We start from the raw sequence: 72,089 nt of genomic DNA on the forward strand, positions 1-72,089 counted from the left end.
ATTCCAGATTTAGTCTTCAGAAATGAAGCTGGGCAAGTGGATGAAGTAACAGTGGGTGACCATTTTGGAGGTAGTGACCATTATAGAACATAGAACATAGAACAGTACAGCACAGTACAGGCCCTTCGGCCCACGATGTTGTGCCGAACCTTTAACCTACTCTCAGATCAAACTAGACCATTATACAGTTAGTTTTAACATAATCATGGAAAAGGACAAAGATAGAACAGGAGTAAAAGTTTTAAATTGGGGAAGGCAAATTTTATGGAGCTGAGGTGATCTGGTGAAAGTGGACTGGATACAGATATTTGAAGGAAAATCAGTGGCAAACCAGTGGGAAGCATTCAAAAGCGAGAGACGACAGGCACAGTGCAGACAGATGCCCCCAAAGGAAAAGGGTGGTACTGTCAAACATTATCCCCTAGTTGTCCAGAAACTTACAGGGTAAGATAAAACAAAAAAGGAAAGCTTATGACAGTCACAAAAAACTGAACACTTTAGAACGCATAGAGGAGTATAGAAAGTACAGAGATGAAGTAAGAAAGGAAATTAGGAAAGCAAAGAGAGGACGTGTAAAATTATTGGCAGGTAAAATCAAGGAAAACCCAAAGACGTTTTATCAGTACATTGAGAGCAAGAGAATAATTAAGGAAAGGGTACGACCTATCAGAGATGTAAAAGAGAACATATGCATGGATGCAGAAGATGTGGGCAGGGTTCTGAATGAGTTTGTTGTCTCTGTCTTCACAAAGGAGAGGAATGATGCAGACATTGTAGTTAAAGAGGAGGAGTGTGAAATATTAGATACGATAAGCAGAATGAGAGAGGAAGTACGAGAGGTTCTGACATCCTTGAAAGTGGATAAATCACCAAGGCTGGATGAATTGTATCCCAGGTTGTTAAAGGAAGCCAGAGAGGAATTGGTGGATACTGTGAGGATCATCTGTAAATCCTCACTAGATACAGGCGTGGTACCAGAGGATTGGAGGTCTGCGGAAGTTGTACCATTGTTTAAAAAGGGTGTAAAGGGATAGACTGACCTCAGTGATGGGCAAATTATTAGAATCAATTCTGAGACATAGGATAAACTGTCACATAGAAAGGCACAGATTAATCAGGATAGTCTGCATGGATTTGGTAAGGGATGGTCATGTCTTACTCACTTAATCAAATTTTTTGTGGCAGTAACAGGGAGGATTGAGGAGGTTCGTGCAGTGGATGTGGTCTACACGGATTTTAGGAAGACATTTGACAAGGTCCAACATGGCAGACTGGTCAGAAAAATAAAAGCATATAAGATACAGGGGAATGTGGCAAGTTGGATCCCAAATTGACTCAGTGACAGAAAACAAAGGGTAATGGTCGACGGATGATTTTACGAATGGAAGGTGGTTTCCAGTGGTGTTCCAAAGGGCTCAGTGTTGGATCCCTTGCTGTTTGTGGTATATATTAATGATTTGGACTTAAATGTGGGAGGCATGATTGGGAAATTTGCTGATGACACAAAAATTGGCCATGTCATTGATAGTGAAGATGGTAGCTGTAGACTCCAGAATAATATCAATGATTTGGTGGAGTGGGCGGAAAAGTGGCAAATAGAATTCAATCTGGACAATGTGAGGTAATGCATTTGGGGAGGGAAAACAAATCAAGGGAATACACAATAAACGGGAGGATATTGAGAGACCTTGAAGTGCATGTCCACAGGTCCCTGAAGGTGGCAGGACAGGTAGATAAAGTGATGAAGAAGACATATGCATTGCTTTCCTTTATTGGCTGAGGTATGGAATACAAAAGCAGGGATGTAATGCTGGATCTGTGTAAAATGCTGGTTTGGCCACACCTGGAGAATAGTGTATAGTTCTGGTCACTACATAGAATCATAGAAATATTATGGCACAGAAAGAGGCCACTTGGCCCATCTTGTCTGTGCCAGCCGAAAATGTTCCACCCATTCTAATCCCACCTTCCAGGATTTGGTCCACAGCCCTACAGATTACGGCACTTGAGGTGCAAATCCAGACTTCTTTTAAATGAGTTGAGGGTTTCTGCCTCAACTATTCTTTCAGGCAGTAAGTTCCAGACTCCCAACACCCTCTGGGTGAAAACACTTTTCCTCATCTCCCCTCTAAACCTTCTACCAATCACTTTAATTCAATCACTAATCTGTTTACGGACAGGTGGTTGGAAAAACAGAGAAATTTGTTTCGAGAAAAAGATTAACTACCTGTTCGTAACATAAGACATACAAAACCAACAGGAAAGGTGCATCAATCGTTGTGAACAAAAGAAGTTAAAGACTGCATTAGGTCAAAGGAAGAGTCTTAGAAGGTCACCAGAAAAAGTGGTAAGCCCGAGGATTGGGAGCAATTTAGAATTGAACACAGGAGGACCAAGAAATTAATAAAGGGAATAGAGATTGTGAATGCAAGCTAGCTTGAAACATAAAGGAGGATTGTAAAAGCTTCTTTATGTATGTGAAAAGTAAAATGAGCAAGGACGAATGTGGGTCCGACTGAAGGTCACTGGACACTGCAAAGGCTATGGGCCCTGACAACATTAGAACATAGAACATTACAGTACAGTACAGTACAGGCGCTTCGGCCCTCTATGTTGCGCCGACCTGTGAAACCATCTGACCTACACTATTCCATTTTCATCCATATGTCTATCCAATGACCACTTAAATGCCCTTAAAGTTGGCGAGTCTACTACTGTTGCAGGCAGGATGTTCCACGCCCCTACTACTCTCTGAGTAAAGAAACTACCTCTAACATCTGTCCTATCTCTATCACCCCCAACTTAAAGCTATGTCCCCTCGTGTTTGCCATCACCATCCGAGGAAAAAGACTCTCACTATCCACCCTATCTAACCCTCTGATTATCTTATATGTCTCTATTAAGTCACCTCCCCTCCTCCTTCTCTCTAACGAAAACAACCTCAAGTCCCTCAGCCTTTCCTCGTAAGACCTTCCCTCCATACCAGGCAACATCCTAGTAAATCTCCTCTGCACCCTTTCCAAAGCTTCCACATCCTTCCTATAATGCGGTACCAGAACTGCACGCAATACTCCAGGTGCGGCCGCACCAGAGTTTTGTACAGCTGCAGCATGACCTCGTGGCTCCGAAACTCGATCCCCCTACTAATAAAAGCTAACACACCATATGCCTTCTTAACAGCCCTATTAACCTGGGTGGCAACTTTCAGGGATTTATGTACCTGGACACCAAGATCGCTCTGCTCATCTGCACTACCAAGAATCTTCCCATTAGCCCAGTACTCTGCATTCCTGTTACTCCTTCCAAAGTGAATCACCTCACACTTTTCTGCATTAAACTCCATTTGCCATCTCTCAGCCCAGCTCTGCAGCCTATCTATGTCCCTCTGTAACCTACAACATCCTTTGGCACTATCCACAACTCCACCAACCTTCGTGTCATCCGCAAATTTACTAACCCACCCTTCTACACCCTCTTCCAGGTCATTTATAAAAATGACAAACAGCAGTGGCCCCAAAACAGATCCTTGCAGTACACCACTAGTAACTAAACTCCAGGATGAACATTTGCCATCAACCACCACCCTCTGTCTTCTTTCAGCGAGCCAATTTCTGATCCAAAGCACTAAATCACCTTCAATCCCATACTTCCGTATTTTCTGCAATAGCCTACCGTGGGGAACCTTATCAAACGCCTTACTGAAATCCATATACACCACATCCACGGCTTTACCCTCATCCACCTGTTTGGTCACCTTCTCAAAAAACTCAATAATGTTTGTGAGGCACGACCTACCCTTCACAAAACCGTGCTGACTATCGCGAATGAACTTATTCTTTTCAAGATGATTATAAATCCTATCTCTTATAACCTTTTCCAACATTTTACCCACAACCGAAGTAAGGCTCACAGGTCCATAATTACCAGGGCTGTCTCTACTCCCCTTCTTGAACAAGGGGACAGCATTTGCTATCCTCCAGTCTTCCAGCACTATTCCTGTCGACAATGACGACATAAAGATCAAGGACAAAGGCTCTGCAATCTCCTCCCTGGCTTCCCAGAGAATCCTAGGATAAATCCCATCTGGCCCAGGGGATTTATCTATTTTCACACTTTCCAAAATTGCTAACACCTCTTCCTTGTGAACCTAAATCCCATCTAGCCTAGTAGTCTGAATCTCAGTATTCTCCCCGACAACATTTTCTTTCTCTACTGTAAATACTGACGAAAAATATTCATTTAACGCTTCTGGCAAATTACTGAAGACTTGTGCTCCAGAACTTGCCGCGCCCGTATCCAAGCTGTTCCAGTACAGCTACAGCACTGGCATCCACCCAGCAAAGTGGAAAATTGCCCAGGTATGTCCTGTACACAAAAAGCAGGACAAATCCAATCCGGCCAATCACCGCCCCATTAGTCTACTCTTGATCATCAGTAAAGTGATGGAAGGTGTCGTCGACAGTGCTATCAAGTGATACTTGCTTAGTAATATCCTGCTCAGTGATGCTCAGTTTGAGTTCTGCCAGGGCCACTCAGCTTCTGATCTCATTACAGCCTAGGTTCAAACATGGATAAACGAGATGAACTCAAGAGCTCAGGTGACTGCCCTTGACATCAAGGCAGCATTTGACCGAGTCTGGCATCAAGGAGCCCTAGCAAAACTGGAGTCAATGCGAATCAGGGAAAGAACACTTCCCTGGGTGGAGTCTTACCTAGCACAAATGAAGATGGTTGTGATTGTTGGAGGTCAATCCTCTCAGCTCCAGGACATCACTGCAGGAATTCCTCAGGGTAGTGTCTTAGGCCCAACCATCTTCAGCTGCTTCATCAATGACCTTGCTTCAATCATAAGGTCGGACGTGGGAATGTTCGCTGATGATTGCACAATGTTCAGCACCATTCACAACTCCTCAGATACTGAAGCATATGCAATTGAGCGAAGCAAAACTGGTAACATGTCAGGGGTGTGGGAACCAGGAGCAAGTATGAGAGAGGAATACCAAGGTGCACAGAATACTGGGGGAGATAGATAGCACGAGAGTAGGGAATAGCACATTATTAAGTGGGGTCAGAGTAAGGGAGAAAGTAACAAAGTCTGAATCAGGGTTAATGTGCATGTATGTTAATGCACGGAGTGTGGTTAATAAGATTGGTGAGGTACAGGTGTTGATTGCCTTGTGGAAATTTGATGTTGTAGTTATAACAGAGACCTAGCTCAAAGGAGGGCAGGACTGGGTGTTAAATATTCCTGGATACAAGGTGTTCAGGAAAGATAGGAAAGGGAAACAGGGGGGAGGGGTGGCGGTATTGATTCAGGGGAGCATTGCAGTGCTGGGGAAAAAGGATGTGTAGAGAGGTCGAGGACAGAATCAATTTGGCTAGAGGTAAGGAAAGAAAAAAGTGCAGTTACATTGCTCAGTGTTGTCTATAGGCCACCAACTAGTGGGAAGGATATGGAGGAACAAATTTGCAAGGAAATTACAGAGAGGTGCAAAAATGATAGGGTAGTTTTAATGAGGGACTTTAATTATCCAAACAAAGACTGGGATAATAGTAGTGTAAAGAGCAGTGAAGGGCAAGAGTTCCTGGCGTGTGTTCAGGAAAATTTTCTGCAATGATATGTTGCTAGTCCAACAAGAAAGGAGGCACTGCTAGACCTGGTTCTTTGGAAAGAGGTGGGCCAAGTGGATCAAGTATCAGTAGGAGAGCATTTAGGGGATAGTGATCATTGTATCGTAAGAGGTTTAGGCTGACTATGGAAAAGGACAAAGACCAATCCAGGGTAAGAATAATTAACTGGGAGAAGGCCAACTTCCATTGGGTAAGAGTGGAGCTGGGGTGAAAGCTGGCAGGAAAACTGATAGATGAACAATTGGCTACCTTCAAAGAAGAGATAGTGCAGGGTCAGTCAAAGTATGTTCCCTAGAAGTGGAAAAGTAGGGAAAACAATTCCAGAGCTCCTTGGATGACAAAAGAGGTAGAGATTAAGATAAAGAAGAAAAAGTATGCTTCTGACCGATGCCAGGTCGAAAATCCTGGCAGGATCCACAAGGACGCATTGTACAGTGAGCTCGTCACTGGTGTCAGACCCACCGGCCGTCCATGTCTCCGGTTTAAAGATGTCTGCAAATGCGACAAAGAAGTCCTGTGACATTGACCACAGTCATGGGAGTCAGTTGCCAGTGATCTCCAGAGCTGGCAGACAGCCATAAAGGCGGGGCTAAAGAGTGGCAAGTCGAAGAGACTTAGCAGTTGGCAGGAAAAAAGCCAGAAGGACAAGGGGAGAGCCAACTGTGTAACAGCCCCGACAAACAATTGTATCTGCAGCGCCTGTGGAAGAGTCTGTCACTCTAGAATTGGCCTTTATAGCCACTCCAGGCGCTGCTCCACAAACCACTGACCACCTCTAGGCGCTTACCCATTGTCTCTCGAGACAAGGAGGCCAAAGAGGTAGAAAATACTATTGAGAACCAGGCTGAATATAGAAGGTCCAAAGGGGAAGTGAAAAAGCAAATAAAAGAAGCAGAGAGCTTGAGAAGAGACTGGCAGCTAGCATTCAAGGGAATTCCAAAGTTTTCTATAGGCATATAAGTAGTAAAAGGCCGGTAAAAAGGGGAGTGGGGCCGATTAAAGACCAGAAAGGGGATTTACACATGGAGGCAGAGGACATAGCTGAAGTATTAAATCAATACTTTGCAACTGTCTGTACTAATGTAGAAGATGCAACCCAGGTAATGTTGAAAGAGAAGGTAAGTCAGACACTAGAGGGGCTTAAAATGGATAAAAAGGAAGTACCAGATAGGCTTTCTGAACTTAAAGTGGATAAAGCCCCAGGGCCAGATGCGATGCATCCAAAGATACTGAGGGAAGTGTGGTTGGAAATCGCAGAGGCACTGGCCATAATTTTTCAGTCTTCCTTAGACTCAGGTGTGGTGCCAGAGACTGGAGAACTGCAAACGTTACGCCCTTGTTCAAAAAAGGGTGTCAGGATAAGGCCAGCAATTGCAGGCCAGTCGGTTTAACTTCGGTGATGGGAAAGCTTCTAGAAACAATAAATCGGGTCAAAATGGACAAATGTGAGTAAATTAAGGAACGCCAGCATGGAATTCTACAGGGAAAATCATGTTTACCTAACTTACTGGAGTTTTCTGAGGTGGTAACAGAGAGGGTTAGTGAGGGCAATACTGTTGATGGAGTGTCCATGGACTTTCAAAAGGCATTTGATACAGTGCCACACAACAAACTTGTGAGCAAACTTGTAGCTCGTGGAATAAAAGGGACAGTAGCAATCTGGATACAAAAATGGCTGAGTGACAGGAAACAACGAGTAGGGTTAATGGATGTTTTTTGGGCTGGAGGAAGTTTTGTACTGGAGTTTCCCAGGTGTATATGTGCACAAGTCATTAACGGTGCCAGGACAGGTTGAGAGAGCAGTTAATAAAGGATACAGTATTCTAAGCTTTATTAATAGAGGCACAGAGTACAAGAGGAGGGAAGTTATGTTGAACTAGTATAAGACCCTAGTTCGGCCTCAGCTGGAGTATTGCATCCGATTCTGGGCGCTGAACTTGAGGAAAGATGGGAGGGCATTGGAAAGAGTACAGAAGATGTAAATGGGTATGATATAGTTGGGATTACGGAGACATGGCTGCAAGGTGACCAGGGATGGGAAATGAACATCCAGGGGTATTCAGTATTTAGGAAGGACAGAAAAAATGCATAAGGCGGTGGAGTTGCATTGCTGGTTAAAGAGGAAATTAACACAATATTGAGGAAAGATATTAGCCCTGACGATGTGGAATCTGTATGGGTAGAGCTGAGAAACACTAAGGGGCAAAAAACGTTAGTGGGGGTTGCATATAGACCCCCAAACTACAGTGGTGATGTTGGGAATGGCATTAAACAGGAAATTAGAGATGCATGCGATACAGGAAGATCTGTAGTTATGGGTGATTTTAATCTGCATATAGATTGGCAAATCAAATTAGTCACAATACCGTAGAGGAGGAATTCTTGGAGTGTATACGGGATGGTTTTCTGGACCAATATGTTGAGGAACCAACTAGAGAACAGGCCATCCTAGACTGGATATTATATAATGAAAGAGGTATAATTGACAATCTAGTTGTGCGAGTCCCCTTGGGGATGAGAGACCATAATATGATAGAATTCTTCATCAAGATGGAGAGTGACATAGTTGATTCTGAGACTATGATCCTGAATCTTAGTAAAGGAAACTACGAAGGTATGAGGCACGCGTTGGCAATGATGGATTGGGAAACGTTACTGCAGGTACGATGGTGGAAAGGCAATGGCAAACATTCAAAGAGCACATGGACGAACTGCAACAATTGTTTATCCCTGTTTGGCGCAAAAGTAAAACGGGAAAGCTAGCCAAACCATGGCTTACAAGGGAAATTAGAGATAGCATTAGATGCAAGGAAAAGGATATAAATTCGACAGAAATAACAACAGACCTGAGGATTGGGAGCAGTTTAGAATTCAACAAAGGAAGACGAAGGGATTGATTAAGAAGGGGAAAATAGAGTACGAGAGCAAGCTTGCAGGGAACATAAAAACTGACTGCAAAAGTTTCTATAGGTATGTGAAAAGAAAAATATTAGTGAAGACAAATGTGGGTCCCTTACAGTCAGAAACGGGGGAATTTATTTTGGGGAACAAAGAATCGGCTGACCAACTAAATGCATACTTCGGTTCTATCTTCACAAAGGAGGACACAAATACCATACCAAAAATGTTGGGGAACACAGGGCTTAATGAGAGAGAACTGAAGGAAATCAGTATTAGTAGAGTAATGGTTTGCGGAAATTGTTGAGATTGAAGGCCAATAAATCCCCAGGGCCTGATAATCTACATCCCAGAATACTTAAGGAAGTGGCCCTGGAAATGGTAGATGCATTGGTGGTCATCTTCCAAGATTCTATAGACTCTGGAACAGTTCCTACAGATTGGACGGTAGCTAATGTAACCCCACTATTTAAAAAGGGAGGGAGAGAGAAAGCAGGGAATTATAGACCAGTCAGTCTTACGTCAGTAGTGGGGAAAATTCTAGAGTCCATTATCAAAGATTTTATAGCAGAGTACTTGGAGAACAGTGATAGAATCGGACAGAGTCAGCATGGATTTACGAAAGGGAAATCATGCTTGACAAACCTACTCGAATTCTTCAAGAACATAACTAGCAGAGTTGGTGAGGGGGAGCCAGTGGATGTGACTTATTTGGACTTTCAGAAGGCTTTTGACAAAGTCCTACACAAGAGCTTAGCATGTCAAATTAAAGCACATGGGATTGGGGGTAGTGTATTGCGTTGGATAGAAAATTGGTTTCCAGACAGAAAACAAGGTTCGGAAGAAATGGGTCTTTTTCCGAATGGCAGGCAATGAATAGTGGGGTACCGCAGGGATCGGTGCTCGGACGCCAGCTATTCACAATATATATTAATGATTTAGATGAGGGAACTAAATGTAATATCTCCAAATTTGCAGATAACACAAAACTGGGTGGGAGGGTGAGTTGTGAGGAGGATGCAGAGAGGCTTCAGGGTGATTTGGACAAGTTGAGTGAGTGGGGTAATGCATGGCAGATGCAGTATAATGTGGATAAATGTGAAGTTATACACTTTGGTAGCAAAAACAGGACCGCAGATTATTATCTGAACGGCTATAAACTGAGAGAGGGGAATATGCAACGAGACCAGGGTGTTCTCGTAAACCAGTCGCTGAAGGTAAGCATGCAGGTCCAACAGGCAGTAAAAAAAGGCAAATGGTATGTTGGCCTTCACAGCGAGAGGATTCGAGCACAGGAGCAAGGATGTCTTGCTGCAATTATACAGGGCCTTGGTGCGGCCACACCTGGAATATTGTGTACAGTTTTGGTCTCCTTATCTGAGGAAGGATGTTCTTGCGAAAGAAGGACTGCAGCGAAGGTTTACCAGACTGATTCCTGGGATGGCAGGACTGATGCATGAGGGAGAGATTGAGTCGGTTAGGATTATATTCACTGGAGTTCAGAAGAGTGAAGGGGAATCTCATAGAAGCCAATAAAATTCTAATTGGACTTGAGAGAGTAGATGCAGGAAGAAGGCCGAGGTGGATCATCCACTCAGCACTTCTGGCTGAAGATTGTTGCAAATGCCTTATCTTTTGCACTAATGTGCTGGGCTCCCCTATCATTGAGGTCGGAATATTTGTGGAGCCACCTATTAGTTGTTTAATTGTCCACCACCATTCACGACTGGATGTGGCAGGACTGCAGAGCTTAGATTTGATCCGTTGGATGTGGGATCGCTTAGCTCTGTCTATCGCATGATGCTTACACAGTTTGGCTGCAACTAGCCCTGGATTCTAGCTTCACTTGGTTGACAGCACATTTTGAGGGATGCCTGGTGCTGCTCCTGGCATGTCCTGCTGCACTCTCCTTTACACCAGGGTTGATCCCCTGGCTTGATGGTAAGGGTAGAGTGGGGGATATGCCGGGCCATGAGGTTACAGATTGTGGTTGAATACAATTCTGCTGCTGCTGCTGGCCCACAGTGCCTCGTGGATGCCTAGTTTTGAGTTGCTAGATCTGTTCGAAATCTATCCCAGATAGCACGGCGGTAGTGCCACACAGCACGATGGAGTGCCTCCTCAATGTGAAGATGGGGCTTTGTCTCCACAAGGACTGTGCGGTGGTCACTACGAGCAATACTGTTGATTGGTGAGGATGAGGTCAAGTTTTCCCTCCCCACCTGTCGCAGACCCAGCCTATCCGCTGTATCCTTTAGGACTCAGCCAGCTTAGTCAGTAATGATGCTACCGAGTGTTGGAGAAAATCCAGATTGTGCCCAATTGATGAACAAATTCTCCGGACTCAGACGTTGAGAACAAACACTTTATTGCATGATATCATGGGCAGCGTACCTTTCCTAAAGGCGGTCCAGAGCTACTCCCAAAGAGCTACAGATCGCCGTGGACTTATATAGTATAACAGAGGCAGAGCAGACAGTTTCTCAATCAGATAAGCACCCACAAGACTGCCTACGTAACGGTGCACCATGCAGGGTCCGAGGTCAGCGAAACATCAGTTTCAACAATAACAAGCTAGTTCCTTAATTCAATGCCCACTCCAGACACCATATCTGGCCGTAATGTCTGATTGTGGTTAGCTGCTCTGTCTACAATTTATGACCGTTGGTTGTGGTTAGATTAGCTACAAGCTGTGTCCTGCTTTTCTGCTGCTACAAAGTTAAGGAATAATTAGCAAAGCTCAGAAAATTCTCCAACAATCCCTCCTTTTATCATACCATGATAACACAATATCATCGTATGTGGAGGGGAGAGGTATTTAAAGTAGTCATTGAAGCATAATATCTTTCCTGCCATCGCGCTGTAGCAGCCGCAAGGCCAAGCTAGCAATACATGATTGATTAATCTCAACTTAAATATCCCCATAATATTCTGTTCTTAAAATTCTAAAATTCCGTTCTCACAGTCCCCTCTTGACTCTTCTACAACCCTTTAAAGAATCCTTCCCTTGATCCCACCTAGGTGCCTTTAATGGTCTCTATTTGTCTAGAAACAGCCTTCAACACTCGGAGGTTTCGCACTCAATACATTGTCTGCTTATATCTCAAGGGGGCAGCGGGAACTCTGTAAAGGCATAAGTTTTGCGGGGGCTTCAAATACTTGCTTACAAAATAAAAGGGTGGTATACTTGTACAATTACAAATTCATTTAAACATCACTGTTACATTATCGATTGTATAAACATAATACAATTTCATAAAGTACATTGATCATTCATTTGCTCACTTTAAGTATATCTGAAAAGGTTATACAATTACCCTTTTTATGGCATAACTAATTGTCCCTCCTTTTACAGAGCAAGTTCGAACACTAATTGCTTTTCGGGTAGCTGTCCAACCTGTGTTCATACATCCTCTTGCATTGCCTAATTAATTTCTTAAGTTGCCAAATTAAGTATGTCACATCTAACACCATGATACCCAAAACCACTATCAGGACATGGGAGATAATTCTAAACCAGGGGTATATCTGCACGTCTGACCCCCAGTTCCAGAAGTCCTCCTGTCAGGTAGAATCATTTATCTTGTCAATCTCATCTTGTAGCATCTTCGACTGTTGTTCCAGCTTGCAATGGCTTCTAGCTGCTGTCTCTCTTTACCCAAGCGTGTGAGCAATGGCTGAATAGTATATTCATAGTCTCGGAGGTAATTTGTCAAATCCTCCTTAATACTTTCTGTCACAGTTATCGTTTCTGTCTTTTGCTCATGTATCTGTACCAACTCCATTTTCCCTACTCGGGTTGGTATTTGTGGGTTGAACCAAAATGTACTGTTGCTCACCGGACAAGTCCGTTTATGTCCATACTGGTACTCCTTCGCTGTGGTGGTGAAGCAATATCTCCCCTTTCCCATATAGGCCACATGGGTTAGTTCTGACAATGCTTTCCCAGCCTTCCTGGTGCAATTTACAGTGGCATTAAATCCACATTTTGATTCTGCCGTTTTATATATAGGATGAGGACATATGATCACCTGGTTTTCCAGACTACACTCAGACAATGGACAATGTTGTTCCAATTACCTCTTTTCCAATTTCCATAACATAGGGTAAAATATCATTGTATTTTATGCAATCTTTTTATCATTTTCTCATTACCAAATTCCTGTCTCAACAATTGTTACAGTAATACCTTGTACAACTCTCGGGTCTTCTCAGGGCACCAGCCAGGTAGCTGGATATCTGAGAAAATCAATATTACCGGTACCAACTAAAGCTTTATATTATCATATACAATTTTATTAGGTTTTATTATCGCAAGTCTATTTTCTAGTCCTGTAGTCAAGACCGGGCAAAGGAGTCCAGTCACTTGTGGCTGTTGGGTCGTAACCTTACTTGTCGGTAATTCGGATGTGGGGTTAACCGTGGGGGTTGGTGCTTCTTGTCTGTTTAATTTCACAACCTGAAATAGGAACTGTCCTTTTTTTTTATCTTAGAGCTTTAATATCTTGCGCTAGGGGGAGTTCGAGGATTGTCTGCACTCACTTTTGCTCTGTCTCATGCTTTCCCTGTGTTATTATTATTCCCAAATAAGAAACCTTTTCCTTCATTATCGGTGCCATTTTCAGCCTAACTTTCACTCTAACCTTCTTGAAGGAAGGTGGAATATCGATGGATTATTATAAAATCCCTGGGACAGACACGTCCAGATGTACTGTTGTCCCTTGAACGTAAACACAAATTTATATTGACACTCTTGTGCCAACTGTATGGACCAGAACCCATTGCTCATGTCCAATACAGTAAACCACTGATTTGTTATTTTCTAAAACTTTGATTGTCCTCTTAAATATCAGATAGATTTCCCTTTGAGTGCTTTAAATAACCACTTATATCAGTTAAATTTTGTTTATTGACTCCAATTTCTTATGCCCAGACTTGGTTGTACTTTTTGTACGTTAAGGACAGAAGTGTTTGCAACTATCTTTCCTTCTCAAGCATTTTGTCTCATTGATAAAGATGCTATGATATTTGATGTCTGCAATTAAGTTTTAAATTCTCAAAGCTGCTGGATCTCTTGTTGTGGCATCAGTTCTCATGTGGCCTTGGAACCTGCCGTCACCTGCTTAAAAAGAATCCATTGTGGCTCTGCCCCTGAGCCCAATGGGATAATTTGTCCAATTCTATCTGTCAACTTAGAAATGTAAAATTTAACAATGTCCTATATGTATAAATTTGACTCTCAGCAATGCAAAAAGCTGCAGCGGGTTAAGTTCTTTGTTTGTCTCCAAGGGGGCGGAGCAAAACATTCTCAGTTACGTCACTTTACGAAACCTTTCTTTTCTGATCGAAAAGAACTATCTATTTTAAACCTTTTCAATCCTTTTGGTATCCTTAGGTTTAAAAACAACAAAATCATGTGTAACATTTTCAACTTCAAATTTTAGATTAAACTCCAATTGTTTCCAAATTTTTTAGTATCTTTTGTAAGAGGTTCCTAATCCAAGGATTTTTATAACAAAGATGATTCCAATTCACTGCAATAATATTTAAAAATCAAAACTGCTGATGTTATATGAGTGAGTCCTCTGTCCGGAACTTAAGACTCCTCCAAAACTCAACATGCTAAACTTGAAAGTTCATTGTGGTTGCAAATAAGTTCTTCAACTTAAACAGGTCAATTAACCTTAACAGTATTAATTCAATTCAGACTTATTAACTTATAATACTTATTAACTACACACAGAACAGAATAGCACGTGCTTATTTTAAAAGATAGGTAAATTACATCATTTTCTTGCTCTTTCTTCAGGCGCCTTTTCAAATGACTGTAATAAAACCAAAAACTAAAGAAAAAGTTATTTAACATTCTTACAACAAAAGACTTAACACTAGGTCCTGACACAAACTTTAATCTTTTTAAACAGACAGAATCATTCCTATATCTCCTTTTCTATCCTTTCTTTCCCTTAAAACAAAATAACAGTCAGTAAAACATGTCTTCAAATTTAGACTGTAAAATAAAACAATAGCAGAGTTTCCAATTAAAACAATATTCCAAACCCCAAATTAAATTTCTGCCAGACACCTTCAGACCTTCAAGGCTGAAGCTTATCTCTCAGAAAATTGTTCATTGCCTTTTCACAGTTGCAAAACCAACTAAAAATAAAACTTTAACTTAAAATATAATTCAATTTTATATCCCATTCCTGGGTGCACAACACTAAATAGAAATGAACACACTGAACAATCACTTTTCACAATCATTCAATTCCAAACAACTTAATAGACTTCAATTTTCAACATTAAAGCCAGACAACAAAGAGTTAACGACAGTCAGTTCTACAGAATACAAGCTGTTCTTCCCAGATATTCAATTCATTCATGGAAGCTTCCGACATTCTCACAGTCGAAACAAAGACACAGTTACTTGTTTTTACTCTAAAACATTCCTATCTTTAAAACACATATTTACCGTGGCGCTTCTGCGTCTCCTTCGAGGGGGCAAACGGACGCGGGTCGCCTTTCTCCAGAGGACATGGTTTACTTGTCCCCGGGGGCAACCCTTCCTTCTTGGAAGCCGTTGAGTCCACTCTTACTTCTACTTTCTCAAAACCTTCTAAATTTACGAGTTATTTTCTATGAATCAAGTAGCATTAAAACAAAGGAAAACAAACAAGACACAACAAAACAAATAGACACAAGGATACGAACAGGCGCAGTTAATGTTAAATTCTCAAGGTCAGCTAACCGGCACACCCCTGTCTCTCAGGCCAACGCTCTTTCGTTCTCCCTCCGTCCCACAGCCTCTCTCTCTAGGGCCAGATTCCGGCTCGTGTACTCAGGAGCAACGATCACGTGCCTGTCGGGTCAATTTGGCAGTTTAGTTACAGCCCCAGTCGTTCACCGTCCCAGACGGTTGTCCTAACTCCTTTTGTCCCACAGCCTCTTTACTCCACCCGGTGGAGGAACAGCTCGTGCAAACTCAAATTAGGATCACCAAATTCCCGGAATTTGGTACTACTACTACACCGAATTCGCCACATTTTACTGGATTTTCTACTTTAGGTTCCTAATCCCCGTTAGGTTCATTCAGGATCCCGTACAAAAGGGATCCTGCCGACTACGCCAAACTGTTGGAGAAAATCCAGATTGTGCCCAATTGTTGAACAAATTCTCCGGACTCAGACGTTGAGAACAAACACTTTATTGCATGATATCATGGGCAGCGCACCTTTCCTAAAGGCGGTCCAGAGCTACTCCCAAAGAGCTACAGATCGCCGTGGACGTATATAGTATAACAGAGGCAGAGCAGACAGTTTCTCAATCAGATAAGCACCCACAAGACTGCCTACGTAACGGTGCACCATGCAGGGTCCGAGGTCAGCGAAACATCAGTTTCAACAATAACAAGCTAGTTCCTTAATTCAATGCCCACTCCAGACACCATATCTGGCCGTAATGTCTGATTGTGGTTAGCTGCTCTGTCTACAATTTATGACCGTTGGTTGTGGTTAGATTAGCTACAAGCTGTGTCCTGCTTTTCTGCTGCTACAAAGTTAAGTAATAATTAGCAAAGCTCAGAAAATTCTCCAACACCGAGTCACTCTTGTTAATGGACATTGAAGTTCGCCACCCAGAGTACATTCTGTGTCCTTGCTACCCTCAGCGCTTCCACCTAGTGGTGTTCACCATGGAGGAGTACTGATTCATCAGCTGAGGGTCAGCAGGGGTGGGGGAGGGGGCTGTAGGTGGCAATCAGCAGGAGGTTTCCTTGTCCGTTTTTGACTGGACATCATGGGGTCCGGAGTCGATGTTGAGGACTCCCAGGGCAACTCCCTTCCAACTGTATACCACTGTGCCGCCACCTCTGCTGGGTCTGTCCTGCCGATGGGACAGGACATACTCAGGGATGGTGTTGGTGGTGTCTGGGACCTATGATTCCGTGAGTATGACTATGACAGGCTGCTGCTTGAGTAGTGTCTGTGCGACAGCTCTCCCAATTTTGGCACAAGCCCTCAGATGTTAGTAAAGAGGACTTTGCAGGGTCGACAGGGCTGGGTTTGTTGTTGTCATTTCCGGTACCTTGGTCAATACACCACATCCTCACCAAATACTCTGCCCCTCTGTTTTTTCTACCAAAGTGGATCATTTCACACTTCATCACATTATATTCTGTCTGCCATGTTCTTTCCCATTCACTTATCCTGTCCAAATTCCCTTGCAGCCTCCTTGCATCCTCCTCACAACTTACATTCCCACTTAGTTTTGTGCCAGCAGCAAATTTGGAAATATTACATTTGTCCCACGTATCCAAATCATGAATATGGATTGTGAATAGCTGTGGCCCAAGCACTGATCTTTGCGATACCCCACTAGTAGCAGCCTGCCACCCAGAGAATGATCCATTTCTTCCTACTCTCTGTTTTCTGCCCATTAACCAATTCTCAATCCATGCCAATATATTACCCCCAATTGTTTACTAACCTCCTGTGCGGGAGCTTGTTGAAAGCCTTCTGAAAATCCAAATAGACCAACTCCACAGGTTACAATATACAATTATCCAATATCTGTTTATCCATCTGCCTGTCTGCGGGGCCACCTGCCTCCCTGTCTGTCTGCCTGTATGCTTGTCTGCTGGAGCACCTGCCTCCCTATCTGTCTGCCTGCCTGTCTGCAGGGGGATGTATATAAAATTGGATAAGTGAGAGAAAACAAAGATAGGGTCATCGAGAGATAAAGCATCAAAACAGGCCCTTTGGCCCAACAAGTCCACACTGACCATCCATTTATACTAATCCTGCATTAATCCCATTCTTTCCCTCTCACATCCCTGTCTTCCCTCAATTCTCCTAACAACAATAGGAGCAATTTTTTTTAAAACTGTGAACAATTTACCTATCAATCTACAAGCACATGGGAAGAAACTGGAGCACCAGCAGGTCACAGGGCGAACTCGCAAACTCCACACCGGCACTACCATAACCGAACCCGGGTCACTGGAGCTGTGAGGCTGTGGTGCTTGCCGCTGTGCCACTGTGCCACCCATAATGCTAATGCACATTTTTTTTTCTTTGATTGGAGGAAAGAAAAGTGGTGTTCCCCAGGGACAGGTACTAAGATCATTGCTTTTCATGATTTCATATTCATCAATTGCATTTGAGTGTACAGGGCACAATTTCAAAATATGCAGAGGGCAAATCTTGAAAGTACTGTGAAATATGCTCTGGACAGAGCTAAGCGATCCCACAATCAGCTGTTCAGTCCTGCCACATGCAGTCGTGAATGATGGTGGACAATTAAACAACTAATCAAAGGAGGAGGCTTTACAAATATCCCCTGGCACCATGTCAGTTACCAGAAATAATTGGAAAAAGATAGAGTCTTCGTTTAAAAACTAAGGCAGATTTTATGATATATTATAGAGTGAGACATAGAGAGAGAGAGAGACAGACAGACAGAAAGAGAGACCAGCAGGGAGGATATTGGTTCAAATTTGGAGCTGGGAAATTAAAACAACAGTAGGTGTTGTAAGAAGAGTATAAGCACAGAGCAGGACTAGAGGTAGTAATTACAATTGATCGTTTAGACAGGGTATTAAATAGATTGTTTAAAAGGGGAATAGAGGGGTTTTTTAGATCATGGATAAGCAGCTGCGACCTGTTGTTTGCAATTCCTGAGCCAGGAGGATACTTCCTGTGTCTTGGGTGACCATGCGTGTATGACGTGTCTCCAGCTGCTTCAGCTCGATCTCAGGATTTCCGAGCTTGTGGGGCAGCTGGAATCACTGCGGAGCATCAGGGAGCAGGAGACTTTCCTGGATTGCATGTTCCAGGCGTTGGTCACCCCACAGGCAGTCGGAGTTCAGGATGGGTGAACATCCGGAAGATTAGGAAGAGGCAGGAAGTGCAGGAGTCTTCGGGATGTGTGCTACTCACAAACCAGTACTCAGCAGTGGAGAATGCTGGGAGTGAGGACACCTTGAAGGAGTGCAGTTCAGATTATTGCAACCATGGACATGGGACTGTCCTGGAGGGAGTGCAAAGGGGAGAAATGCAGTTGTTATAGGTGATTCCATGGTCAGGGGGACAGATAACATCTCTGAAACTGTTCTCATGAGTCCCGCATAGTGGGATGTCTCAATGGTGCCAGGGTAAAGGACATCACGGAGAGGGTGCAGGTTATTCTGCAGGAAGAAGGGACTGAGCCAGATGTTGTGGTGCACATTGGTACCAATGACACAGCAAGGGCAGGTATTGAGGTCCTGGGGTCAGATTTTCAGTAGATAGGGAGGAAGTTAAAGAGTAGGATATCGAGGGTAGTAACCACAATAATAGAGAAGGGAGTCGGTCCATATTAGATCGGAACGGACTGAGAAGGACTACAGGGAATGTAAAGACAGAATTACAAATCATGTGTGTAAATGCATGAAGTGTGGTGAATAAGGTTGGTGTAGGAATAAGCAGTGTCGGAATATGATGTTGGGGCAATGACGGAAACGTGGCGAGGACTGGGCATTTAATATACAAGGATATAAAGCGTTCAGAAAAGATGGAGAAGGAAAAAAGTGAGGTGGTGTGGCAGTATTGATAAGGGAAGACATTGCAGTGTTGGAAAGGGAGGAAGCCCTTGAAGGGGCAAGGACAGAATCCATTTGGTTAGAGTTGAAAAGGAAAATGGATATGATCACATAACCCGGGGTATTCTATAATCCTCTAAATAGTGAGAGAAAGATAGAGGAACAAATCTGCAGGGGAATCAGAGAGCTGTTCAAGAACTTCTTCTTTCTTTTGGGCCTCCTTATCTCGAGAGACAATGGATACGCGCCTGGAGGTGGTCAGTGGTTTGTGAAGCAGCGCCTGGAGTGGCTATAAAGGCCAATTCTGGAGTGACAGGCTCTTCCTGAACAGAGAGCTGTTCAAGAACTATAGAGTGGTGATATTGGGGGAATTTAATTACCCAAATATCGATTGGAATAATTCTAAAGGATAAGGAGGGGGAGGAATTTCTGAAATGTGTTCAGGTGAACTTCATCGTATCATAATGATTTGACTCGTATTGCAGAAAAGCAAGGAACAAAATAAGGTGTAACGTAGAGAAGAAGTCTAATTTTAATGCGATGAGAAGGGTAGAATGGAACCAAAGTCTGACAAGAAGAGCTGTATCAGAACAATGGGTTATCTTTAATGAAGAGATGCTTCAGGTACAGGCTCGGAACATTCCACCAAGGGTGAAAGGTAAAGGAACCAATAACAGGGCTCCTTGGATGATAAAGGAAATAGAGTTTATGATGCAACAAAAAAAAGAGGGTGTATGATGTCTGTCAGGTGAATTCTTCAAGTGAGAACCAGGCCATATACAATAAATTGATAGGGAGGTGAAGAGGAAAATTAGACATGGCAAAGAGAGAATATGAGAATAAAATGGCAGTCAACATAAAAGGGAACCCAAAAATCTTCTACCGGCAGAGGAACAGTAAGCGGGTTGTAAGATGTGTAGTGAGGCCTATTAGGAATAAATAGAGTAACACATGCTTAGAGGTGCAGGGCAAGGCTAATATACATAATAAATACGTTTTAACAGTGTACACTAAAGAATTGGAATCTGGCAAAATATCAGGAGAAGAGGAGAGAGTAGAGACAATAGATGGGGTAGAAATTGAGAGGGAGGAGGTGCTAAAAAGGCTGACTATGTTTAGGGTAGATAAGTCACCTGGTCCGGATGGTTTGCATCCCAGGTTGCTCAAGGAAGTGGGGATGGAGATAACGGAAGTGCTTGCCATAATCTTCCAATCTTCCCTAGATATGGGGGAGGTGCCAGAGGATTGTAAGGGTGTCCTATCACCCTTAAGAAAGGGTGTAAGGAGAGTCCGAGCAAGTACAGGCCAGTTAGTTTAACATCAATGATGGGTGAGGTTTTAGCAACAATAATCAAGGAAAAAATCAACACAGACTTGTAGAGGTTCGAGTTAATTAAGGACAGCCAGCATGGATTTGTAAAAGGGAGATCATGCTTCACTAATCTAATTGAATTCTTTGATGAAGTAACAGAGAAGGTTGATGAAGGGAATACAGTGGATGTTGTTTTTTGGATTTTAAGAAAGCGTTTGATAAGGTACCACATAAAAGGATGATGAACACAATTAAGGTTCATAGAATCAGAGGGTCAGTGTCTAATTGGATCAAAAAAAATGCTTAAGGACAGAAAACAGTGAGTTGTGATAAATGGTTATTTATCAGACTGGAGGATTGTAGATAGTGGTGTTCCCCAAGTCAGTACTGGGCCCACTGATTTTTTTTACTGTATATAAATTACTTGGATCTTGGAATGCAGAGTAGAATCTCAAAATTAGCCGATCACCCCAAACTTGGAGGTGTGGCAAACAGTGAGTATGACATGAACGGCCTGCAACAGGACATAGATAGGCTAGCAGAATGGACAGAGATGTGGCAGATAGAATTTAATAGTGACAAGTGTGATGTGATTCATTTTGAAGAAGGAATAGGAAGAGGCAATATCTACTTAATAGCACAGTTCTAAAGAGTGTGCAGGAACAGAGGGACCTGGGGGTGCATGTGCCTTGATCTTTGAAAGTGGTAGGATATATTAAGAGAGTGCTTAGTAAAGCAGATGGGATCTTGACCTTCATAAATAGAGGCATTTAGTACAAAAGCAGAAAAGTTAAGCTGAACCTTGCGAAGGCTCTGGTTAGGTCCCAACCAGAACATTATGTCCGGTTCTGGTCACCACACTTCAGGAAGGATGTGAGGGTGAAGAGGGGATTTACCAGAATGGTTCCAGGTATGGAGAATTTTAGTTACAAGTTCAGGTTGTTCTCCTCAGAACAAAGGAGATTGAGGGGAGATTTAATAGAAGTGTACAAGATGATGACAGGCTAAGATAAGTTAGACAAGGAAAATAAAACTGTTTTCATTAACAAATGATACAAGGACTAAGGGACACAGATTGAAGGTTTTGGGCAAGAGATGCAGGGGGAATATGAGGAAGAACTTTTTCACGCAGCAGTTGGTAATGACCTGGAACTCGCTACCCACAAGGGTTGTGGAAGCTGAGACAATCAATGACTTCAAAAGAAAATTGGATGGCCCCTTGAAAGAAATAGACATGCAGGGCTACGCGGATTGAGTGGGGGAAAGGAACTGACTGGATAGCTCCATGGAGAGTTGTCATGGAGTCGAGAGGACGAATGGCTCCGTCTGTGCTGTAAATGACTCTATGACTCTATGATGATGAGGAAGAAAACTGTAGACTGCAGGAAGACATCAGTGGACTGGTCAGGTGGGCAGAAAAGTGGAAAATGGAATTCAATCCAGGGAGGTGTGAGGTGATTTATTTGGGGAGGACAAACAAGGCAAACAAATACACAACAAATGTAGCAAACTGAGAGTTGTAGAGGAACAGAGGAACCTCGGAGTGTATGGCTGCAGATCCCGGAAGGTAGCAGGCCTGGTAGATAAGGCAGTTAAGAAGGCATACGGGATACTTCACTTTATTGGCTGGGACATACAATATAAGAGCAGGGATATTATGCTAGAAGTGTATAAAATACTAGTAAGACTGCAGCTAAAGTACTGCATACTGTTCTGGTCACTGCATTGCAGGAAGGATGCACTAGAGAGGGCACGGAGGAGATCTATGGAATGCTGTAAGGAATGGAGAATATTAGCTCTGAGGAAAGATTGAACAGGCTGGAGTTCTTGTGTTTCGAACAAAGAAAATTGAGGGGATATTCAATTGAGATATTTAGAATGCTCAGGGGCCCAGATAGACTGGGTAGAAAGGTCCCATTTCACTGAGCAGAGATGTCAGTAGATTTACAGTAACTGACAGAAGGACTGGAGAGCAGTATATGAGATTTGATGTCACCCAGAGGGTCGTGAGGGTATGGTCCTCTCTGATGAAAAGAGAGGCAGAAATCCTCATTGCAATTAAAAAAAAAACTTGGATATGGACTTGTAGTGCTGTAACATACAGGGGTACGGATCAAGGACTGGAAAGTGAGATTAGGCTGGGTAACACTTCATCGGCCAGCACAGACATGATGGGCTGAAAGGCTGCTTTCTGAGCCATATATTTTCTATGTGTGCTATTTTTCGATGCGTTTATGTTTTTTTCTCTAATGGAATGACTCGTCGCAAAATCTATTGTCCAATCAGTGCAGCCAAATTTGCTCCAGTGATCCCTTCACATCATTGCTCATGTACCAAGGCAATGAATTAAAAAGTGGGTAACTTTGCCTGGTGCCCTGACATCAAGCGGCACATTGACTGGCGTTTTGTTCTCTGCCACATTGTTGTTTTTGTACGCTAACTGTGTCCTTCTCCAATCTTCACTGTCGACCCCACACCCCACCCCCGCTCCGAGGTACCGTGAACTCACCTCCAAATCTTGGATCATTGCACAGGTCAAATGCAGGTCACCGACATTGCTCAGTAATTATTTACAATTTCACTAAGTGGATCGAGACATTCCCATAATAACTAACACACGGCTCACTGCAGCACACTTACTACTGAGTGAAGTGATCTGGAGGTGGGGATTAGTAATACAAGTGGATGTTGATAAAGTTTCACAATTCACAGGGATTTTCTTTGCAGCATTACAGGAAGCAATGGGAATTACACAAAAATTGCATATTATCCCATCACCCTCAGTCATCAGGGTGTTCGAAAGGGGAAATAGGACTTTGAAAATGATGCTTAACAAGTTTTGTGCCAATCACCCAGCTGAGTGGACAACAACAACAACAACAAAACACAAACAAAATACTGCGGATGCTGGAAATCTGAAATAAAAACAGAAAATGCTGGAAATACGCAGCACATCTGGCAGCACATCTGGCGGCATCAGAAAGGGGAGAAACAGAGTTAACGTTTCAGGTCAGTGACCCTTCATCAGAACTGGTGAAAGTTAGAAATGTAATAGGTTTTAAGGACGTCAAATGTGGGAGGGTAGAAAAAGAACAAAAGGGAAGGTCTGTGATAGGGCTGAAGACGGGAGACATTAAATAACAAAAGAGTTGATGGTGCAGAGCCAAAGGGAGTGGTAATGAGACAAGTAAACAACTAAAAGATGCATCTAGAGGAGGCGTCAATGACAGAATAATGAACAGTTGCTGTCTGAAAGCAATAACAAGAAAAAAATTAAAGCTGAAACAAACGGGCAACTCTGCTGCCAATGTGCTTAATGGCTATACGTTCTATCCCACACTGCACTGCAGGATGCCACCTTACCAAACAATGATGGGTGACTAATGTATACCCGGGACATCTCTTTGCTGCCACCAGAAACACCATTGATTCCAGGAGCGTTTTGGACACATGATTGGTTATTATGATTGACGATGACCAAGTCACTAATCAATATGTGGCCCATCAAACTGGCAAATCAAAAAATCAGATTAAGAATTACATCGATAAAAGGATGATACCTTTTGAATATGAAGCTGGTGACAATCTCTTGGTGTTACGGGATGGAAAAAAGGATCATGTGTTTGCACCAAAAAGGCTAGGATGAGTTCCAATTGTGCATAAGGTGAACCCAGCTGTGGAAAGAGGAATGTGGAAACAGGAGAACCTGTTCCAGCATTCTGGAATTCCTTTGCGGGAAGAAGTGTTTCCTAATTTCACGACTGAAAGTCTGGCTCCAATTATTTGACAAGCCACAAACTGTAGTTTGTGTAATTTCTCCTCCTAATTTCAACGCTGGAGTCCAGGTATCATTCTGCTTCTGTTATAATACACTGGGAAAGAGAAACATCAAAGTACTGGGTGGTGTCACATTATCCAGTTGAAGACTGGAGTGTGGTCAGAAATTGTTTTGATCATTAATGGAGATACAATGCTTGACTTAAAGATATAAAGGGCTGGATTTTAAGAAGCCCTCGATGTCATGATCCGTGATGTGGAGGGGCCTGAAGATGGCTCTGGATGAGGCCGTCACGGACCTTGACATCGGCAGTGCCCGACTCGATCCTCCAGGTGACGAGGAGGCTCTGTGGCGGCCCCCCCCACCCCCGCCACTGGGCAATGGGACCACAATTTAAATATTCAAATCAATAACATTAATTCATTTAAATACACTTACCTGAGATCTTGAGGGCCCGCCGTAATCTTTGATGCGGTGTCCGGCACTCCTGCACCTTCAGATCCCAGTCCACGGAAACAAGACGCCACACTGGTGGGGAGGGGGGAGGAGGTAAGTTTATCAGTGTGGTGGGGGGGGGGGCAGGGGGCAGGGTCAAATTCACGGAATGGGTGGAGGGGATGTGGGAAGGGTAATCGTCATTTTAATTGTTATTGGGGGTGGTAAATGGGCAAAGGAAATATCTTTATTTAATTTTGGGATATATTTCTTTAATTATTTAAATCTGCCGGCAGGGCTGACTGCCCTTTAAAAACAACACCCGCGCCTGCGGACAGACAGAACATAGAACATAGAACAGTGCAGCACAGTACAGGCCCTTTGGCCCACGATGTTGTGCCGAACCTTTAACCTATGTGATTGGTTGGGCGGGCCGCCATTTTTTAAGCTCAATGCCGAGATCGTCAGTGGGTTGATAGATTCCAGCCCAAAGACTTCTCAATGATGACACTGCAGTTATTGATTCTGTGTGTAATATTTGGACTAATATGAGTTCAGGCAAGGTATCACATCTCTGCTTATGGAGTCATAAACCAATTTGTGATTGTATAAAATACTTCACCATTTGTCCAAGAATACAGAATTCAACTACCAGTCAGTTATGCATGGTTGCCAAATAATATGCCAAGTCTTGGTTTGGCCTGAGGACTTCAGTGGAATATGGGAGGACTAACAAGGCAAGGGAATATACAATGGATGGTAGGATCCTAGGAAGTACAAAGGGTCAGAGGGACCTTGGTGCACTTGTCCATAGATCACTGAAGGCAGCAGCAAAGGTAGATAAGGTGGTTAGGAATTCATATGGGATACTTGCCTTTATTAGCTGAGGCATAGAATATAAGAGAAAGGATGTTATGATAGAGCTGTATAAAACTCTAGTTCGGCCACAGCTGGAGTACTGTGTACAGTTCTGGGCTACAAACTATAGGAAGGATGTGATTGCACTGGAGGGGGTGCAGAAGGGATTCACCAGGATGTTGCCTGGGCTGGAGCATTTCAGCTATGAAGAGAGACTGGATAGGCCAGGGTTGTTTTCCTTCGAGCAGAGAAGGCTGAGGAGGGACCTGATTGAAGTATACAAAATTATGAGAGACATTGATAGGATAGACAGGAAGAAACATTTCCCTTAGTGGAGGGGTCAATAACCATGCGGCATAGATTTAAGGTAAGGGGCAGGAGGTTCAGAGGGAATTTGATGAAAAATGTTTTCATCCAGAGGGTGGTTGGAATCTGGAAAACACTGTCTGAAGGGGTGGTCAAGGCAGGAACCCTCACAACATTTAAGAAGTATTTAGATGAGCATTTGAAATGCCATGGCGTCACTTAGAAAATAGGCGTCATGTTTAGATAGAGGATCTGGATCGGCGCAGACTTGGATGGCCGAAGGGCCTGTTCCTGTGCTGTAATTTTCTTTGTTCTTTGTTCTTTGTTCTTAAGGCTAAGGCCAAGTGCTAGAAAATGGGATTAGAATAGATAGGTGCTTGATGGCCAGCACAGACACGATGAGCCGAAGGGGCTGTTACTGTGCTGTATAACTCTATGACTCTATGGCTAAAGATGATGGCTACTTTACATTAGACGTTTCAATAAATACCAGTGGTATGGGGGTTAAGAAGGATGAACAAATCAGTTACAGTACATATGTTACTGTACTAAACGTAATACAAAACCATTTCCTTATGTTCTCAAACAACATGATGGGAAGCTTGAGTGTGCGGCAACAAAACGTCTGCAATCAGGCTCCGTAAACTCAGGATGCTTTTTCACCCTGGATGGGCCCGTGTGTCAATAACAAGGTTGTCAAACACAAGACACTCAAACCCAGGATATCAAGTGGTGCACACGAATATACGTTATGAAACTGTACCGGTTCCAATTGATTTCACAAGTATGGCATTTCCTCAGGCTATGTGATAATGATTACGTTGACAGGGTTTAAGTTGTGCTTGAATAAGGACAGGATGGGTTTTATAAATATACGGCTGTTTGAGGGAAAACCAACATCTGACATGTGGAAGTCTTTCAAATGTCAGTTGATTAGAATCCAGGACCAGCATGTTCCTGTGAGGAAGAAAGACAAGCTTGACAAGTTTCGGGAAGCTTGGATAACGCAGGATATTGTGAGCCTAGTCAAAAAGGAAAAGGAAGCATTTGTTCGGGCTGGAAGGCTAGGAACAGACGAAGCACTTGAGGAATATAAAGACAGTGGGAAGGAAGTTAAGCAAGGAGTTAGGAGGGCGAAAAGGGGTCATGAAAAGTCATTGGCAAACAGGATTAAGGAAAATCCCAAGGCTTTTTATACATGTATAAAGAGCAAGAGGGTAACCAGGGAAAGGGTTGGCCCACTCAAGGACAGAGATGGGAATCTATGTGTGGAGCCAGAGGAAATGGGCGAGGTGCTAAATGAGTACTTTGCATCAGTATTCACCAAAGAGAAGGACTTGGTGGATGATGAGCCTAGGGAAGGGAGTGCAGATAGTCTCAGTCATCTCATTATCAAAAAGGAAGAGGTGTTGGGTGTCTTGCAAAGCATTAAGGTAGATAAGTCCCCAGGACCTGATAGGATCTACCCTGGAATACTGAGGGAGGCAAGGGAGGAAATTGCTGGGGCCTTGACAGAAATCTTTGCATCCTCATTGGCGACAAGTGAGGTCCCAGAGGACTGGAGAATAGCCAATGTTGTTCCTTTGTTTAAGAAGGGTGGCAAGGATAATCCAGGAAATTAAAGGCCAGTGACCTTTACGTCAGTGGTAGGGAAACTATGAGAGAGGATTATTCGGGACAGGATTTACTCCTATTTGGAAACAAACAAACTTATTAGCGAGAGACAGCATGGTTTTGTGAAGGGGAGGTCGTGTCTCACTAACTTGATTGAGTTTTTTGAGGAAGTGACGAAGATGATTGATGAAGGAAGGGCAGTGGATGTTATCTATATGGACTTTCGAAAAGGCTTTGACAAGGTCCCGCATGGCAGACTGGGACAAAAGGTGAAGTCACACGGGATCAGAGGTGAGCTGGCAAGATGTATACAGAACTGGCTCGGTCATAGAAGACAGAAGGTATCAGTGGATGGGTGTTTATCTGAATGGAGGGATGTGACTAGTGGTGTTCCGCACGGATCAGTGCTGGGACCTTTGCTGTTTGTAGTATATATAAATGATTTGGAGGAAAATGTAGCTGGTCTGATTAGTAAGTTTGCGGACGACACAAAGGTTGGTGGAGTTGCGGATAATGATGAGGATTGTCAGAGGATACAGCAGGATATAGATCGGTTGGAGACTTGGGCCGAGAAATGGCAGATGGAGTTTAATCTGGACAAATGCGAAGTAATGCATTTTGGAAGGTCTAATGCAGGTGGGAGGTTTACAGTAAATGGCAGAACCCTTCGGAGTACTGACAGGCAGAGAGATCTGGGCGTACAGGTCCACAGGTCACTGAAAGTGGCAACGCTGGTGGATCAGGTAGTCAAGAAGGCATACGACATGCTTGCCTTCATCGGTCGGGGCATAGAGTATAAATATTGGCAAGTCATGTTGCAGCTGTACAGAACCTTAGTTCGGCCACACTTAGAATATTGCGTGCAATTCTAGTCGCCACACTACCAGAAGGACGTGGAGGCTTTGGAGAGGGTACAGAAGAGGTTTACCAGGATGTTGCCTGGTCTGGAGGGCATTGGCTATGAGGAGAGGTTGGAAAAACTCGGATTGTTTTCACTGGAACGACGGAGGTGGAGGGGCGACATGATAGAGGTTTACAAAGTTATGACCGGCATGGATAGAGTGGATAGTCAGAAGTTTTTTCCCAGGGTGGAAGACCCAGTTACTAGGGGACAAGGTTTAAGGTGCGAGGGGCAAAGTTTAGAGGGGATGTGCGAGGCACATTTTTTACACAGAGGGTGGTGAGTGCCTGGAACTTGCTGCCAGGGGAGGTGGTGGAAGCAGATACGATAGCGACATTTAAGAGACATTTTGACAAATACATGAATAGGAAGGGAATCGAGGAATATGGGCCCCGGAAGTGCAGAAGGTGTTAGTTTCAGCAGGCATCAAGATCAGCGCAGGCTTGGAGGGCTGAATGGCCTGTTCCTGTGCTAAACTGTTCTTTGTTCTTTGATAGCATCTAAATTTCTGATTCTGAGTCTGCAAACTTGGCTGCCTGGTTCCTGCTGAAATGAACTTTGTTGCAATCTGCAGCTATCACCACCTGCCATTTCCATGGCTGTGGCCTCATCGCAGGCCTCCTTCCCTGCCAGCTTATTGCCTTTACTCAAAACTTTAGAGTGGATTTTGTTTTTCTTCAGGCCTCCAATGAACGTGCCTCGAAGGTTAAGTTTTAAATTGGCACCAAAACCACAGTGATGCAACCATTTCTTTAATTCAATAATATAATCTGCAACAGAATCATTTAGCAACTACTTCCTTTCACAAAATGCAACTTAGGGCGCAATTTCATTCTTAATATGTAATGTGAGTCCAGAATCTCACTTATTTCAGATTAGACAAAGTACTGGCGTCTCGTGAGCAGCATTGGTTAAACACCACCTCGGAAAGATCTGGCACTATCATAGTGAGCAAAACATTCACTTTATCTTAATCTCCGATTTTGTTCCAAATGTGTAACTTTGGTTCATAATTCCACCAGTCCTCATTGTTAGGGTTGAATTCCCCCATTGTCCCAAAATACGTCATCAGTGCCATATTTTTAAAATTATGCACTCAATGAGTTGTAGCCGAATATGAATTACAGGCCGATGAAGCAATCTTTCAAATCACTCAAACTTCCTCAGAATCGACTTTGGGATTTCCAAAACATGTTTCAGAATGTTCTTAGACTGTATTCTCTCAAATGAGATGTAAAAAAAAATCAGTCCCATCCCTTCATCGTCATATTTCTGTGCTGTAGACACAGAATAAAACTAACATGAGGTCTTAACTGGGAGAAAACATATTGAACATTCTTTAATTACACCTTTCAACAGAAAGGGCAGCAGAGAGACACTACACAAATGCTCTGCTATTACATGCAATCAGCCAGTTTAATTCAGTATACTACAGTATGATTAGTGCAAAGGATTTTCTACTCTATGTACACAAAAGGTGCCTGACATTAAATGTAAACTCAGTCAAATCATCTTTGTTTGTCTTTAAAACAACATGATTACAGAGACTGAGTGGAGAGAGGCTGGGTTCACAAGTGGTTTATATGTGAGAATATTTCATATTCTTCATTATTTTAAAATCTTAGAAAGTACACTGAAGGGATATTTCACCCCATTCCTCAGTTCCTCTCTAAACTTACTCTGGGTCACAGAGTAAATAAAAGTGTTTGTGCAGCAACTCAGGAGCTGAAGCATGAACCCAAGCCATTCTACAATGTTTGACATACCTTCAGGATCAGTCAGGCCCAGTAGAGTAATTCTAGTATGCACCGTAGACACCAGGAACAGAATCCATAAAAGGATAAAATTCCCCGATATCATAAAAAGTGAGGTGATTGATTTTCTTCTGTTCACTGTCTCTGGATCACTGTGACTCTCCCCACTGACCCGGTCCCGAAGTCTCTTGCGAATTCTGATGGTCACTTGAATGTGTCTGACAGTTAAAACATTGAGCATCAGAATCAGAATAAATGGTACACACAGGGTGAAAATATAATGTAGAAATTCAATTGCTGTCCATACTGGTGAAAACATAATACTCCAGGGAAGAACGCAGAACCAGGGGGCTCGTACACCCACATAGCTGCTTGAAAGCATAAAATACCAGAAAATATTCTTTATACAGAACAACACAGACATTGTTCCAATAATCACAGCCGCCAATTTCTCAGTGCAATATTTAGTTTTCAGTTTCTGGCAGCAAATGGCCACAAATCGATCAAAGGTGAAAGCGACAGTGAACCAGACAGAACAGTCTGTTGATGCATAAAGTAGGACAGCGTGGATATTACACACTGGAATATCAAACAGAAATTGGAACTTTCCTTGACGAGTAAGGGGAATTTGCCTCAGTATCAGATCGAAGATAATGACCAGTAGATCTGCCGCTGCCATGGCCACCAAGTAACGAGAGACACATTTGGAGAGACCACACTTTCCCCGAGACAAGATCACAATTGTCACTAAGTTAACTGTAAGGAAAAGGAAAAACAGGGACATTGTACATCAGGATGGGAGCAGGAATATCAATATGGTGGATCCATGGGTAGAATAATGGTCTCCACTGGTACACTGAAAGTCTACACACTGAATGGTGCCATGTAAACCAAAGAGATCACTTCACAGTTACAATAGGAATCAGTTTACCTGGGATATGATGGGACAATTACCAAACTCTTGCTCCTGATCAGTGACCCTTGGATATGCTGAGCTTTTAATCCCCCGGCTTCTGCTGCTGTTCTATGACCATGGGATATGATGTAAGTTGGTTTCCTGTTTCAGATTCTTTGCATTTAATCTTTGGCATGACCCCAGCCGACTTGTTTTTTGTGAATTAAGATGCAGTCCTTTGTGTCTTCTGCAAACTTGGATAGATGGTTCTCAAGTTCATTATTATCTTATCTAAGTCATCAATAAATATTGTTAATACTTGAGGCTCCACCACAGATCATCTCGGCAGATTGGTCGTCACTTCATTCCAATACAAGTTGTTCTGAGATCGTTAACATAAAAAGTACGAGATATGGACCTCAAGAACAATTTCAAGAATTACACAAGATTTCACGTTTTGAGACCCTTGTTCTAATAACTAAACTAAAAAAAAATCCCCAATTAACCAGACAGCACATTGTAAGCAGCTGATACCCCAAATTAACAAGAAATATAGTTTTGCTATTAATTACAATGCTTGAAAACCTCACACCACATTTATATGTTACTGACTAACACCTCATCCCCGGGATGAAATGTTCGAGTCTTGGCATGCTTGTCTTAATCAGTAATCCACATCTAATGAAGAACTGGTTAACTTCTCTACCACTACCTTTGCAGAAATTGTTCTCAAGGAATGGCCTCAGGGAACCGAGTATCCATATCCATGATTGTGAGTATATTTTGGTGTCCCACTTTTGTTTTCAGTAAACATCCTACACAGTCTACCAACACCCTACATAATGGTTCCCCCAAAACTGATATGAGAATTAGAGGTGCCTGTTTTATTGCAGGTTGTGGTTTTCCTACAATCTGGCACATCTGGCACATTTTATAAAACTACACCACATCCACTGGAAAGACCTGGCCAGTAAAAATGCTACCATGGATGTGATTGGATCTTCCGGGTCCCCTCATGTCCCACCATAGTAATTTCATAGAAATAGGACCTTTAGCACATCGTGTCTGTGCCAGCCATCATCCACCTATCTATTCTAATCCCATTTTCCAGCACTTGACCCGTAGCCTTGTTTCATAGCACGGCAGCTCGTCAGCGTGGAGTGCTCCTCCTGTGCAATGTGGGAAGTAAGGGACACTGCCAGTCTCCAGGGCGAACACCTGGAAGTGTCTTCAGCTGAAGTTACTTGAAATCCACGTTTCAGATATGCAGCAGCAGCTGGAGACACTGTGGAGCAGCCGTGAGGCTGAGATCATCGTGGATAGCAAGTTTGGGGAGGTGGTCACACCGTAGGTAAAGACTGCTCAGGCAGAAAGTGAATGGGTGAGCGCCAGGCAGAGTAGAAGAACTAGGCGGGTAGTCCAAGAGCCCTGGGTCCATCTCCCTGTCTAACAGATTTTCTGTATTGTCACCCTTTGCTGTTTTTGTATCTTTACCATTCGCCAGCATCTGTGCTTTTCTTTTGCATTGTTGTGTGTCTTTTTCTTTTCCTTTTAGATTAGATTAGAGATACAGCACTGAAACAGGCCCTTCAGCCCACCGAGTCTGTGCCGACCATCAACCACCCATTTATACTAATCCTACACTAATCCCATATTCCTACCTATACTAGTGACAATTTATAATGGCCAATTTACCTACCAACCTGCAAGTCTTTTGGCTTGTGGGAGGAAACCGGAGCGCCCGGAGAAAACCCATGCAGACACAGGGAGAACTTGCAAGCTCCACACAGGCAGTACCCAGAATCGAACCTGGGTCCCTGGAGCTGTGAGGCTGCAGTGCTAACCACTACGCCACTGTGCCGCCCTTTATGTTGTCCCTTACATCTTTCGTTGTCCATGGCTGGTCATTGTTTTCTGACAAGGAGAGATCTCGCTTTGAAGGGGTACAAACTGGTTCTATATCATATTAAATTCTTTTTGAACACCTCCCACTGACATTCTGTCATTTTACCCATTAACAGATTTGCCCATTTTACTGTGGACAGTCTCTTTCTCCTCCCATTAAAGTCAGCCTTACCAAAATCTAAAATCTTAGTTTTACATTTCTCCCTTTCAAACATTACGTTGAACTCGATTATATTATGATCATTATAAGATAAATGTTCACACATCAATAGGCTCTTAACTAAATCAGGTTCATTTCTCATTACTAAATCTAACATGCTCTGCCCCTTGTTGGTTCTCGGATGGGTTGTTGCAGAAAACAATCCCAGACACACTGAACAAATTTGTCTCTTTCTGACATGTGCTAGTCTGTTTATTCCAATCAAATGAAAGTTAAAATCTTCCATTAAACCCACTCTGCCTTTGCTACATGCTTGTCTAATCTCTGCATTTACAAGCTACCACTCCATGGATACATCCAGGGATCTATACACAACTCTCACAAATCTTTAATCCTTTCCTATTTCTTAATTCCACACATAAATTCTGTACTGCCTGCTTACCCTTCATTATATCCCCGTGTTTCATTGAAGTGATGTCATCCTTAATCACTAAGGCTATTCTTCCCCCTCTACCATTTTCCCTATCTTTCCTGCAGATGTTATAACCTTGTATATTTAGCTCCCAGTCCTGACCATAATGCAGACATGGTTTAGAAATCCCGAGATTCTGCAAAGATCCCTGTGGATCGGAAAGACAGAAAGCAGGAAACTATGGCTGGAATTTAATGCCACCCCCACCCCCGCCCCACCCAGGAGTGAGCAAGAAGGAGGGGGTACATTACCTACCGTCACCTGCTGCTATTTACCAATCGCAGAGAAGGTGGCAAATGGCCCGCTTGCACAAGTTCAATTAAGCCCCTTAAGTGGTCACTTAAGGGCCTCCTCCCGCCATCACTGGTATTTTACCAGTAGCAGATGGGCATTTTAGCATCTGAGGAGGCCGTCCAGTAATACCTGCCGGACTCCTTGCAGGCCGGGGGACACTCCTGATTGGGCCCCATGTTAGCCCCCCAGCAGTATGGGCTGCTCCTGCTAAAACTACCCCCTTTGCACTGCACTCTGACCCACCTCCCCCAACTTGCTGGGGCCAAGCAATTGTCCCAAGCAAGCCCTGACCCCAATTACCTATTCCCAGCCCGTCATTCTTTGTGTCGCCTCTCGCTGGGTGCAGTCCCAGCAGTGACCACCACTCCCTGTGGCGCTGCTTGGCCTGAACAGCTGCTGGCTCTTTATTTGGTTGGCAGCTTTTGGAGGCGGGACTTGGTACCTCAGAGGGGCAGAAGTCCTGACTGAAACCAATTTAGGGCCTGGGCCCACGTAAAATAGCAGCATGGCCTCCAGGCCTGGCGGCGGCAGGTTCTCCCCCAATATTTCAGCTGGTGGGCAGGGCCACCGCCTCAATGTTAAATTCTGGCTGATAAGCCAGTTAGAAGAACATCTGTAATAAAAGCAGAAAGTGCTGGAAATACTCAGCAGGTCTGGCAGTATCTGTGGAGAGAAAAGCAGAATTAATGTTCAGGTCTGTGACCATCAGTCTGTAGCCTAACATTTGTCATTGGGAAAATGCAGGAATCTATTATGAAGGAAGTGGTAGCAGGACATTTAGGAAATCATTATGCAATTAGTCAATGTCAACATGGTTCTGTGACAGGAAAATCATGTTTGACAAATTTATTAGAGTACTTTCAGGATGTAACAAACAGGATGAATAAAGGGGAACCAGTAGTTGGAATGTATTGGGATTTCCAAAAGGCATTTGATAAGTGAGTTGGGGGTAATATATTAGCATGCTCAGAGGATGGGATAATTCACAGGAAACAGAGTCGGGATACATGGGCCTTTTTTGGGTTGTCAAACTGTAACTAGTAGTGTGTCACAGGGATCAGTGCTGGGGCCTCAACTATTTACAATCCAGATTAATGACTTGGATGAAGGGACTAAGTGTACTGCAGCTAAATTTGCTGACAATACAAAGATAGGTGGGAAAGCAAGTTGTGAGGAGGATACAAAGAGTCTGCAAAGGGATAGAGAGAGGTTGAGTGAGAGGGCAAAAATGTGGCAGATTGAGAAAATGTGAAGTTCTCCATTTTGGTCGGAAGAATAGAAAAGAAAAACATGATTTAAATGTAAAGTGATTACAGAATGCTCCTGCACAAAGGGATCTGGGTGTCCATGAACATGAAACACAAAGGGCTGCATTTTAAAAGCCCGCCACCGAAATAGGTAGCGGACGGAAACATTTTCAGCCTGCACAGACGGGACACATCTTGCAGAATTCCGCAATTCCAAACGCGGTGGCTCATTTGCATGGCTGGGACAGCCGCCCCCATCCCCCATGACGTGGAGGGTGCGGGCAAGCCGTCCCTGGCAACGGCGTCCGGCGCCAATGCTCATTCACCGGCACCATTTTTAAAGGGCCCTAAATCACAATTAAAATTTTTAAAGGGCCAGTTATATTACAGTTAATAGAAATGAATAAAAACATCTTTTCATGCCGTCTGCCACTCCCCCAATGGCATTACACATCATTCCTGCCCTTTCCCCCCCAGAATACCTGCTGTGAAAATATGACCTTCCCCCCACCCCCACTCCAAAGTTCAGAACCTTTGTCCTTTACCCCTTCCCATCACTCCCCCAACCAATCTGAGGAGTTTGACCCTCTCCCACATTGAGAAATGTTCCTCCTCCCCCCTCCCCACAGGAGTCATGCCTCGTTTCAGGGATTCGAAGGCAGGGCATTGCAGGCCATCGGCATTAAGATTGGAACCTGCCCTCAGAATCACTGCAACTGGAATGTTAATGAAAGGTAAGTATTCATTTGCATATTTTAATGCGGGTCCCATCATCGAGCAGCAGGGGAGTCACCACGAGGCCTCACCGTCGCCGTTGAGATTGGTACAGACCCTGCCGGGGTCGGTGGCAGTCCTCATCTGTTGCGATCTTCATTCCCCCCTCGACCACCATTCTCCATGTCAGCGAGCCTTTAAAATCCAGCCCAAAGAGTTAGCTTGCAGGTAAAGCAAGTAATTAGGAAGGAATGGAATGTTGGCCTTGATGCCAAGGGGGATGGAGTATAAAAGCAGGGAAGTCTTGCAACAACTGTACAGGGCATGGCTGAGACCACACCTGAGGTATTGCATACAGTGTTGGTCTCCTTATTTAAGGAGGGATATACTTGCACTGGAGGCAGTTTAGGGAAGGTTTACTAGGTTAATTCCTGGGATAAATGGGCTTTCTTATGAGGAAAGGTTGAGCAGGTTGGGCCTATACTCATTGGAGTTTAAATGAATGAGAGGTGATTTTGTTGAAACATAAGATTCTGAGGGGCTTGACACGATAGATGCTGACAGGTTGTTTCCCCTCGTGGGGGAATCTAGAACTAGAGGGCACAGTTTCAGAATAACAGGTCGCCCTTTTTAAGACAAAAATGAAGAGGAACTTCTCCTCTCAGAGGGTGATGAATCTTTGGAATTCTGTACTCCAGAGAACAGTGGAGGCTGAGTCATTGAATATATTCAAGACTGAGATCGACAAATATTTGAACTATAGTGGAATCAAGGATTATGGGGAACTGTCATAAAAGTGGAGTTAAGGCCTTGATCTGATCAGCCATGATCTTATTGAATGGCCCAGCAGGCTTGAGTGGCTACTCCTGCTCCTATTTCTTATATTCTTATGCAAAAAAGTTACAGTTAATTGTTAAATTGCCATGACAAGCATTATTACAGTTCATTGTTAAAGTGGGCTTAATACCCAATATGGAGGGCAGTCCATTTCCAGTTAATTATTAAAATTGACATGACAACAAGTGTACAATATTTCATTAATTAATTTGTTAAAATTGTTAAATTAGCCTTGATCACTAATACACCGTGTATAGATTTACAAATAATTCTTTAACTGGGTTTGATCATCAATACACCGAGGATGAAGTTACAGTTAATTGTTTAATTGGACATGAAGTCAATACACAGGAGAATAAAGTTACAGCTACTTGTTATGCTGGAAAAGATAACAGGTATTCAGGGCAAAATGTTACATCTAAGGGCAGGGTTTATTCTGACCTTGGAGATGGGTACAGAGGTGGTGGGGCAAATAAAGCAGCAGGGGACGCTGTTCCTGATATTGCCGGGCGACCTTCCTGCCCAGGCCAATTGAGGCCCTTTAATGGCCAAATAATGGCCACTTAAGGGACTCTTCTCGCCTCCTCCAATTTTATTGAAGGCAGAGGGGACTTCCACCGCATGGGGATGCCGCCAGTTAAAGCATCCTAGTGGGGTTGGGGGAGGAGACCCTCCTTTGGGGGTAAACCAGAGTCCCTGGAAAGCCTGCCAGTGGTAATGGCCACCCCACCAGGAAGACCCCACCCCAGCCTCACTAACCACACAAAGTCGCCGGGGTCTGTCTGAATGGGCCCGGCAACCCTCACCCCACTTCCCTGTCCTGGAATCTCCACCTGTCTTTGTTGCTGCGTCGGCTCCTGCAGTACTGGCAGTGGCCTCTGCTCCCAGCGACGCTGCCGGTACTGCAGAGCTGCCGGCCTTCCAATTGGCCAGCAGCGCTGGAGGCGGGCACTCGTCCCTTAAAGGGACAGCATCCCCAATGACAGGCAGTTAATTGGCTCCCTGCCTCCTGACCCTCTGCCAAGGAGCCGTCGGTGGAATAAAATCCAGCCCTAATTGATAAATTGGGCTTGATAATGAATACTCAGAGTATACATTTACAATTAATTGCTATATTGGACTTGATAGCAATAAGCAGGTGAATAATGTTACAGTTAATTGTTCAATTGGACATGATAACTAATCCACAGAATAATAAAGTTAAATTAATTCTTATGTTGTGGTTGATGACTAATACAGTGATTATAATATTAATTTTCAGATTGTTTGTAATATCAAGTGCACAGGGTACAAAGGTACAGTTAATTGCTCAATTGTACACAATTCTTAATTCACAAGGGTATGGTTTAAAAGCTAATTTTTTGTACAGAAGGTGTAAATTTCCAGTGACTTGTTGTATTGGACTCGATACACAATACATAGGCTATGCAGTTACTTTTACTTATTAAATTAAGCTTGAGAAAAATGCACAGGATAATAAATTTGCACTTTATTGTTCAAATGAATATAATGAATACACTGGCTCGTAAAAGTAGTTAATTGCTAAATTGTTCTTGAAAACGAGTGTATGAGGTAGAAAACTACAGTGAGTTGTTAAATTGGAGATGATGATGCAGACACAGGGGAATATTGTTACAGTTAATTGTTAAATTGGTCTTGAAAACTGGTACACTGACTATAAAACTACATTTCATGGTTAAATTGGTCATGGTAACCAATGCACAGGGAATAAAGTTGTAGTTAATTATTAAATTGGACATGATAATTATTATATAGGGGAATAAAGTTAGTTAGTTCTTTAATTGGACTTGACAGGTTAGTGAAGTTACAGTTAATTATTCAATTGGACCTGTTAATGAATGCAATGAGGTTGAATCAACACTGAAATGTTATATTGACCTTGATAATTATTACACAGGTTATATTGTTACAGTAAATTGTTATCCCTTAATTCCTTTATTGTTCAAAAAGATTTCTACCTTAGCTTTAAAAACGTTTACTGAAGAAGCATCAACTACTTCACTGGGCAAGGAATTCCATAGATTAACAACCCTCTGGGTGAAGAAGTTCCTTCTCAATTCAGTCCTAAATCTGCTCCCTCTAATCTGGAGGCTATGCCCTCTTGTTCTAGCTTCACCTGCCAGTGGAAACATCCTCTCTACTTGGATCTTATCTATTCCCTTCATAATTTTATATGTTTCTATAAGATCCCCCCTCATTCTTTTGAATTCCAACGAATATAATCCCAATCTACTCCGTCTCTCCTCATAAGCCAACACCCTCAACTCCGGAATCAACCTAGTGAACCTCCTCTGCACCCTCTCCAGTGCCAGTACATCCTTTCTCAAGTAAGGAGACCAAAACTGCACACAGTACTCCAGGTGCGGCCTCACCAGTACCTGATACAGCTGTAACATAACCTCTCTGCTTTTAAACTCAATCCCTTTAGCAATGAAGGACAAAATTCCATTTGCCTTCCTAATTACTTGCTGTACCTGCAGACCAACCTTCTGCGATTCATGCACAAGGACACCCAGGTCCCTCTGCATAGCAGCATGCTGCAACTTTTTACCATTCAAGTAATAATCCTTTTTACTGTTACTCCTACCGAAATGAATGACTTCACATTTATTAACATTGTATTCCATCTGCCAGAGCTTTGCCCACTCACTCAATGTATCTATGTTCCTCTGCAAAGTTTCACAGTCATCTGAACACTTTGCTCTGCCACTCATCTTACTGTCATCTGCAAACTTTGACACCCTACACGTGGTCCCTAACTCCAAATCATCGATATAAATTGTAAATAATTGCGGTCCCAACACCGATCCCTGAGGCACACCACTAGTGACTGATTGCCAACCAGAATAGCACTCATTTATCCCCACTCTCTGCTTCCTGTTAGTCAACCAATCCTCTATCCATGCTAACACTTTACCCCTAACGCCATGCATCCTTATCTTATGCAGCAGCCTCATGTGCGGCACCTTGTCGAAGGCAAGCACTGCCAACGATGTATTATTTGTGCACAGCACAACCCAGGTAAACCAATAAAGGTCCGAATGGCACATCAGCCACGTCCCAAGGGACCCAGGGAGAACATTCAGACAAACTTCACCGGACCCCTGCCCAACAGCTGGGGAAAGAAATACTGCCTGGTGATCATTGTCAGTTTACCCAGTGGGTCAAAGCATTCCTGACCAGGGACTGCAGTGCACACACCATGGCCCAAATTCTAGCCTTTGACATTATCCCTAGATGGGGGGTTGCCTCTACAGATCGATTCAGATCAAGGGACGCATTTCACGGGAAGTATTATGAAGAAGGCCTGTGGCCTCCTGGGAATATGACAACGATTCCACATTCCATATCACCCCCAGTGTTTGGGAATGGTGGAACGAATGAATAGGATCCTCAAAACCGCCATATCCAAGGTGATAGCTGAGACAGGAAAAGGCTGAGTAGACTTCCTCCCAGCCATTTTGATGAGACTAAGGGCCACCCCAAACCAAACAACAGGCCTGACTTCTTTTGAATTGATGACAGGAAGAGCTATGAGGCTCCCCAAAAGTATTATAGTAGGGGGAGCTGAGATGGGACCCCACAGGGATAAGATGAGACAGTATGTGGCCCAACGAGACCAACAATTGCGGAATCTACATCAGGAGGCAAGGGACCAATAAGCAACAAGAGATCTCGAGTCAAAGGGGGACCCAAACCCTCACAAACCCACATCGCAGATGATCAAGTCTTTGTACAGGTTACCCCAAAAAAAATAGGATTTTCCCCACGGTGGATAGGGCCCTATGACATAATCATGACCAGTGACACATGCACATGTCTAGATATGAAAGGGAAGGGCCGATGGAAACATTGGTCCCAACTGAAGGTATATAAAGACAACAGCAAGTGACAGACCCCGAAATAACATATACACTGACCACCACCTGTTATGCAAAGAAATACTGGGAATGGAAAAATACACTTGAGAATGGACTATTCAGGGAGCTGGGAATAATGGTAGTGTTGATTTGGATTATTATTAGATGGGCTACTAACTGGGCAAGGATTGTGGGAAATGAAGCCCAAGCACGATGGGACCAAATAGATAATTTCGAAAGAGTAGAGATGATAATAATATAAATTAACTCCTGGATTCCCCAGGACGTGTTCGGTCCCCACAGGTAGACATGTATACCTCGTTCGGGGACACTCACAACATGGACAAGTACTAACACCTGGTGACTACCAGGACGGTGTGTTTAAATGACAGATATAACCACGAGTGGAGAATGGGAAGGAATGGACTACAGTGTCTGTGGGGCCTGATGCTAATATCCGGAGGCTTGGGAGAACGACAGGAGAGGAAGAACAATGACCAAGTGACAAATGTACAACGGATTAATATTAATATGGACTATCTGAACTATGGGGCATTGTACAACATGTTGGATGGGAAGTGTATACTGGCAAGTAAAGATCAAAATAGGGACCGAACCTACTTGAATGCATGGCTTATAGTGAATCCGGGCAAAGATGTAGTATGTGTAGCGTGCTGCACGGATGTCCGTGCTAACTGCGTGACCAGACAGAAGGGGGAGGGGTGACTGAGAGCTGTGTCTTTGGAATTGTTTGTGCCCCTCCCACTGGGCAAAAGACGATAAGGAAAGTTGAAGGGAATATGGATGTGTGTGGATACATCGAGCCCAGGGTAACACCAGCCTTATCATTGTACATATGTTTTCCCGTTGATCCGACAACACCTCACCCTTTAACACTGTCCACAACCCCTAAAGAACTTAAATGTCTCGGCAAGGGAGGAAATTGCTGGGGCCTTGACAGAAATCTTTGTAACCTCATTGGTTACAGGTGAGGTCCCAGAGGACTGGAGAATAGCCAATGTTGTTCCTTCGTTTAAGAAGGGTAGCAAGGATAATCCAGGAAATTATAGGCCGGTGAGCCTTACGTCAGTGGTAGGGAAATTATTAGAGAGGATTCTTCGGGACAGGATTTACTCCCATTTGGAAACAAACAAACTTATTAGCGAGAGGCAGCATGGTTTTGTGAAGGGGAGGGCGTGTCTCACTAATTTGATTGAGTTTTTTGTGGAAGTGACAAAGATGATTGATGAAGGAAGGGCAGTGGATGTTATCTATATGGACTTCAGTAAAGCCTTTGACAAGGTCCCTCATGGCAGACTGGTACAAAAGGTGAAGTCACACGGGATCAGAGGTGAGCTGCCAAGCTGGATACAGAACTGGCTCAGTCATCGAAGACAAAGGGTATCAGTGGATGGGTGTTTTTCTGAATGGAGGGCTGTGACTAGTGGTGTTCCGCAGGGATCAGTGCTGGGACCTTTGCTCTTTGTAGTATATATAAATGATTTGGAGGAAAATGTAGCTGGTCTGATTAGTAAGTTTGCGGACGACACAAAGGTTGGTGGAGTTGTGGATAGTGATGAGGATTGTCAGAGGATACAGCAGGATATAGATCAGTTGGAGAATTGGGCGGAGAAATGGCAGATGGAGTTTAATTCGGACAAATGTGAAGTAATGCATTTTAGAAGGTCTAATGCAGATGGGAATTATACAGTAAATGGCAGAACCCTTAGGAGTATTGACAGGCAGAGAGATCTGGGCGTACAGGTCCAAGATCACTGAAAGTGGCAACGCAGGTGGATAAGGTAGTCAAGAAAGCATACGGCATGCTTGCCTTCATCGGTCGAGGCATAGAGTATAAAACTTGGCAAGTCATGCTGCAGCTGTACAGAACTTTAGTTAGGCCACACTTAGAATATTGCGTGCAATTCTGGTCGCCACACTACCAGAAGGATGTGGAGGCTTTGGAGAGGGTACAGAAGAGGTTTACCAGGATGTTGCCTGGTCTGTAGGGTATTAGTTATGAGGAGAGGTTGGATAAACTCGGATTGTTTTCAATGGAACGAGGTGGAGGGGCGACATGATAGAGGTTTACAAAGTTATGAGCGGCTTGGACAGAGTGGATAGTCAGAAGCTTTTTCCCAGGGTGGAAAAGTCAGTTACTAGGGGACACAGGTTTAAGGTGAGAGGGGCAAAGTTTAGAGGGGATGTGCGAGGCAAGTTCTTTACACAGAAGGTGGTGAGTGCCTGGAACTTGCTGCCGGGGGAGGTTGTGGAAGCAGCTACGATAGTGACGTTTAAGAGGCATCTTGACAAATACATGACTAGGATGGGAATAGAGGGATACGGTCCCCGGAAGTGCAGAAGGTTTTAGTTTCGGCAGGCATCGAGATCGGCGCAGGCTTGGAGGGTCGAATGGCCTGTTCCTGTGCTGTACTGTTCTTTGTTCTTTGTTCTTTGTACACAAAACTAAGGCAGAGAAAGTGGCTCTGACTGAGAGTACAGCAGACCGGGCTGTGGGGTTGATGGCAGCTGTTAAACCAGATACAATAACCAAAGTGAGTGTCGAGGTTGAGAATAAGATACCTGTAGGTTATAGGGAATTCTTATTAAACAGTAAAGTAACCCCATATCCCTCAAGTAAGGTAGGCAAACCTATCATTATACTCAGGGTTACAGGAGCAACCCAAACTCTTTTGCTGGGGAAAGGTATAACATTTCCACTAGAGAGTGCACTGAATGCTAAATTCTTAGTAAATGGTATTGGTGGGGAGAATATACCCGTACCTTTGTATTAAATGCACTGAGAGTGTGACCTCATGTCTGGGACAGTAACTGCAGGAGTTGTTCTTAGCTTGCCAGTAAAGGGAATTGACTTACACATAGGGAATGATTTGGCTGGAGCAAAAGTATCAGTTTCTCCTGTAGACACAGAGAAACCAAGTGAAGTTAAAGGAACAGAACAATTACAGCAACAAGTTCCTGGAATATTTCCTGCATGTGTAGCAACCCGAGCAATGGCTAAACAAGTTCTATTGTCAGACGTAAAATTGGCAGCGCAAACATATAACCGAGTATCTGAAACTTGCCTTGGGGATTTAGATAATCCAAATGAGATGTTTAACAAATCTTCTATAATTGCAGCACAGCAATTACATAAAATCATACAGTCAGCTCTGACGGAAGCTGAGGCGAAAGGAATTCCAGAAGGCCATTCTGTTGAAGACGGGGTCCAGAAGAGGAAATGCAGACTGCCTCATCGATCTGCAGATGAAGACTGGACGGTTGTTCGACTGGTCGTGGTACCACCTAAATATCACTGGGAATTATTAAGGTTCGCACATGACATTCATCTAGCAGGACAGAGGGGATCCGGAAGACCAAATCACTTATTATTGATCAGGCCTTACAAAGGACATGAGGCAGTTTTGTAGGATATGCCATACGTGCCAAATGGTGGGAAAATCGCAACCTACCACAAAACCGGCACACCTAATTGTCATACCAATTATTGAGGAACCATTTAGCAGGGTGTTGTTAGACTGCGTAGGAGCCTAGCCAAAAACAAAAGCGGAATATCAATATATTCTCACTATCATGAATATGGCTACTCGATTTCCAGAGGCCATTCTTTTGAGGACAATTACTGCTAAAGTAGAATTAGAGAAGTTAACCCAATTGTTTGACAAGTTATGGATTACCACTTGAAGTTCAATCAGATCAAGGTGCCAATTTTATGTCCAAGATATTTCAAGAAGCCATGGGCAATTTGGATATCAAACAGTTAAAATCTTTAGCATATGACCCAGACACAGAAAGTGTTAGAAAGGTACCATCAAACTCTCAAAAGAATGATGAGGACATACTGTCATGAATATCCCCATGATTGGGATAAAGGGCGAGAATTTATTTTATTTGCCACGAGTGATTCATCGAATGAGTCGACAGGTTTTTGTTCTTTTGAATTGGTTTATGGTTATGAGATAAGAGGTCCTCCAAACTCATCAAAGACATGTTCTTAGAACAAAGGAATGAATCTCCAGTACTAGACTCTGTATCCATGTTCCGGGAAAGGCCCACAAAAGCTTGCAATGTGGCTCAGGAACACCTGAATGCTTCCCAAACCACGATGAAAAATGGGCAGACGAAAAGGCAAAGAGTCAAACTTTTCAATTCGTATTATTACCTTTACAGGGTGAGCCATTAAAAGCATGGTTCAGTGATTCATATAAAGTGGTCAAAGGGTTGGTACAGTAAAATACTTGATTGACACCCCAGATCACCAGAAAAAGAATTGGCTGTGTCATATCAATATGTTAAAGCAATATTATCGCAGGGAGGAGGATAAGCCAGTCCAAGTATGTCAGGTAATAGGGACAGATAAGAATGAAGGGGATAGTGAGGATGAGGCAGCAAGAGGCTTAGCCAATACTCAAATTGAACCTTCTACTATCCGGGTAGTCAATACAGAATGGCTAGGAAAATTGGACAACATGCTTTCGTACTGAGATGCAGAAAAATGAGAAGACCTAACAAGGCTACTCACAGCCTTTAAAAGAGTCTGTAGGGATAAGCCAGGGTGTACAACCTTTGCTACACATGATGTGGATGTAGGGGAATCCGTTCCTATAAAACAGCATCCTTACCACTTAAATCCAGACAAACAGACCCAAGTAAAAGCAGAAATCCCATGCATGCTGGAAAACAACTTAATTGAACCAAGTCAAAGCAGCTGGAGTTCACCAATAGTATTAATGCCTAAACGTGACAGGTCAACCCAACATTGCACCTGGTTTGATATCTTTTATTGTGGCAGACAAATAGTGTCTAATTTTGCTATTCTTAGGTAGGTAGAAAACTTTCTTGATATGCTGTGACCTATGGAGTAGTGGGACTGGATTAACAGTGCATTACTCCCTCCTTGGTCATGATAACACACACACATGGGGTTGGGATTTGTTTTAATCTGATATGATTACATTTGTTGGCTTCTTTTCACTTATAGACAGCTTGTATATTAATACTGCAACTGGAAATAATGAAATAGTTAATGTTGTTCATTGTCAGGATGCTTTACAGTTTAATGTATCAGGGCACAATTTAGCTGATGCTGTTAAATAGTTTTTGCCAAAACTGCAGGATATCTGATTTGCTTTTCTTTACTTCTTTATGTAGCCACATTGTGGAACGAGATCACCAGGGCAGTCTTGAGACAGGATGTGAAACAGCAGGAGAGGATGAGAAAAAAAGTTTCCATCTGTTGTTTTGTTGGAAATACCTCATTTCTGGATGTCTTTTTCACAATAAGACTTGTCATGCCATAATGAATCAGCAATAAATAGTTTTGTGAGCAATGACCTATCAGGATTTTCAGCTTTTACTGTCATGTCCAGAAATTAAGCGTAAGGGACCATTCTTACAACTTAAGGAAAATAAAATAGAAAATACAGGAGGATTTGTTGTAGTAAAAGGGTATTAAGTGTGTGAAATATATTGCCGACATGACTGGTCTAACAAGAAAAATCAACATGTTTCAAACGGGAGTTAAACAGTTGCTTGTGAGCAAATGGGATTTGAGGTGATTGGAAATGTAGCAACACAATACTGTGGATGTGTGGACTAGATATATTGAAGGTTTTCTCCTTCCATAACTAGTTGCTGAGTGACTATGTTGTTGTGTTACATAACTGCCATATTGAAGACAGTCTTTTTGAAGTTTTTTTTTGTTCCTGATACCAAGGACTGGAACTTTACCATTTCCAGACTGGGGGATATAATTCATACCTTGGTTACTGCAATTGTTAACTCTATCGAGAGCCGACTAGTGAAACATAGCTGACAGTCTGTCTCTGGTTCAAAACTGCCGATAAACCTGTATAGAGCCAGTGCCACCAGTAATGTAACTTCATGCTATTGTTATGTGAGTAATGAAATAGGCAGCATAGTTTAGTATGACCTCAATTTTATAGAGGGATGAATGTGTGAGACCAATGAGAGCGTGTTGGTAGTCAAGCCTGGAGTTACTAAAGACATGAGTGAGGATTTCAGCAGCAGATGAGCTGAGGCTGGGATAAGTTGGGTGATGTTACGGAGGTGGAAATAGGCAGTGTTATTGATGATGAAGATCGGAGGTCAGAAGCTCACCTTGGGGTCAAACATGGTGAACAGTTTGGATTAGACTCAGAAGGTTACTGGGAAGAGTAACTAGGGAACGGAGTTTGTAGCGGGGGACTGAAGACAGTGACTTCAATCTTCCCAGTATTTAATTCAAGGGTATTTCTGTTCATCCAGGACTGGATGTCGGTCAAGAGGTCTGACAATATAGAGACAGTGGAGGAGTTGAGAGAGGTGGTGGTCAGGTAGAGCTGGGTGTCATCAGCGTACTTGTGAAAACTAATGAGTGCTTTCGGATGATTTCTCTGAGGGGCAGCATGCAGATGAGAAATAAGACGGGGACAAGGATAGATTCTCGGGGGAAACCATAGATAATGGTGCGGGAGTGGGAAGAGAAGCCATTGCAAGTGATACTTTGGCAACAATTAGATAGAAAAGAACGGAGCTGGGAAAATGCAGTCCCAACCAGCTAGGTGACAGTGGAGAGACATTGGAGGACTACGGTGTGTTCAAATCTATCAAAGGGTGCAGAGAGATTGAGAAGGATGGAGGAGGGATGGTTTACCATTGTCACAGTCACATGGGATGTAATTTGTGACATTGATAATGATCATTTTGTTACTGTGGCAAAAGAGAAAACCTGATTGGAGGGATTCAGACATGGAGTTCCAGGAAAGACTGGCAAGGATTTGGGAGTTTGCAAGGATGGTGGGGTTGTTATTTTTAAGGAGAGGGGTGATGGCAGCAGATTTAAAGGAGAGAAGGACAAAACCTGCAGAGAGAGAATCATTAACGATGTCAGCTAACATGGGGACCAGGAAGGAAGCAGCTTAGTGGGCATAGTTTTGAAGAAAATTAGTTGGTTCTTGTGGACAACATGAGCTCGGAGAGGGCATGAGGGAAGATAGGAGAGAAACTAGAGAAAGATGCGAGTTCAGAGTTAGGGTGGAGGGGGATCTTTAGACCAGGATTAGTCCTGTGGGCTAGGGGAAGGAAGAGAAGTGGCATCTTAGTCTCATCTTAGTGACAAAGAAATCCATGAGGTCCTCACGCTTATTGTTAGAGGTGAGGGTGAGATACAGGGGAGTGAAGGTTAAGAAGATGGTGTGAAGTAGAGTAAAGAAAGCGGGGGCTGTCCTCTTATTGCAGGATGATTGGGGAATAGTGAGCAGTTACAGTAGATGGAAGGGGGATGTGGGTGGAGAGTGAGACAAGGAAGTGATCAGAGATAGCCTTATCTGTGATTGAAGTGAGATCACATGAGATGACATGGTCAAGATTGTAGCCGTGAAGATATTTTGGGAATTTTACATGGAGGGACAGATTTAAGGAAAATTGGAGGGCAATAGACTCAGAGGAGAGAGAGAATGATGAGTTGAGATGGAGGTTGAAATCACCGAGGATGAGATGTCATTCACTGCAGAGGCTGACGGAGCAAAGCAATGAAGATATATCAGTGAGAATATTTTCATCGTTCTTGGGAGTACGGTTGAGAACGAGGATTTTGATTGAGAGGTGAGCGGGGTGGAGCAACAGGAGATGCTAAAAGTAGGAAAAAGTGCCAGAGGAGTAGGGGGTCAGGCCAAGGTGTGATCTGGTGATAAGTGCCACACTGCCATTGCGTCAATCTTCATGGCGATTGTGGTGGAAGGTATAGGCAGGTGGGGAGGCTTCATTTAGGGGGAAAATGTCCACACCCCTCAGCCAGGTTTCCATTGGGGCCATGATGTCGATGGAATCATCTGCAATAACTTGAAGGGCCTTGAATGGACATTCTGATGGAGGATGTGTAGAGGGCTGGTGAGAACTGATCCATTGACTGAGTCCATAAGGTCAGCAGCGGGAGGGGTGAGTTGAATGAGAAAGATATTGGAAGATTATCCCTCAGTGGGTGCACTGGGTGGGAGATTCGTTGAAAGATTATGATGGGGCAATTGGGATTGATGCTCGTAATGAGCGAGTGCCGAGTGCCTCGATGACCACTGTGGAGGATGCTGAGAGAGATAAAGTGGGAAGCTGTAGGTTTATCCAATAAAACAGAGACATGGGGAGTTATCAGGGGACGTGCTGCATATTAATTTAATATTATTCTAAATGTATGGTTTGCATAAAGGATTTTCTGCACATGGCAGTTGCTCTACGTTTACAAAATTACCTGACATTAAATGCAAACTCAATTAAATCATCTCAGTTTGCTTTCAAAACAACCTGATTGCAGAGACTGAATGGTGAGAAACTGGGTTCAAATGTGGTTTCTATGTGAAAATCTTCCATTTTCCTCATTATTTTATAATCTGAGAAAGTACAGTGAAGGGATATTTCACCCCATTCCTCAGTTCCTATCTAAACTTACTCTGGGTCACAGCGTAAATAAAAGTGTTTGTGCAGCAACTCAGGAGCTGAAGTATAACCGCAAGTCATTCTACAATGGGTGACGGACCTTCAGAATCAATCAGGCCCAGTAGAGCAATTCTAGAATGCATCGTAGTCACCAGGAACAGAACCCATAGAAGGATAAAATTCCCCGATATTATAAAAAGTGAAGTGATTGATTTTCTTCTGTTCATTGTCTCTGAATCACTGTGACTCTCCCCACTGACCCGGTCCCGAAGTCTCTTGCGAATTCTGATGGTCACTTGAATGTGTCTGACAGTTAAAACATTGAGCATCAGAATCAGAATAAATGGTACATACGGGGTGAAAATATAATGTAACAATTCAATTGCTGTCCATACTGGTGAAAACAGAACACTCCAGGGAATAATGCAGAGCCAGGGGGCTCGAAAATGGAGATTTCTGCTTGAAAGCATAAAGTACCAGAAAATTTTCTTCACATAGAACAACACAGACATTGTTCCAATAATCACAGCTGCCGATTTCTCAGTGCAATATTTAGTTTTCAGTTTCTTGCAACAAATGGCCACAAATCGATCAAAGGTGAAAGCGACAGTGAACCAGACAGAACAGTCGGTTGCTGCATAAAGTAGGACAGCGTGGATATTACACACTGGAATATCAAACAGAAAGTGAAACATTCAATGATAACTGATGGGAATTTGCCTCAGTATCAGATCGAAGATAATGACCAGTAGATCCGCCGCTGCCATGGCCACCAAGTAACGAGTGACACATTTGGAGAGACCACATTTTCCCCGAGATAGGATCACAATCGTCACTAAGTTAACTGTAAGGAAGAGGAAAAACAGGGACATTATACATCAGGATGGGAGCAGGAATATCAATATGGTGGATCCATGGGTAGAATAAACTGAAAGCTCACAATATCCCACAATGGAATACAATGTGACAGAAATTTATGACAGAGATAAGGCTTCACACCAAGTATCAGTCATGATTTGAGTAGTCCATGTCTGAAGAATTGGAAAGTAGACACGAAAAATAACAAGCTCATGCTAATTCATCAGTGAGTTGTGTTGAAATATGGTCTCACCTAGTCCACAGAGAGTAAACACATTGACTGGTGCCGTGCAGAACCAAAGAGATAATTTCTCAGCCTGATCAGTTACAATAGGAATCAGTTAGAATGGGAGATGGTGGGGAAATTACCAGGGTCCCTCTCCTGATCAGTGACCCTTGGATATGCTGAGATTTTAATCCCCCGGCTTCTGCTGCTGATCCATGACCGTGGGATTTGATGCAGGTTGGGTTCCTGTTTCAGATTCTTTGCATTTCATCTCTGGCACGACCTCAACCCACCTGTTTTTGTGAATTAAGATTCAACCTTTTGATGATTTGGCCAAGTTGGATATATGGCTCTCAAATTCATTATTGTGGTATCTAATTTATTAATATATATCATAAATAGTTGAGGCCTCAGAACAGTAGAGTTTCTCCAGGTGCAGGTTTTAGCTAAATGTTGGAAGAGTGACCGGATTTTAAATCTAATCACACTCGCAGAATCACACTGTGTGCAGTGCAATGAGGAAGTGGTGCAGTCACAGGTGAAACAGACGGTAGTTCAAAGTGAACCGATCCAGCAGCAGCAGAAACTGCTGGAAATGTTACAAAATCAGCTCGCATCCTCTACTGCCAGTCTGAGGAACAGGCACTTAATGCCGTACAGGCTGGGGCAGCTCAGCAGTGGTTAGAGCTGGCGGAGAGGCATATTGTCACTCTCATGCAGGACAACACCCAGTTGACCCAGAAGTGAGAGGAATCATGGAGAGTCCTTAGAGAGCTACAGGAGTGATCCCACCGAGAGACAGACCAATACACAGTGCAGGTCCACCATTCAGTGACTGCGGAACCAGATGGGGAAGCAGCAGGCGGTTGTAGCAGCTGTCACGAGAGCAGAGTATTACATGGGATATACTGAGACAGGACAGGAGTCCTCAGTGGAGGACGATGATGGGGAAGGAGAGCCTTTGCCTGTCTTTCCTGCCATGTTAACGACAACATGGAGGAGACGGGGTAGACCCCAGAGAAGTGGAGAAGGGGAACCAGGATCACCCGTTCCTCCTGAGGAGGAGGTTACTGAGGCCACTTCCATGCCCCACAGCTATGGAGATTTCAAAGCATTAACTGATCAATTGGCCCCAATCACAACTTTCCCCTCAGAATTAGCACAGCGTTTAATGACCTATAAAATTTCTAATCCCTAGTTGACTGAAAATACCATGCTATTGACTGGCAAAGATTAGATAGATAAGAATGGAACCAGGTGAGTTCAGTCCCAACCAGCTGGACAACAGTGGAGAGACATTGGAGGAGTCCGGTGTGTTCAAAAGTGTAAAAGGGTGCAGACAGATCGAGAAGGACGAGGAGGGATAGTTTACCATTGTCACAGTCACATGGGATGTTTTTGTGACGTTGATAAGGTCCATTTTGTTACCTTGCAAGAGGAGGAAACCTGATTGGTTGGATTCAAACATGGCGTTCCGAGAACGACTGGCATGGATTTGGGAGGTGACAAAAATTTCAAAGACTTTGGAGAGGAAAGGGAGTTTGGAAATGGGGCGGCAATTTGCAAAGATGGAGGGGGCAAGACTTGTGTTTATGAGGAGAGGGTTGACGACGGCAGATTTAGAGGAGAGAGAGAGATAGAACCTGAAGAGAAGGAACTGTTAACAATGTCAGCTAACATGGGGACCAGGAGGGGAAGTTGGGTGATCAGCAGCTTAGTGGGAATAGAGTTGAAGGAAAACAGGTGGGCCCCATCTTCAAGATGAGCTCAGTGAGGGCATGACGGGAGCAAGGATAGACATGGGAGAAAGATGTGAGATCAGAGTTATGATGGGGGGAAGCTGTAGACCGAGTTTGGGCCAGTGGACTAGGGGAAGAGAGGGAACTGGCAGAGGCAGCTGATTGGATCGTCTCATCTTAGTGACAAAGAAATCAATGAGCTCCTCACACTTACCGTTGGAGGTGAGGTTGGAGAGACAGGGGAGTGAAGTTTAAGAAGCCGGTGTGCAGTAGAGAAAAGAAGACGGGGGTTATCTTCTCATTGCAGGATGATCCAGGAATAGTGAGCAGTTTCAGCAAATGAGAACAGGTCCCAATAGAGCTTTATGTGACCTGGCCGTGTTGCTGAACAAGTTGTCTGTCATATCCTTTCAATTCTGCATCCCTCGGAATTATGGGAGCCGGGATGAGGGCCGTACCAGGGGAAATGACCAGAGTGAGAGAGAGAAATGGATTTATTTGGAGCGAGGTTTTCAAAGATTGATGTGAGGGTGCAGTTTAGCAAATCGGTAGCTCTGAAAATGTTGTGGAAAATGAAGTGAATTTGGGATGGTCCTTTTTCCAGGGCAGATACAGAAGGAAGTAGGGATGGGGTCCAGGAGGGGGATGTGGGTTGAGAGTGATACAAGGAGGTGATCAGAGATGGCCTTATCTGCGATTGAATTGAGACCATGTTAGATGGTAGGGTCAAGGTTGCAGCCATGAAGATGATTTGGGAAGTTTACCTGGAGAGAGAGACTTAGGGAAGATTGGAGGGCAATGAACTCAGAGGAGGGAGAGAATGATGAGTTGTGAAGGCGATTGAAATCACCGAGGATGAGATGTCATTCAGTGCAGAGGCTGAGGGAGTAAAGCAATGAAGATATCTCAGTGAGAATATTTTCATCGTACATGGGAGGACTGTAGAGAACGAGGATTTTGATTGAGAGGTGAGAGGGGTGGAGCGATGGGAGATGGTGAAAGGAGAAGAAAGTGCAAGAGGAGGAGGGGGTCAGGCCAAGGTGTGATCTGGTGAAAAGTGCCACACAGCCATCACGTCAATCTCTATGGGGATTGTGGTGGAAGGTATAGCTAGGTGGTGAGGCTTCATTTAGAGTCATCGAGTTATACAGCACAGAAGTAGGCCCTTCGGCCCATTTTGTCTGTGCCAGCCATTAAGCACCTATCTATTCTAATCCCATTTTTCATCACGTGGCCTGTAGCCTGATATGCTTTGGCATTTCAAGTGATCTTCTAAATATTTCTTAAATGTTTTGAGGGTTCCTGCCTCTACCACCTCTTCAGGCAGTGTGTTCCAGATTCCAACAACCCTCTGGGTGAAAATGGTTTTCCTCTACTCCCCTCGAAACCTCCTGCTCCTAACTTAAATCTATGCCTCCAGGTTATTGATCCCTCCGCTAAGGGAAAAAGTTTCTTCCTATCTATCCTATCAATGCCCCACATAATTTTGTATAACTCAATCAGGTCGCCCCTCAGCCTTCTCTACTCGAAGGAAAATAACCTTAGCCTTTCCAGTCTCTCTTCATCGCTGAAATGCTCCAGCCCAAGCAACATCCTGGTAAATCTCCTCTGCTCCCTCTCCAGTGCAATCACATCCTTCCTATAGTGTGGTGACCAGAAATGTGCACAGTACTCCAGCTGTGGCTTAACTAACGCTTTATACAGCTCCATCATAACCTCCCTGCTCTGAAATTCTATGCCTCAGCTAATAAAGGCAAGTATCCCATATGCCTTCTTAACTATTTTATCTACCTGTGCTGCTGCCTTCAGTCATCTATAGACAAGTACACCAAGTTCCCTCTGACCCCTCTGTACTTCCTCGGGTCCTACCATCCGTTGTATGTTCCCTTGCCTTGTTAGTTCCCCCAAAATGCATCACCTCACACTTCTCAGGATTAAATTCCATTTGCCACTGCTCCAGCCATCTTACTAGCCCATCTATATCGTCCTGTAATCTAAGGCTTTCCTCCTTACTTTTTACGACACCACCAATTTTCGTGTCATCTGCAAACCTACTGATCATACCTCCTATATTCTTGTCTAAATCATTAATGTACACGACAAACAGCAAGGTCCCAGGACCGATCCCTGTGGTACACCACTGGTCACAGTCTTCCACTTGCAAAAACAGCCCTTGACCTTTACCCTCTGCCTCCTTGCCACTAAGCCAATTTTGGATCCAATTTGCCAAATTACCCTGGATCCCATGGGCTCTTATCTTCTTAACTAATCTCCCATGTGGAACTTATCAAAAGCCTTACTGAAGTGCATGTAGACTACGGCCTTACCCTCATCTACACATCAAGTCACATCCTCAAAAAATTCAATTAAGTTTGTTGGACAAAATTTCCCGTGTCAAAGCTATGCTGCCTAGCCCTGATTAATCCCTGCCTTTCCAAGTGGAGATTAATCCTGTCCCTCAGAATTTTTCCAATAGTTTCCTTACCACTGATGTTGGACTCACTGCCTTTTAATTACCTGGTTTGTCCCTGCTACCCTTCTTGAATAATGGTACCACATTCGCTGTCCTCCAATCCTTTGGTACCTCTCCTCTGGCCAGAGAGGATTTGAAAATTTGTGTCAGAGCCCCTGCTATCTCCTCCCTTGCTTCACATAACAGCCTGGGATACATCTCATCTGGGCCTGGGAATTTATCCAGATTTAAGCCCACTAAATCATCTAATACTTCCTCTCTTTCAATGCTGATTTGTTTAAGTATATCACAATCCCCCTCCCTGCTCTCTACACCAACATCATTCTTCTCCATAGTGAACACTAGGGGATGTGTTAGGCCGTGATGTCAATGAAATCATCCACAATAACGTCATGGATGGAAAGGGCCTTGATATTCTGGTGGGAGATGTGTAGCGGGATGGTGAGAGTTGATCCAATGGCTGAGTCTATAGTGGGAGGGGTGAGTTGGATGATAAAGATATTGGAAGATTAGCCCTCAGCAGGTGCACTGGGTGGGAGATTCAGTGAATGATTAGGATGGGGCAATTGGGATTGATACTCGTAATGAGCGATCGCCGAGTGCCTCGATGTCCACTGTGGAGGATGCTGAGAGAGATAAAGTGGGAAGCTGCAGGTTTATTCAATAAAACAGAGACATGGGGAGTGATCAGGGGACATGTTGCATGTTAGTTTAATTTTACTCCATATGTATGATTAGCGCAAAGGATTTTCTGCATATGGCAGTTGTTCTACATTTACAAAATGTACCTAAATTAAATGCAAACTCAATCAAATCATCTCAGCTTGTCTTTAAAACAATGTGATTCCAGAGACTGAGTGGAGAGAGGCTGGGTTCACATGTGTTCTAGATGTAAAAATCTTCCATTTTCCTCATTATTTTATAATCTTAGAAAGTACAGTGAAGGGATATTTCACCCCATTCTTCAGTTCCTCTCTAAACTTACTCTGGGACACAGCGTAAATAAAAGTGTTTGTGCAGCAACTCAGGAGCTGAAGCATAATCGCAAGGTGGTCGACAATGGGTGACACGCCATCAGAATCAATCAGGCCCAGCAGAGCAATTCTGGTATGCATCGTAGTCACCAGGAACAGAACCCATAGAAGGATAAAATTCCCCGATATCATAAAGAGTAAAGTGATTGATTTTCTTCTGTTCATTGTCTCTGGATCATTCTGACTCTCCCCACTGACCCGGTCCCGAAGTCTCTTGCGAATTCTGATGGTCACTAGAATGTGTCTGACAGTTAAAATATTGAGCATCAGAATCAGAATAAATGGTACACACGGGGTGAAAATATAATGTAACAATTCAATTGCTGTCCATACTGGTGAAAACAGAACACTCCAGGGAAGAATGCAGGGCCAGGGGCCTCGATAACGGAAATAGCTGCTTGAAAGCATAAAGTACCAGAAAATATTCTTCACACAGAACAACACAGACATTGTTCCAATAATCACAGCTGCCGATTTCTCAGTGCAATATTTAGTTTTCAGTTTCTGGCAGCAAATGGCCACAAATCGATCAAAGGTGAAAGTGACAGTGAACCAGACAGAACAGTCGGTTGTTGCATAAAGTAGGACAGCGTGGATATTACACACTGGAATATCAAACAGAAATCGAAACATTCTAGGATAACTAATGGGAATTTGCCTCAGTATCAGATCGAAGATAATGACCAGTAGATCCGCCGCTGCCATGGCCACCAAGTAACGAGTGACACATTTGGAGAGACCACACTTTCCCCGAGATAGGATCACAATCGTCACTAAGTTAACTGTAAGGAAGAGGAAAAACAGGAACATTATACATCAGGATGGGAGCAGGAATATCAATATGGTGGATCCATGGGTAGAATAAATTGAGAGCTCACTACATCCCATGATGGAATACAATGTGTTTGAACTTTATGATAGAAATAAGGCTTTCCTCCAACAATCAATGATGATTTGAGAAGTTCATATCTGAAGAGTTCAATAAATAAACACAAAAACAAAATGCTTATGTTCATTCATAAATGTGCAGTGTTAAAATATGGTCTCCCTTGGTGCACAGAGAGTAAACACACTGATTGGTGCCTTGCAAAACCAGAGAGAACAATTCTTTGTGTGGTCAGTTACAACAGGAATCAGTTACCAGGGGATATGGTGGGGCAATTACCAGGGTCCCTCTCGCGATCAGTGACCCTTGGACATGCTGAGGTTTTAATCCCCCGGCTTCTGCTGCTGATCCATGACCATGGGATATGATACAGTTTGGGTTCCTGTTTCAGATTCTTTACATTCAATCTCTGGCACGACCCCAATCCACCTGTTTTTGTGAATTAAGATTCAGCCTTTTGATGATTTGGCAAATTAGGATCTCAAATTCATTATTGTCTTCAGTTTTTAATATATATTATGAATAGTTGAGGCCTCAGAACAGATCATCTTGGCACATTGCTAGCCACGTCCTTCAATACAAATACATTCCAATTATCCAAACTCTCTATGTTCTACTGCATAACCAATCTTCTAACCAGGTCAATCATTTGCCTTCAATTCCAGGAGCTTAAGCACTACTAAAGTGTGCTTTTTAAAAAAATTTGTGTAATTTATTAAGGGCTTCAGATTGTAGTGGGTCGTGTTTGGAGTCGAACAAGGCCCCAAGTGTAATTAGTATTTTTTAAAGGGACTAACTGATTAATCTGAAGTAAGTCATGGCAGGAGAGCTCAGCCCTGTGATATGCTCCTCCTGCACTATGTGGGAAATCAGGGACGCTTCCAGTGTCCCTGACAACCATGTGTGCAGGAAGTGTATCTATCTGCAGCTCCTGGCTACAAGCATTACGAAGCTGGAGCTGCGGGTGGATTCACTGTGGAGCATCCGCAATGCCGAGGGCATCGTGGATAGCACATTTAGTGAGGTGGTCACACCGCAGGTAATGGTTGCACAGGCAGTAAAGGGATGGGTGATCACCAGGTGGAGTAGTAGGTGCAGGCAGGTAGTGCAGGAATCCCCTGTGGCCATCCCCCTCTCAAACAGATATATCACTTTGGATACTGGGTGCATGGCATCCCTGGGAAGGCAGCAACAGCCAAGCTCGTGGCACCACGGATGGCTCTGCTGCACAGGTGAGGTGGAAGAAGAGTGGCAGGACTATAGTGATAGGGGATTCAATCATAAGGGGAACAGACAGGCATTTATGTGGCCGCAAATGAGACTCCAGGATGGCATGTTGCCTCCCTGATGCTAGGGTCAAGGATGTCTCGGAGTGGCTGCAGGATATTCTGAAGGGGGAGGGTGAACAGCCAGTGGTCGTGGTACATGTTGGTATCAGCAACACAGGTAGAAAAAGGGATGAGGTCTTGCAAGATGAATTTTGTGAGTTCGGAGCTAAATTAAAAAGCAGGACCTCAAAGATAGTAATCTCAAGATTACTTCCTGTACCACATGCTAGTGAGTATAGGAACAGGAGAATAGACCAGATGAATGCATGGCTGGAAAAATGGCGCAGGAGGGAGGGATTTAGATTCCTGGGACATCGGGACCGGTTCTGGGGAAGGTGGGACCTGTACAAGTGGGACGTGTTACACCCAGGCAGGACCAGAAAAAATGTCCTCACAGGAGCGTTTGCTTGTGCTGTTGGGGAGGACTTAAACTAGAATGGCAGGGGGATGGAAACCTGAGTGGGGAGGCTGAGGAGGAAACAAGGATAGAAAGGAAAGACAGAAAACTAAAAAGCAGAAGTGGAAGACATAGAAATCAAGGGCAAGAAACAAATAGGGCCACAGTGCAAAACAATGCTTAGATGACTAAGAATGTTAAAAAGACCAGCCTGAAGGCATTGTGTCTCAATGCGCTGAGTATTCACAATAATGAAGGTGAATTAAGTGCACAAATAGATGTAAATGGATACAATATAGTTGCGAATACGGAGACATGATTGCAGGGTGACCAAGGATAGGAACTGAACATCCAGGGGTATTCAATATTTAGGAAGGTCAGGCAAGAAAGGAAAGGAGGTGGAGTAGCGTAATTAGTAAAAGAGAAGATCAATACAATAGTGAGGAAGGATATTAGTTCAGAGAATTCTGATGTGGGATCTGTATGGGTGGAGCTAAGAAACACCAAGGGGCAGAAAACATTGGTGGGGGTTGTATACAGACCCCTAAACAGCAATGGTGATGTAGAGGATGGCATGAAACAGGAAATTAGAGGTGCATGCAACAAGGGTGCAACTGTATTTATGGATGACTTTCATCTACGTACAGATTGGACAAACCAAATTAACAATAATACTGTAGAGGAGGAATTCCTAGAATGTGCATGTGATGGTCATTTGGACCAATAGTTGAGCAACGTACTAGAGAACAGGCCATCCTAGAGTGGGTATTGTGTAATGAGAAAGGATTAGTTAACAATCTTGTTGTGCGGGATCCCTGGGGGAAGAGCGACTATAACATGAGAGAATTCTTCATTAAGATGGAGAGTGACAGAGTTGATTCTGAGACTAAGGTCCGAAATCTAAATAAAGGAAACGATGATGGGATGAGGCGTGAGTTGGGTCTGATAGTTTGGGGAACGTTACTTAAAGGGTTGACAGTGGATAGGCAATGACGAGCATTTAAAGAGCACATGGATGAATTACAACAATTGTTCATTCCTGTCTGGCGCAGAAATAAAACAGGAAGGGTGGCTCAACCGTGGCTTACAAAAGAAATTAGGGATAGCATTAGAGCCAAGGAGGAGAAATATAAAATGGCCAGAACAAGCAGCAAACCTTAACATTGGGAGCAGTTTAGAATTCAGCAAAGGCGACAAAGGGATTGATTAAAAAGGGGAAAATAGAGTATGAGAATAAGCTTGCAGAGAACATAAAAACTGACTGTAAAAGCTTCTAGATGTGAAGAGAAAAATAGTGAAGACAAATGTGGGTCCCTGACAGTCAGAAACGGGGGAATTTATGACGGGCAACAAATAAATGGCAGAACAATTAACTACATGCTTTGGTTCTGTTTTCAAAAAGGACACAAATTAGTTCCCAGAATTGTTGGGGAACATAGTGTCTAGTGAGAAAGAGGAACTATATGAAATCAGTATTAGTAGGGAAATGGATGTTAGGGAAATGGATGGGATTGAAGGCCGATAAATCCCCAGGGCTTGATAATCTACATCCCAGAGTACTTAGGGAAGTGGCCCTTGAAATAGTAGAAGCATTGCTGGTCATTTTTCAAAATTCTGTAGACTCTGAAACAGTTCCAATGGATTGGACGGTACCTAATGTAACCCCACTATTTAAAAAAGGAAGCAGAGAGAAAACAGGGAATTATAGACCGGTTAGCCTGACATCAGTAGTGGGGGAAATGCGAGAGTCCATTATATAAGATGTAATAGCAGAGCACTTGGAAAGCAATGAAAGGATCGGACAAAGTCAACATGGATTTACAAAAGGGAAATCATGCTTGACAAATCTACTGGAATTTTTTAAGGATGTAACTAATAGAATAGATAAGGGAGAACCAGTGGATGTAGTGTATTTGGACTTTCAGAAGGCTTTCGATAAGGTCCCACATAGGAGATTAACATGCAAAATAAATCACATGGGATTGGGGGTCGGGTACTGAAATGGAGAGAGAACTGTTTAGAAGACAGGAAACAAAGGGTAGGAATAAACGGGTCTTTTTCCGAGTGGGAGGCAGTGACTAGTGGGGTAGCGCAGGGATCGGTGCTAGGACCCCAGCTATTCACAATATATATTAATGATATGGATGAGGGAATTAAATGTAATATATCCATGTTTGCAGATGACACAAAGCTGGATGGGAGTGTGAGCTGTGAGGAGGATGCAGAGAAGCTCCAGTGTGATTTGGACAGGTTGAGTGAATGGGCAAATACATGGAAGATGCAGTATAATGTGGATAAATGTGAGGTTATCTATTTTGGTGGCAAAAGCAGAAAGGCAGATTATTATCTGGATGGCGTTAGATTGGGAAAGCGGGAGAAGCAGCAAGACCTGGGTGTCCTTGTGCACCAGTCGCTGAAAGTAAGCATGCAGGTGCAGCAGGCAGTTAAGAAGGCAAATGATATATTGGCCTTCATAGTGAAAGGATTCGAGTACAGGAGCAAGGATGTCTTGCTGCAATAATACAAGGCATTGGTGAGACCACATCTGGAGCATTGTGCGCAGTTTTGGTCTCCTTTTCTGAGGAAGGACGTTCTTGCTATGGAGGGAGTGCAGCGGAGGTTCACCAGACTGATTCCTGGGATTGACGTATGAAGAGAGATTGGGTCGATTAGGCTTGTATCCGCTGGAGTTTAGAAGAATGAGAGAGGATCTTATAGAAACCTACAAACAGGACTGGACAGACTAGATCCCCCGATGGTGGGGGAGTCCAGGACGAGGGGTCACAATCTAAGGATAAGGGATAAGCCATTTAGGACTGAGATCAGGCGGGATTTCTTCACCCAGAGAGTGGTGAACCTGTGGAATTCTCTACCACAGAAAGCAGAGGCCAAATCATGAAATATATTCAAGAAAGAGTTAGATATAGTTCTTCGGGCTAAAGGAATCAAGGGATACGGGGAGAAAGCAGGAACAGGGGACTGAGTTTGGATGATCAGCCATGATCCTATTGAATGGCGGTGCAGGCTCGAAGGGCCGAATGGCCTACACCTGCTCCTATTTTCGATGTTTTCCTCCATTTGAATTATCTCCTCAAAAAAATCAATTAGATTTGTTAGATTTGACCTATTCTTGAAAAATTCCATGCCGTTTCTTCCTAATTACCACATATTGCTCTTAATGCTCAGTTACTCTGTCCTTCATTGTAGATTCCAATAATTTCTGCAACAGGACTCTAATTTTTGGATTCTCTCACCTTTCTTATTTGTTTTTATTTCTTACTTTGTAATTTCTCATCCAAACGGACAACAGGTTCTGGAGATCGTTGGTCTTTAGTGCCATTTAGTGCGCGACAGCGGGAAAGAAGGAGACTGAGTGAGACCAGCGGTGTTTAAAAAGTGCAGCGACAGCGCACCTGAGTTTTGAAAAAAAAAGCCAACAGTGACATCACAGGAGAATTGCAAGGTGATTGGTTGGTGAGTAGCAGCTGTTAGAATATCTAAAACATAAGGGGTAAGTTTTTTGGTTGAAAATAAAACATCTGGTGACAAGGTGAGTACCACATAAATGTGTTTTTTAAGGACTTTAGATTGAAGTGGGTAGAACAAGGCCCCTAGCATAATTAGTATTTTTTAATTAAGGGAGTAACTAATTAATCTAAGGGTAAGTCATGACAGGAGAGCTCAGCCCTGTGATATGCTCCTCCTGCGCTATGTGGGAAATCAGGGACGCATCCAGTGTCCCTGACGACCATGTGTGCAGGAAGTGTATCCATCTGCAGCTACTGGCTACCCACATTACGGAGCTGCAGCTGCGGGTGGATTCACCATGGAGCATCCGCGATGCTGAGTACGTCGTGGATGGCATGTTTAGTGAGGTGGTCACAACGAAGGTAATTGCTGCACAGCAGAAAAGAGATGGGTGACCACCAGACGGAGTAGTAGGTGCAGGCAGGTAGTGCAGGAGTCCCCTGTGGCCATCCCTGTCTCAAACAGATATCCCATTTTGGATACTGTTGGGGGGGATGACCTCCCAGGGGAAAGCAGCAACAGCCAAGTTCGTGGCACCACGGAGGGCTCTGCGGCACAGCAGTGGAGGAAAAGGGTTGGAAGAGCTATCGTGATAGGGGATTCTATCATCAGGGGTGCAGATAGGCGTTTCTGTGGCCACAAACGAGACTCCTGGATGGTATATTGCCTCCATGGTGCTAGGGTCAGGAATGTCTCGGAGCGGCTGCAGGACATTCTGAAAGGGGAGGGTGAGCAGCCAGAGCTCGTGGTCCATATTGGGACTAATGACATGGGCATGAAAAGAGATGAGGTCCTGCAATAGGGAGTTATACAGAAGGTTAAAAAGCAGGACATCTGGGTTTGTAATCTCAGGATTACTCCCTGTGCCACATGCTAATGAGGGTAGGAATAGGAAGATTAGGCAAATGAATGCATGCTGAAGAGCTGGTGTAGGCAGGAGGACTTCAGCTACTTGGATCATTGGGATCACTTCTGGTGCAGAGGTGACCTGTACAAGAAGGACGGGTTGCATCTAAACTGGAGGGGGACCAATATCCTTGCTGGGAGATTTTTCTAGCACTACTCGGGAAGGTTTAACCTAGTCTTGTAGGGGTGTGGGACCCAAAGTAGTAGTCTCTCAGATGAGATAGTTGAGGCAGATTTAGCTGCTTGAAAGCATAAAATACCAGAAAATATTCTTCACACAGAACAACACAGACTTTGTTCCAATAATCACAGCTGCCGATTTCTCAGTGCAATATTTAGTTTTCAGTTTCTGGCAGCAAATGGTCACAAATCAATCGAATGAAAGCGACAGTGAACCAGACAGAACAGTCCATTGCTGCATAAAGTAGGACGGCGTGGATATTACACACTGGAATATCAAATAGAAAGTGAAACATTCTATGATAACTAATGGGAATTTGCCTCAGTATCAGATCGAAGATAATGACCAGTAGATCCGCCACTGCCATGGCCACCAAGTAACAAGTGACACATTTGGAGAGACCACACTTTCCCCGAGACAGGATCACAATCGTCACTAAGTTAACTGTAAGGAAGAGGAAAAATTGGAACATTATACATCAGGATGGGAGCAGGAATATCAATATGGTGGATACATGGGTAGAATAAACTACATTCTGCGATGGAATACAATGTGATAGAACTTCAGGATAGCAAAAAGACTTTGCACCGACTATCTGTAATAATTTCACTAGTCCATATCTGAAGAGTTCAATAAATAAACACAAAAACAAAATGCTCATGTTCATTCATAAATGTGCAGTTATAATATGGTCTCCCCTGGTGCACAGAGAGTAAACACACTGACTGGTGCCTTGCAAAACCAAAGAGATCAATTCTTGGTCTGGTCAGATACAATAGGAATCAGTTACACAGGGATATGATGGGGCAATTACCAGGATCCCTCTCCTGATCAGTGACCCTTGGATATGCTGAGGTTTTAATCCCCTGTCTTCTGCTGCAGCTGATTCATGACCATGGGATTCCAGGAAGGTGTGTTGCATCCCTGGTGCAAGGGTCATGGATATCACCGAGCGGCTACAGGACATTCTAGAGTGCGAGGGAGCACAGCCAGAGGTCATGGTCTACATTGGTACCAACGATATAGGAAAAGGAGTGATGATGTCCTGTAGGCTGAGTTTAGGCAGCTAGGAACGAGATTAGCAAGCAGGAGCTCAATGGTAATAATCTCCGGATTACTCCGAAGGCCACGCGCAAGCAAGTATAGAAAAAGAAAAATACACCAGATCGATGTGTGGCTGGAGAGATGGTTCAGGAGGGAGGGCTTCAGATTTCTGGGGCATTGGGACCAGTTCTGGTGACTGTGGGACCTGTACGAGCCGGACGATCTGCACCTGAAAAGGACTGGGACAAATATCCTTGCAGGAAGGTTTGTTAGTGCTGTTGAGGATGGTTTAAACTAGTGTGGCAGGGGGATGGGAACCTGAGCGGAGTCTTAGACAGGACAATTTCAGGGCAGGGAAACGGAGGCAGAAAATTAGTGAGTGACTCTGAAACACAGAAGAAGCAAAGGTTAAAAAGTGTGCAGCACAGGAATTTGGCAGTGTTAAAGAGTATTTATTTAAATGCAAGAAGTAAAGTAAATAAAGCCGATGAACTGAGAGCACAAATCGACACAATGCAACATGATATCGTTGCTATAATGGAAACTTGACTTAAGGAGGGGCAAGAATGGCAACTCAACATCCCTGAATATAGAGTTTTCAGGCAGGATAGAAAGGGAGATAAAAAAATGAGGCGTGTAGCATTATTCGTTAAGGAATCAGTAACAGCTTTGAAGAGGGATGATATGTTAAATGAATCATCAATGAGGCCATATGGGTGGAACTCAGAAATAAAAAAGGGGCAGCCAAACTACGAGATCTGTACTATAGAGACAGGTAGGAGAACAAATATTAAGACAAATTTCTGAGTGCAAAATCTATAGAGCAATAATAGTTGGGGATTTCAACGACCCTAATATTAACTGAGATACAAACAGTGTGAAGGGCACAGAGGGGACAAAATTCTTCAACTACAAGAGAACTTTTTTAGCCAGCACGTAACAAGCCCAACGAGAGAGGACACAGTTCGAGATTAGTCTTCAGCAATGAAGCTGGGCAAGTGGATGAAATAACAATGGGTGACCATTTTGGAGATACAGTAAGTTTTTGCATAATCATGGAAAAGGACAAAAATAAAACAAGAGTAAAAGTTCTAAATTGGAGGAAGGCAAATTTTAAGAAACTGAGAGGTGACCTGGTGAAAGTGGACTGGATACAGCGACTTGAAGGAAGATCAGTGGCAAACCAGTGGGAGACATTCAAAAGCAAGATACTACAGGTACCACAAAGATAAAGGGTGGTTCTGCCAAAAAAGGAGCCTCTTGGTTATCCAGAAGCATACAGATTAAGTTAAGGCAGAAAAAGAAATCTTATGACAATCATAAAAATCTGAATACTTTAGAAAGCCTGGAACAGAACAGAAAGTGTAGAGATGAAGTAGAAAAGTAAATTATAAAAGTAAAGAGAGGATATACTGTGGAGAAGGTCATGGAAGCTAGTGAGTTCAAGGGAGGGAACACCGATATCCTGGAGCATATCAACATTACAAAGGAGGAGGTGTGGGAGGTTTTGAAGTACATTAAGGTGGATAAATCCCCAGGGCCTGACCAGGTGTATCCGAGGATACTCTGGGAAACAAGGGAGGAGATTGCTGGGGCCCTGGCAGAGATATTTGTATCATCGTTAGCCACGAGTGAGGTACCGGAAGACTGGAGGATAGCTCATGTTGTGCTTTTATTTAAGAAGGGAAGCAGGGATACGTCAGGGAACTACAGCCCGGTGAGCCTGACATCAGTGGCGGGAAAGTGATTGGAAGGGATTCTGAGAGACAGGATTTATATGCACCTGGAAAGGCATGGTCTGATTAAGGGTAGTCAGCATGGCTTTGTGCGTGGGAAATCATGTCTCACAAATTTGATTGAGTTTTCTAGAAGGTGACCAAGAGGATTGATGAGGGCAAGGCGATGGACGTTGTCTACATGGACTTTAACAAGGCCTTTGGCAAGTTCCCGCATGGTAGCCTGGTCCAGAAGGTTCCGCACACATGGGATCCAGGGTGAGCTAGCAAATTGGATACAAAATTGGCTTGGTGATAGGAGGCAGAGGGTGGTAGTGGAGGGTTGTTTTTCAGATTGGAGACCAGTGACCAGTGGTGTGCCGCAGGGATCGGTGCTGGGCCCTCTGTCGTTTGTAATATATATTCATGACTTAGATGTGAATGTAAGGGGCATGTTTAGTCAGTTTGCAGATGACACCAAAATTGGTGGTATAGTGAACAGTGAAGAAGGTTGTCTAAGGGTTACAACAGGATATAGATCAACTGGGCAAAGGAGTAGCAAATGGAATTGAACACAGACAAGTGTGAAATGATGCATTTTGGGAAGTTAAACCAGGGCAGGACATATACAGTTAATGGCAGGGCCCTGGGGCATGTTGTTGAACAGAGAGCCCTTGGGGTGCAAGTACATAGTTCCCTGAAACTGGTAACACAGGTAGACAGGGTGGTGAAGAAGGCGTATGGCATACTTGCCTTCATCAGCTGAGTTGGGATGTCATGTTACAGTTGTACATAACGTTGGTTCGGCCGCATTTGCAGTACTGTGTGCAGTTCTGGCCTCCACACTACAGGAGAGTTGTGATTAAGCTGGAGAGGGTGCAGAAAAGATTCACAAGGATGTTGCCTGGTATGGAGGGCTTGAGTTATCAAGAGAGATTGGATAGGCTGGGTCTGTTTTCCCTGGAACGAAGTAGGCTGAGAGGAGACACGATAGAGGTATATAAAATTATAAGAGGCATAGATATGGTAGATAGCTAGAGTCTGTTTCCCATGGTCGGGGTGACTAAAACTCGAGGGCATAGATTTAAGGTGAGAGGGAGGAGGTTTAAAGGAGATCAAAGGGGTAAATTTTTCACACAAAGAATAGTGTGTATCTGGAATGAGCTGCCTGAGGAGGTGATGGAGGCAGGAACAGTAGCGACATTTAAGAGAAATCTGAACAGGTACTTGAATGAGCAAGGCAAAGAGGGATATGATATTAAAGCAGGCAGATGGGATTAGTATATAGGCATTATGGTTGGCATGGACACGGTGGGCCGAAGGGCCTGTTTCTATGATGTACGGCTCGATGACTCTTTGACAAGAAATTGGAGCAGAAGTAGACCATATAGCCCATCGAGCCTGCTCCGCCATTCTGTATGATTACGGGTGATCTTGGGCTTCAATTGCACTTTTTTTTTAATTCATTCATGGGATGTGGGTGACGCTGGACAGGCCAGCATTTATTGCCCATCCCTAATTGCCCTGGAGAAGGTGGTGGTGAGCTGCCTTCTTGAACTGCTGCAGTCCATTTGGGGTAGGTATACCCACAGTGCTGTTAGGAAGGGAGTTACAGTATTTTGACCCAGCAACAGTGAAGGAACGGCGATATAGTTCCAAGTCAGGATGGTGCGTGACTTGAAGGGGAACTTGCAGGTGCTGGTGTTCCCATGTATTTGCTGCCCTTGTCCTTCTAGTTGGTAGAGGTCGCGGGTTTGGAAGGTGCTGTCTTAGGAGCCTTGGTGCATTGCTGCGTTGCATCTTGTAGATGGTATACACTGCTGCCACTGTGCGCCGGCGGTGGAGGGAGTGAATGTTTGTAGATGGGGTCCCAATCAAGCAGGCTGCTTTGTTGCTTTGTCCTGGATGGTGTCGAGCTTCTTGAGTGTTGTTGGAGCTGCACCCATCCAGGCAAGTGGAGAGTATTCCATCACACTCCTGACTTGTGCCTTGTAGATGGTGGATAGGCTTTGGGAAGTCAGGAGGTGAGTTACTCACCTCAGGATTCTTAGCCTCTGGCCTGCTCTTGTAGCCAAGGTATTTATATTGCTACTCCAGTTCAGTTTCTGGTCAATGGTAGCCCCTAGGATGTGATAGTGGGGGATTCAGCGATGGTAATGCTGTTGAATGTCAAGGGAGATGGTTAGAGTCTCTCTTGTTGGAGATGGTCATTGCCTGGCACTTGTGTGGCGCGAATGTTACTTGCCACTTATCAGCTCAAGCCTGGATATTGTCCAGGTCTTGCTGCATTTCTACACGGACTGCTTCAGTATCTGTCGAGTCACGAATGGTGCTGAACATTGTGCAATCATCAGCGAACATCCCCACTTATGACCTTATGATTGAAGGAAGGTCATTGATGAAGCAGCTGAAGATGGTTGGGTCGAGGACACTACCCTGAGGAACTCCTGCAGTGATGCCCTGGAGCTCAGATGATTGACCTCCAACAACCACAACCATCTTCATTTGCGCTCGGTATGACTCCAGCCAGCGGAGAGTTTTCCCCCTGATTCCCATTGACCTCAGTTTCGTTAGGGCTCCTTGATGACATACTCGGTCAAATGCTGCCTTGATGTCCAGGGCAGTCACTCTTGAGTTCAGCCCTTTTGTCCATGTTTGAACCAAGGCTGTAATGAGGTCAGGAGCTGAGTGGCCCTGGTGGAACCCAAACTGGGCAGATTATTGCGAAGCAAGTTGCACTTGATGGCGCTGTTGATGACACCTTCCATCACTTTACTGATGATAGCGAGTAGGCTGATGGGGCGGTAATTGGCTGGGTTGGACTTATCCTGCTTTTTGTGTACAGGACATACCTGGGCAATTTTCCACATTGCAGGGTAGATGCCAGTGTTGTAGTTGTACTGGAACAGCTTGGCTAGGGGCGCGGCAAGTTCTGGAGCACAGGTCTTCAGTACTATTGCTGGAATATTGTCAGGGCCCAGAGCTTTTGCAGTATCCAGTGCCTTCTGTCGTTTCTTGATATCATGCGGAGTGAATCAAATTAGCTGAATTCTGGCATCTGTGATGCTGGGAACTTCAGGAGGAGGCCAAGTTGGATCATCAACTCGGCACTTGGCTGATGATTGTTGCAAATGCTTCTGCCTTATCTTTCGCACTGATGTGCTGGGCTCCCCCATCATTGAGGATGGGGATATTTGTGGAGCCACCTCCTCCAGTTAGTTGTTTAATTGTCCACCACCATTCATGGCTGGATGTGGCAGGACTGCAGAGCTTAGATGTGATCCGTTGGTTATGGGATCGCTTAGCTCTGTCTATCGCATGCTGCTTACGCAGTTTGGCATGCAGATAATCCTGTGTTGTAGCTTCACCAGGTTGACACTTCATTTTGAGGTATGCCTGGTGCTGCTCTTGCACTCTTCATTGAACCAGGGTTTTTCTCCTGGCTTGATGGTAATGGTAGAGTGGGGGATATGCCGGGCCATGAGGTTACAGATGGTGGTTCAGTACAATTCTGCTGCTGCTGATGGCTCACAGCACCTCATGGATGCCCAATTTTGCATTGCTAGATCTGTTCAAAATCTATCCCATTTAGCATGGTGATAGTGCCACACAACACGATGGATGGAATCCTCAATGTGAAGGCGGGAATTCGTCTCCACAAGGACTGTGCGGTGGTCACTCCTACCAATACAGTCATGGACAGAAGCATCTGCAGCAGGCAGATTGGTGAGGACGAGGTCAAGTATGTTTTTCCTTCGTGTTGGTTCCCCCACCACATGCCGCAGACCGTGTCTCGGAATTATGTCCTTTAGGACTCGGCCAGCTCAGTCAGTAGTGGTGCTACCGAGCCACTCTTGGTGATGAACATCACCCAGTCCCCCACCCAGAGTACATTTTGTGCCCTTGCCACCCTCAGTGTTTCCTCCAAGTGGTGTCCAATATGGTCGAGTACTGAATCATCAGCTGAGGGAGGGCGGTAGGTGGTAATCAGTAGGTGGTTACCTTGCCCATGTTTGATCTGATGCCATGTGACTTCGTAGGGCCCGGAGTCAATGTTGAGGACTCCCAGCGCAACTCTCTCCCTACTGTATACCACTGTGCCACCACCTCTGCTGGGTCTGTCCTGTGGTGGGACAGGACATACCCAGGGATAGTGATTGCAGTGACTGGGACATTAGTTACTATGTAACATTAGTTTTTATGTACTTTTTAAAGTTCTTACAGTCTGTTTTTATATTGCTGGCGAGCTTATTCTCCTATTCTATTTCTTCCCTTTTTAGAAACTTCTCGGTGGCCCTTTGCTGGTTTCTAAAACACTCCCAATCCTTATACCTGCAACTACTGTTCGGGGGCCTGTAAACTACTCCCACAAGTGTTTTCTGACTCCTGCTATTCCTAACTTCCACCCAGACTGATTCTACTTCATGATCTTCTGAGGCCAGACCCCTTCTTATGAATGTCATTATGTCATCCTTAATTATCAGGGCTACCTCTCCTCCTTTGCCATTCTGTCTGTCTCTCCGAAATATTGTGTACCCCAGAATATTCATTTCCAAACCTTGATCTCCTTGTAACCCTGTCTCAGTAATGGCAATTAGATCCAGATCACTTACCTCTGTTCTTGCCACTAGTCCATCTGTCTTATTACAGATGCTTCATGCATTCAGATAATGGAACTTTAATTTCATTTTTTACCTCTGTTCCCAGCCTCCTCAATCTATCCTCATAGGATAATCCCACCATCCCTGGAATTAGTTTGGTGAACCTTCATTGAGCTCTTTCAATGGCAAGTATATCCGTCGTTCAGTATGGAGACCAAAACCATACGCAATATTCCAGGTGCGGTCTTACCGAGGCTTGAAAGAATTGCAGCAAGACATATTTACTCCTGTACTCAAATCCTTTTGCAATATCGGCCAACATATCATTTGTCTTCCCAATTGATTGCTGCACCTGCATGTCAGCTTTCAGTGACTCGCGAGCAAGGACAACCAAGTTCCTTTGGACATCAACATTTCCCAATCTCTCACCATTTAAGAAATACCCTGCATTTCTGTTTTTTCTACCAAAGTGGATAGCTTCACATTTGTCCACTTTATATTCCATCTGCCATGTTCTTGCCCACTCACTTCGCCTGTCTAAATCCCCTTGAAGTCTCTTTGCATTCTCCTCACAACTTACATTCCCACCTAGTTTTGTGCCATCAACAAATTTGGAATTATTACACTTGGTCCTCATATCCAAATTGCAGATTGTGAACAGTTGGGGACTAAGCACTGATCCTACAAATAACTAGGCTGTTGCCTGCCATCCAGAGAAAGTCCCATTTATTCCTACTCTCTGTCTTCTGTCCATTAACCAATTCTCAATCCAAACCAGTACATTACCCCCAATTCCCATGTGTTCTAATTTTGGTTACGAACCTCTTGTATGGGACCTTATCGAAAGCCTTCTGAAAATCCAAATACCCCAATTGACAGGTTACAATATACAATTATCCAATTGTTCATCCATCCGCCTGTCTGCAGGGGCGCCTGCCTCCTTAACTGTCTGTATGTCTGTCTGTCTGTCTGTCTGTCTGTCTGCCTGAGGGTGCACCTGTCTGCCTGTCTGTCTGGCTGTGTGCAGAGGTTGGGGGCTGCGATTAGGGACCAAAACGGAAACAAACGTTTGGACATGGCTGAGGTACAAAATGAGGAATTAGGTCCAGTCAAACTCATTTAAAGAGGAGATAGTTGAGATGCTGGGTGAGCTAAAAATTGATAAATGGGAGGCACTGGTGTTGACTGGACTGAAGATCAATGAGTCACCATGTCTGGATGGTTGCTTCGGGAAATAAGGATGGAAATTGCAGAGGTACTGACTGTAATCTTCCAATCCTTCTTAGATACTGGAGTGGTTTCTGAGGGTTGGAGAATTGTAAATGTTACACCCTGTTCAACAAAGGGTGTCAGGATAAACCCAGCAGATACAGGCCAGTCAGTTTAACCTCAGTGGTGTGAAAGGTTTTAAGATAATAATCCAGGACAAAATTAATAGTCACAAGTAAGGATTAATTCATGAAAGTCAGAATGGACTTAATAAAGACAAATCGTGTTCAGATAAGTTGACTGAATGTTTTAACCAGGTAACAGAAAGGGTTGAAGAGGGTGATGTGGTTGATGTGGTGTAGATAGACTTCCAAAAGGCATTTGATAAAGTGCCGCATTACAGGCTTGTCAGCACCATTGAACCCATGGACTAGAAGGGTCTCTGGTGACATGTAAATAAAATTGGATAAGTGAGAGAAAACCGAGATGATGGTGAACAGTTGCTTTTTTTTTGATTGGAGGAAAGAAAACATTGCTGTTCCCCAGGGACAGGTACTCAGACCACTGCTTTTCATGATTTTCATTCATGAATTGTACTTGAGTGTACAGGGCACAATTTCAAAATGTGAAGAAGACACAAAACGTAGAAGTACTGTGAACTGTGCGACAGACAGAGCAAAGTGATCCCACAACGAACTGCTCAGATCAAAGCTTTGCAGTCCTGCCAGATGCAGTCATGAATGGTGGTGGACAATTAAACAACTAACCAGAGGAGTGGGCTCCACAAACATCCCCATCCTCAATGATGGGGAGCCCAGCATGTCAGTGCAAAAAAAAGGCTGAAATATTTGCAACCACCTTCAGACAGAAGTGTTGAGTGGATGATCCATCTCAGCCTCCCCCAAGATCCCCAGCATCACAGATACCAGTCTTCAGCCAATTCAATTCACTGCACATGATATCAAGAAATAGCTGAAGGTGCTGGATACAGAAATGGTTATTGGCTCCTGGCTGTATTACTGAAGAGTTTTGAGCAACAGTGAGC

The sequence above is a fragment of the Heterodontus francisci genome, chromosome 40 (genome assembly GCF_036365525.1).
Source record: "Heterodontus francisci isolate sHetFra1 chromosome 40, sHetFra1.hap1, whole genome shotgun sequence".
In the NCBI taxonomy this organism is placed as follows: Eukaryota; Metazoa; Chordata; class Chondrichthyes; order Heterodontiformes; family Heterodontidae; genus Heterodontus; species Heterodontus francisci.